The 72089-nt window shown below is 31.7% G+C and overlaps 2 protein-coding genes across 2 annotated transcripts; one reads left to right on the top strand and one right to left on the bottom strand.

The window, feature by feature from the left end:
* Positions 1-1947: 1947 nt before the first annotated feature.
* LOC137932823 (nose resistant to fluoxetine protein 6-like) lies at positions 1948-12364 on the bottom strand. The gene is made up of 12 exons (XM_068776498.1): positions 12169-12364; positions 11710-12019; positions 10763-10842; positions 10252-10445; positions 8913-9027; positions 7920-8134; positions 6736-6929; positions 5270-5402; positions 4258-4444; positions 3226-3368; positions 2320-2428; positions 1948-2054 (listed from the first exon to the last, which is right to left on the bottom strand). The coding sequence occupies exons 1-12, from the start codon at positions 12362-12364 to the stop codon at positions 1948-1950; spliced, it is 1983 nt and encodes a 660-aa protein (XP_068632599.1).
* A 17553-nt stretch (positions 12365-29917) lies between these two features.
* Positions 29918-48797, top strand: LOC137932765 (O-acyltransferase like protein-like). The gene is made up of 13 exons (XM_068776436.1): positions 29918-30173; positions 33501-33792; positions 35543-35731; positions 36712-36791; positions 37771-37964; positions 38212-38326; positions 40724-40938; positions 42012-42205; positions 42974-43109; positions 43802-43988; positions 44788-44930; positions 46788-46896; positions 47868-48797. The coding sequence occupies exons 1-13, from the start codon at positions 29978-29980 to the stop codon at positions 47999-48001; spliced, it is 2184 nt and encodes a 727-aa protein (XP_068632537.1). The 5' UTR covers positions 29918-29977; the 3' UTR covers positions 48002-48797.
* Positions 48798-72089: the final 23292 nt, after the last annotated feature.

Here is a 72089-nt window from a genome sequence, read left to right as displayed (position 1 = left end):
AATCTTAACGTAGGAAATAAATTTGTTACTTTATAATAATTTAATTCGTAAATCAAATAAACTTGGGTTTAGTTCATTCTGTCAAGGATTAACAAGATGGTGTTAGAGTTTTGCATAACAATTTGACATCGCGTATAAAGCGGTCTGAATGCGAGTGTATTTAGCGATAAGAAACGACCCCAACAAATGACAGTGTATGTACAGAAACCCTGTTATTATTAACAGTGTTAAATACATCTGGAAAAATTGTTATTTTCAACTTTTAACAAGTTACATGTTTGTTACAGTATTGTTAACCGTATATAATAAAAAAATATTTTAGTTATTCTTAATTTAAATAAGGAAAATATAAAAAAGGGTAATTTTTAAGGAAAATTCGAATTCAAACATTAGTTTACTATTTACATAAAGTAATTTAAAAAAAAACACCATAATGTTGCAGATTTTCTGTTATATTTGAAACTTTCATTTCCTTTTTTAGTTTAAATTCGTTACTACAAGCGAATGAAAAAGGAGACCAAAATTTATTTATCAAAGTGCCTTGAAGCCTCTGATAAAATCGATCTAAAAATATATCCCTGTTTAAGTTTTTACTAATTACTATTGCTTTGAAAATCCATAATGACACATGTTGTAATCGATGAAATGTTATTAAATTATATCTCTATCACTTTTCTAAGGATGAAGTGAATAGTTTTTTTTTAAGACATAGTGTTTATTAAAATCAAAACTTCTCGAGGTTATCAAGAATGGCAAACGACAGCTAATCCATAGTTCATTTCCACGCTACACTACACAGTTATGAACTAACCTAATTTTACGCTAAAAAACATTTAAAAGCAACTCAACTAACTTTCGAACAACTTGGCAGTGATCCAAATTAAAACAGAAAGTTTCTAGATTTTATTATTTGAATAATTTAAGTATTCGCCCTAAGAAAAATAATAAGCTCTACATGCAAAAACTTTATATCCAACTTATCGAGTTATTGCGGGGAAATTAAGAAAACATTTGTTTTGTGAAAACTTTTGTTCCATTCTTATTGCGAGTTCTATTTACACAATAAAGTAGGGGAGCCACCGAACCTGTATAATGCTTAAGTTCATTGTAGCGGAAGTTTAGTTAACACATTCTTAGTTTACGATTCGATGAATTGCTTTTATATCCGTTGTCTCAGACAATTTATGTGGATCGAATTCATTATCACATTTCATTAAGAAAACTAAATATTTCTTTCTATAGATATTATAAATACGTATCTAATGTCTTTGGCATATCAATATTTAGCAATAATGACGCACTGTATAGTATTAAAATTTGTAACAAGTTTTTCTAAAGGATTTTAATAATTTATTAAATATATACATTTGTTACGTCACTACAATTCACACTAAAACTTAGTCACTGAGCTTTAAGTACAAAAATGGTTAATATTAATCATAACAGAATAGCGCGCCAAATGGCGGGCCTTAATTTTCTAGAGTGGAGATAACTGACGGGCAAGAGCAGCTCCGTCTCCATTTTTCTCACTTTGTGGAAGAACATCCTACGCTGTGATCGCTGGTCCGTGGTTTTTACTCCACCTTAAGGTCCCAGTTCCACTCTGTTCTTTGTGCTATATAGCCTGCCACTATCACTTTTCTTACCAATCAGTTGGGCAATGTGCTACTTTAATTCTGCTTCTCTCATCGTTATCCTTATCGAGGATCGTGCTTGTGTATTTAAAAGTTTGCTAGCTACGAATAATTAATTAAAGGATTTTTTCATTCATAATTATACTACTGATCGGCATCCTTAAACATTATTTAGCGAATATTTAAGCCTTTTAACATTATCCTTCAAAGAGTATCCTTAAATGGTTAGAGGGTTTTTGATTGACGGATTCCTTATAAATATCCATCTTTTAAAATTAAACAAAAAAGATTTTATTAATGAAAACATTTTTAATTACAATCTTTTCGTAATTTCTGCATCATTATCTAAGTAATTTTCGTCATTTTTGCTAACTTCTATTTTCGTAGCTGGAACATCTTTTTGTGTTTTCTGTGCAAAATCTGTAAAAATCAATCGAAAGTACATTTTAAAATAATAATTTGCATTGTCAAAAATGTGATATATAAGTAGTTTATTCTTATTGATTCTCTATCGGTGAAATAAATTCTTACTTACGATCTATTTAATTACCTTAATCTAATTGTAGGGAGCAATATTTAATACTAAAGCAAAAATATAAACGTAAATACATTCAAGTTTATAATGATAAATTAGAGATCGTAAATGTACGTGAATCTAAATAAATATCCAATAAATTTAACAAACCTTTAAACAAGAAAAGTTTGAATAAATTCGCGAACGGAGCATCAATTGTAACAGTCGCCACAAAAGCAATCATTGTTGTTATACACAGGTATGTTATAGAGTCTACAATCTGTGAACATAACAATTTTAATAAATAACTAATTAAATTATTTTATAATTAATAGCAACTAGGAGAATTTCGCACAGCAGATGACTGTTGGAGACCGATTGTAGTTCTAGACCGGAGACCACGGGCCGGCAAGCTATGCTTCCACTTATGAGATTGACAGGTGACCTTATTACAGTCCTCGGATGATTCTGAATATAGGCTTAGCAACCGATTACACTAGAAATCTATAGGAAGGTCAATGTTCAGCAGTGCGCAACTTAAAGCTGCAATTGTGATGTTGGAGATGATTTAGGAATTCAATGCTATATGCATCTATTAAAGCAATTTTTTTTGGTAAGACATATCAGGGGGACCGAAAAGTAATGTTTTTTATATATCGACTTATTTTACAGAAAACCGATTGATTTTTACCGCTTCGGCATTGAAAGATTGTATAACAAATGGCAAAAGGTTGTTGATAACGAAGGTGAATATATCGTTGATTATAAATAAAACTTATTAAAAATGTAGTCGTTTGAATTTAACTTAAGAAATCGACATTACTTTCCAATCCCTCTAATATTTCTTTTCGTCTTTTCACTCCCATTTCAATTTGCTAAGGGTCCGGAATAGTTTTCGTTTAATGCAAAAAAAAATTCATGAACAGCTGGCTTTTAGAGATAAAGATCTAAAGGTATGGCCAATACTATGAAGGGTTTCGGCGTCATTTACAAACATTTAGTTAGTAAATACGGACTTGACTGGAGTAAATTCGAGTGAAAATTAAAAAATGTTTTATAATTAGATCAAACACTTACAATTTTCGTCGGAGTGAAGTATATTTGTACGGTGGACGCCGAGTACATGGACAGTATTAACGACAAATGTATTAAATACACGGCGAAAGACAAACGAGCGGGTAGCTTCCACATACCGAGCGAGAGAAACCAGTTGATAGGACCTAAACATGTTAATACTAATATTATTTTTCAAGAAATTTTAGCTTACTAACTGTTTTTATTTCGATATTTCCGAAAAAAAATTGTAAACCATTGCAAACCATATTTTACTATAGAATTTTTGGCATTTACTACTATTACAATTATTCATGAAACTACAAAGAAATTTAAATATATTTGTCTTTATGTTAATGTGCCTCATCCGACTTCCTGCCTCACTAATAAAAGTTTTTTTTAGTTACAACAATAAACTGATATATTTACTTTATTTTTTATATTTTTAATTAGGTGCCCAATAGTTTTAACATTCGATAACTTATTCCATAGACGCAAACATATAGTAATGCTAACAATTTTTTTTTAGTTTCTGTATATATCTTTGTAGTATGAGCAGTGGTAGCCCACCGGTGGAGGACTGAGACTTGCGATCGTAGGTCACAGTTTCAATTCTCCGGATACAATCTTGTATAATTCAGTTTGTGTATTAATTACAAAGGATTTTCTCTGCTTTTTAAACAAAAAGGATGGACAGCGGCTTCCTCTGTACCATACGACTGCGATCGCCAGCCCGCCTGTCAAGAGTGGCGATTAAGGTGTATCCCTCCATAGATATCTTAGGGGAAGTTCTATGGTTTGCAATGGACATCTAAGAGCTGAAACGACAATGTGGAAACAAGAGGAAAAAATTATAAATAAATTAAAAAGAAAAAACAATAATGCAAATAGAGGAAGTCATAAAACTAAAAAGCAATGATAACTTTGTCATTCATTTAACAAATAAGTTAACTTTGTACACCGGAAACAGTTGTGTGATGTCCAAATTTGTATTTTATTTTTAAAATAATTTGATTCAAAAAAAGTATTGTAAATTATATTTAAAAAATGTATTACCACCGAATCCTTTGAAGCAAGCGAAGATCATCCATCCAAGTCCAAGAGCCCAGGCAGGCCTTATGAACGAATTTAACATGTTATCAGCCAACTGATTATCCCAGTCTTCTTCATAATTTAGGCGCACGCAGTATATTATACCTCCAAAGAGTACTAACGTACACGCCCAAACAACTAACACAACTACCTTGAAAAAATATTTTTATCATTATACATATATCTTGATTGACTAACATTAATGAGTAGATAGGTTTTGCAAATATCCTTTATTAAACGTTGTCTGAGAAAAGACAATAATATATATTTATTTATTAAAAGTGTCCGTATTTTTCTCAATTTTGCCGATTTCACTCACTATAAATGAAATTGGCATTTCATAACTTTTCTAATATTAACTTCTTTTTTTTCTCTTTATAGCCAATAGACGCCTCTACAAGGCACAGGCTTTCCCTATAGATCGTCACGATCACCGGTCTTGCGCCGGTCGAATTCAGCGACATCTATGTAATATTTTTCAAACATAGGAATTTGAACTTTATTTACCCATAAGAAAAATTATGTATAATAAAACGCTGTCGTGAGTCTCAGCTGAGAGAAGAAAGATCAGTATCAAATGGCAGCAAACCCTCTCCCATCAGTTTGCGCTCGGTTAATGCAAAAAAATACGATATAAGCTAAACACTAACAATACAAAAAATAATTAATATAAAGAAATCCTAACTTTACGCGATACTGCTGTAGAGCTGTCTATCATTTATACGGAAGTCTTTACTTCTACACGTTACTGTACTGACATTTTATAAGGGTCCTATATTAATTTAAATGAGTTATTCAATTTTTTAATTACAGTGTATCTCAATAAAATAAAAAAAATGAATGAATGGTTTCAATTAAGTACAGTAATAGTTCCAAGATTAGCCTGCATACTTATTACTGTCTTTTTTAACATATACTAAGAATATTAACTTCTAATTTGATTAATAACGCAAAATGTTGTAATTATATATAATACCTTATTAATATGTACTGTTTTTCCTTTGTATAAATGCAATATATATCCGAAAACCATTCCCACAAAGAAGGGCGAAGCTCGTGTAAGAGTATTTGTATAGTAATACGTCTGATACTTCTCTGCGCCGTCAGGGCTAAAAATAAAATAATTAGATCTTCTGATTATTTAATATACCTTATAATTAATTTAACTGAAAATTAAAGTGGCAGTTTGCAGGCCACTGAGATCTTAAGGTTTTTGAAGAACACGGACCGTCAAGCGCAGGGTAGGAGGTCCGCCCACAAGGTAGACACAAGACCTTAAGGTAGTCGGAAGGCGCAGGATACAGGGCTCTTACCAACCGGTCCATTTGAGGTAATCTATAAGAGAATCCTATATGTATCAGTGAACGTCGTATGACTTATATAATGTTAATAGTACAATGAAATATATATGAAAAACTTTGAAAAGCTTTGGTAAGTTAGTTGTATCGCGTCAAATATTTTCGATATAATAGTTAATAAATAATGTAGCTGTGCATGTGTAATGATATTATGGACGAAATAATTGGATTTAGAATTTTTTTTGCAATATTCTTTTTACTTATAATATTGTAATCATTTGTAAGATTTAAAACTTAAACGTAATTCTGTTATTGTTAAAAATGAATTATATTTTGTTATAAGTTTTGCATATAATCTACATTGTCAAACATTCTTACGTTAATTTGAATGTATGTTGCTTGATTGTGTCCTAAAATATTAATTCTTGTACAAGTGTAAAATAATAGTGACTAGTAACTATAATTATAAATATTAAAAATTTTAAAATAACATGTTCACATTTTTAATTGAATTTAATAATAACAAAAATTTCGTCAAGATGCACACTAAGCTTAAAACTTGTGCCGTGTATGCTTGTAGATATATAAAACAAAAATTAAATATATCAGACTCTAGTTCAAAGACCTATAACAAAAAAACAATCTAGAAAAAGAAAAAAACGGATCTAACATTACTTCCAGTACGAAGATAAATATATAAATAATCTTTTATCAAAATTAAACACTTAATCAAAATTTTGCAATCGGTATAGATGTTAAAAATTAGGACAAGGTTAAACATTTCGAAAACATTGTATATGTGAGTGACGGTGTATTTGTTTGACGTGTGTGTCTGTGAGTTGAACTTAGTCACCCATACTTATTCAAACACATATTCATTCATCTTTTTCCTCTCTGCCAATTGATACCTACTACAAGACATAGGCCTTTCCGAAGTTCGCTACGATGTCCGGTCTTGCATTGCACGTATCTAATGACTTCTTATTACCTAAACTATATCGTCACTGCACCTTGTGGAGAATCTACTATAGCCGCGTCTACAGGCTTGTGGTCGGCACTCGAAAACCAATCAACTCCAATAGATATCGGTGTGCTCTAGATATGTCCCCCACTCACTGCTACTGTAGTATATAGAAATACTTACTTTAGTGAAAATGCTCCAGATTGAAAATTATTTACAAAATTATATGCGGTGGAAGCTCCAAGTGATATCAGCAGTCCAGCTGTCAAAGCAATCCATGCGATATATTTTTTTCTAACCAACACCCAAATAAGGATAATTGGCGATAATAAATGTAATTGAACATCGACTGATAAATACCATGTTACAGCTAAACACTGAAAATAATCACGAATTAAAAATATTACGAAGAACAAGGAGTTTATCATCTTTTAATAATAACTTAAGTTACAAATAGTTTATTAAAATGCTGATCAATTTCTTGTTAATCGTTGTTTAACACTTATTTTGCTCAAGCGACTAAAGAAAACGTTTTCTTAGGAAATTATGAATTGTAAATAGTTAATGATTAATCGACGATTTTAGTAAAATCCGATTTTCAAAAAAAAATCTCGGCCAATTAAATATCTTTGATTAGCTAATCCGTGATTTTGACAAATAAATCGCTGAATATACATAATGTATTTTATCTAAACTCTCTCTTTTACTAAGAAATAATTTAACAAAATCCTGTGAAAAAAAAATTTCAGTGTATATTGATTTTAGTGGTAATATAGACATGATAATAAATTTAAGTTAGTTGTAGGAACTAAAACTGTCGTAGATATAATCGCAGAATGTCCTTATAGAGGAATTGAATTTGATTCTATTTTTTTTTGTAATTGGTCTCTTTTGGCATTCTTCCCATTATATACACATATGGTCACAATAAGTAATTGCACATATTGCACGTTTTAATGCTATTTTTAAAAAAGAAATGTTTTAAGTTGTTACACAATTTAAAATACATTTTTGTAAATATATTCCTGTTCGCTGTCAATAAAAATTAGTTAATTTGCGTCATTTTATATAAAGTTTACTGCTATGATAGTAAGTATAATACATACGTAAATGTCACTTTTTTGTCTCAACTAAATTGACAAGAAGGTGACATTGTTTTAACTTTTAACTAAAAGAGACAGCTGCAGCATAGATAGAGACAATTATATTAACTTAAATGTTTAATGTTCGCAACAGTTATCTGTATATTTAAAAAAAAAACGTCATATTTAAAAGAGTTTAGCAAGAGTTAAATTATTTTGCTTTGCTAGAACTTTTGAAAACTTGCTTTCACTACAATTCATATATAAAAAAATAACAAAGCTCACCATCCCTCGTGGGTTATATAAATTTTGTATGTGCAGTAACGCTGTCCACCAGTACTGCCTACAGCTAAGTGCGCCCATAGCGGGAAATGACCAATTAGGACCATCAGCCATTCTGTTATACAATGAACTCTCAAACAGAACTACAGCTGCTAGAAGGGGAAACATGCGTAGAAGTCGACTTAGATAGAAAAATGGGATATTTTTCAGCAATTGCACTGTAAAATAAAATAAATTTTTATAGTTTGTATATTACCTCTAGGAACAAATAAAAAATTACAACGTATGAATATTTTTAGCTGTAGATAAAACGGACTAAAGTTTTCAAAGTACAAAATATATAAGCAGTGGCCACGCTCTTTCGTAGTTCGGAGCATTTAGAAAATGGCAGTTAATACGTCATCGTTTAACCAATAAACGCCCACTTCAAGGCAATGGCCTCCTCCAAATATATCTATGAAGGCGTATACCATGAACGGCATGCTTCGCAGTTAGGCTGGCGATCAGTTTGGTATTATGGTATGCAGAAGACGCTGGTGCCCATTTTCTAAAAACTTATTATATGAGTAGTGGTAATCCTAATTAATGCACTAAGTTTATATTATGTAAGATTGTGTGCCGGGAATCGAATCTGCGGACTACGATCGTCACTTAGTCCTTACCGCTGAGCTACCACTGGCATGAATCAAATGAGTTCTAATGTGTACTATAGGTAATACGTGTTTCAAAGGTACACAAAAAAACATTAATTAATTATATAAAATCTGTGAATTGAATTATAATACAATATTTAATTAATAAAAATACGAACATATTAATTTTAAATAAGCATTTTGTTCCGAGTATCGCAAACTTAATCCTTCAAAGAGCCGTATACGGTTTGCGAACCACGGGTTGTCTCCTTTTGATATTTTACCATATTTAGTGAAAATATCATGTATACGAGACCAAAACATATTTTTGTAATCTATTAATAAAATTTCAAAATTAACTTACTGCTCCTTATTTTTCCGGCGGTAGTGTAAACAACTAGTAAACCGCTCAACATGAAAAATGTATCAACGGTGATTGGAGCCGCTGTTATCCAAATTGCCTTTCGTGAAATTACCCACTGAAACAAATGTGATCAATGAATTACGAAAAACAAAGAGATAATAGCATTCATGGTCTTGTATAGATATATATGTGTTAGCTTATTACACCCATATCCCCCCACCTAAGTTATTCCTAACTTTTGGTTACGTGGAGTTCAGTAGCGATGATCTATTCAACCACAATAAAGCTAAGAGAAACCTTCATGATTAGTATAGGGTTGGCCCGAGGCAGCAGCACTGAAGGACCTTGGTGAGTCTACTATGGTTGCGGCTGCGGTTGGACTGAAGAATAATCTTTCTCCATGATCGATCACCATGGAAGATTGTTCTCCGTGTAATCGTTTAGGTTAGTGAAAAAGTTGAAGACCATATTCGCCGCAAGTTACTGAAACGTTCATGTACTTATGAATATTTGACACTGGCTACAATAGCCTCAGGTAAGGCCGTTGCTCGCATTAAGTTAAGAAGCCTCTTGTCGCCTGCAGCAAGTTAATTCAGCCAAACTTCTCCTTGGAAGGAAAGAAAGAACTTTAACTACAAGACAGATATAAGTGATTGATGCCTACATATAAGCCTAACTATATGGAGGCTATTGTACCTAACAAGTAATTTAGATAGTGTAGCTGCACGTAAAAAATACCAGACAAAACTAATTTAAAGAATTCGAACTTGCTTAAACAAAGGATTCAAATTTTATAGTCCTTGACTCAATTTTGTACAGTATTAAAGACCTTCCTTCTATTATCTATGGTAAATTGAAAAGAATCGAATAACTAAACATCTAAAATTAAATCTGTCTGCCTACAATTGGTGTCTATTTAGCTTCAGTCACATTTCATTCACATTAACCCTTTAAAAAAATGATATTCGACATAGGCCTCTCCAAAAGATATCAATGAGATTTACCATAATAGCCAAGTTTCATGAGCGAGTTGGCGATCGCAGTATGGTACGCATATTGTGAACAGTGGCAATTCTATATAATAGATACAAAAAGTATGAATTGTATTAGATTGCACCACGGGAATCGTACCCAAGAACTGTTAAAAAAGTCGTTATTGTTACTTAAAGTTAATTGTGATACTTTATACAGACAACACACATACATAAATACACAATAGACAATTTCTTAATTAATATACTATTTAAAATGATTCCTTATTTTAAATTTGGTTTTAAATAATTCTGAGTTGGTTTACTAGTTAAATTACGAGAGAGATATAATAACAAAATTGAAGTACCTGAAAAGCTTCAAGAGGATTAATGGAAAAAGCTACAGCTAAGATTGTGTGTCCAACAACCACCCAGATCATTGCCAGCGTTCTTATGCCATCAAGACAGTGTAGTGTTTCAGGTCCGGACTTGAAAGTCATTAATCGCTGAGTATTTGTATAAGCAGAGAATGAAATATAAACCTGGCTTATTTCTTTAACATCTAGAAAATTAAATTTATATTTATTAATATATATATTAATTTAATTAATTTATTAACCGCTTATTTTGATTTATTTGATACCGGAGAAAAATTTTAACAATTTTAAGCTGCGTCACAAATATAAATAAATTCCCAATCATGTTTATGTCCGTTACACACATGAATAAGATAGAAGAGATTTTAAATTTTTTACACAGTTTAAATGTGACGAGGCTTTTCATTTTTCAACCATATCAATAATTTATGAGCATTTAATCTTTATAATTCGGATTTTAAATTCTTGTTAACAAATATTTAAAAAAAATGTTTAATGAAACCTTTTTTAAGAATAAATAATTGCCACAGTTCGTAACTTGTACTGATTATAACTAGTATTCCGATAATTGTAAATATAACTCTGAAAAAAAAAACATAACAAAATTAATTTTATAAATGTGATACTTTAATTCTATCGTTATAATTATAATAAAAAAATCTTATACATTGCTAAATAGTCGGCCGGGACCCACGGTTTATCTTTCGGAAGACGACAAAAATCTTCAACGATGTCAAATCCGATTGCAGTAAGGTTAACATAAATTGTACCCAATGCTTCCTTTGCCGTACAAGATGCAGGTATACAAAAAGCTAATCTCGGTCGAAATAATGGTAATGCAGTTACATCTCCTACCCTGTGTATACAAAAATATAAATAACATAACATAAACATGGTTTTTGTAATAAAAAATCGCATTTCGTTTGCATTTAAAAGTATAAATTTCCAAAGCCTGGTAAATTTTGCTTCAGAGCTATCAGCATTTTTACACATATATTCATGACTGCTCGCATTATTTCAGCTACAAGGATGTTCGGGAACATAAGCCGCCCCCTGACATTTCCAATAAGACCAGTTTAAATCGGCTGTCACCCAATGTCTTCCTTAAAAAAGGTTTCCTGTCCACGTTATCGGTAGATGTCCTAGGCTGTCGACGCATTCCATGGTCTTCACTTCAGATCCTGAATGCCCTGCGCACTATAAGGCCTGTCCACGACAACTTCAACTTTCCAATCCACTAGGCTGCCTATATTCATTCCTCTATAGATATCCACATTTTATGATTTGATCTCGTAGAAAAATTACGAGCATGAGTTTGTCAATAAGACTTGACTTAAGAGACAATGTTTTTGTGCAGTTAAATCATTACTAGTAACATACATAGGTTATATATTTGGTTTTAAATATAACATATACAAACTATATGATTATGAAATGTAATTATCATACCTTGCCTGAAGATTGCGAATACCGAAAAGCGGTTGTATGCCATTTTGGAATTTCTTAAACCTTTTAATATTTTCAAAAGTGCCACCATCGGCATTTACAATTCTATCTAAACTATCCATCGACTGTAATAGAAGCAAACCATTGTTTCTGATTTGATTCTGGTTGGTTGTTATGCCAACCATGCAGTATTTCCCTTGAATATTAATATCATCCGTGTTATCATTTATTTTTAAACATTGATGGTAATTACCAATGTCATTCATATTTCCTAGAAGGATTCCTCTCGGAATCCTAGCACTTGCATCGCGAACTGAAAATTGTAATGTATTAAAAATTAAGGCAATCATTTTTAAATACAGAGACGAAAATAAAAACGCTCCGATTTCAAAATCTACGGTACTACATTGACCTTTATTTCAACGAAACATCAGTAAAAAAATTAAAAACAAAAATACTTACATTGAAACAATAAAAAGGTATTATTTGTAGTTAAATATTCCAATTGTCTTTGACACAATTCCGGATCAAGAACGTCTTCATATAATTTCCTATCGAAGGGAAAATTAGAAACATTTTGATTGACAACATTTGACGCGATTCCATTACAAACACTTAGAATTTCACTGGCATATAATAAAATAAGTATTATAAACATTATTCCAATAAACCACTAGAATACACGTACAAGTATTTAATTAAAAAAAGAGTAATTAAAAAGTATTTTCAACGTTTGTTCACTCTTGTTATGGTCTATTAGTGGATAATATATCATTTCAATACTTGTTTGAGATTTTCAAGAGGTAAATTATCTTATCATTATTAATAGAAAACACTATATTGTTCAATGATAATTAAACAAATGATTAACAGTAAAGTTCTTCAGTCGCATCGTTTTCTTCTTATAATAAATGAAAATGTAAAAACAAAACGTTTATTGAGTATGGATTCTTTCGCTTTTATACATAAAATGATAGCATTAATTCAGGTTAAACACGTTTTTACAAAACTAAATTATGCATACAGTTTATTTCAGTCGTTATTAATATGGATCTTGTTTAAATTTACATAACAGTATATTTATGGAACATTCTATAAAATAACATCACTTTCATCATCATTATGTCAGCTGACATACACTGCAAAGCACAGATCTCCCACAAAGATCACAACGATGACCAGTTTTACTTGTGCAGTCGTTGGACTTTGGGCCGAAAGGTTCTCGGTTGGCGAACATGATGGACGCAGCATGGATAGGACCCCTCCTAGATGGACCGACGATAAGGTTGCGGGAAGTCGTTAGATGTTGACAATTAGCTAATACAATACCTCGGGTGAAGCATCTGACCTAGATTTTTTTTTTGTTTATTAGTTTGCGGATTTCGGATCCGCGAGCCCTGTGTCCGATGAAGCTGTAAAAGTAAAAACGGCTAACAGCACGCATCAACATTCGAATATAGCCTAGCTAACAATGCATTTCTTTAGATATTTTAATGTGACAATTAAAATATTAAATTTTAATTTTCAGCACAAGCCACATTAAATTTCTCCGGGTAATTTAACAGTAGATTTATATCTGTTACAACTTGTTTAGCGCTGTTTCATTTAATATTAGGTGAAAATTATATTTAACAAGGTAAATAATGTACACAAACAGAAGTGAGTACGTTTGCAAATTTCTAAGGTGGAGCTGAAATGCAATTCAGGAAGTTGGTTATGCTCGTTTCCGCTTATTCATGACTTGACGTAAACACAAGAGCGCGAAACGTGTACTGCATTTCCTAGCAATTCAATTACCTACTGTTTTAAAAATTTTCCAACGTAGAAAATACAGTTTGAAATATATTTATTTTAGATTGATATTGATTGCGGTTATTATTTCTAATCTCAGTTTTTAATGTCTTTTATTAGATAGAATTAGATGAAAGTAGCCAAATCTAAACAATGGCATTGCAATTGTCTTTGTCATTAGGGACAAAATCACTAAATTATTGAAGTTTCTCGTAATATATACACAGCATAATTATTAATAAATTGAATTAGCAAGAATTGTGTTGTTAATAATGAAACTGTCGATTTTACGATGTGTTTATACTTTTTAATAGATGAATGTATAGATCATCTGTATGAAATGATCGCATCTACTTCTCGCGATTTTAGCTATTTTGTCGGTCTACCTAGTTGGGGGCATAACCACTGCACGTCTACCGGCTCGTGATCACCACTCTAGAACCTATCAGGCCATCGACCATTGGTTGCACGAGCGAGGATCCCGCTTCAGATTGACCGCCACTGCTGCTTCAAAAGAGCAATTCTTTGAGCTACGTCAGTGACTTAGGTTCTTCTGCGGATCTCCAAATTTCCGATTAGATATCGTACCTAAACTCCAGGCATAGTCCTCTCCATTGCTCTCCGGGTGATCTTGAGCCTTCTTATGGAGCCCGACGTAAGTAATCACGTCTCATCACCGGCAACACACATTGGCCAAAGACCTTCGTCTTCAAACAATGCACATTGAAGCAATTATCCTTAGCTTACAAATATATATTTGACTTCAATCCAAACATTTCAATAAAAAAAGTGTCAGGGTTATTATAATAGCGTTTTATAATTCTAACTCTATTAGGAAAAATGCTTGTGTTATTTATGTAAAAAATATATGTTACATTTCATTTTAAATGTTAATATACAACCGTAAGTATCTGTGAAACACTGCATTGAAAAAGTTTTACGGTGAATGTCAAACAAAAACGAACTGCGACGCTTACTAGAAAACAATTCTATACGTCTAGAGCAGGCTTTTATCCTTGCGATGCGACGGTAAAGGATTTTTAAAGGAGACTAGCAAACAGTGAGAGGCTTGGAATTATTAAGATGAAACAACGAATTTGAGTTCTATGCGTAGCGGCTTTAGATTTAAAATAGTTTAACTCTACAAATAAATAAAACTCCTTTATGATACAGTTCCGCGGATGAAGCACCTTGTGCCATGTGATCCGTTGTCAAGTGCGTTACATATCTATTTTTAAAATTAGTCATTGCATTATCTTTGTTAATTTTACAACATAATCACATAGTTTAAGTATTATGAATATTTCATTAGAGTGTTATCGTTAAATTATAATATTGTATGCGTGCATAAACAAAATCAATTGGTAAATAGTACTTCTGTTTTATACTTGACTTACAAAGTGGACAGATGACTCAGTCAATGAATATTTAATATTTATATCGAGAATATGAAATTATTATTTCTCGTTAACATTAATCATATGTCAAGTGTAGTTGTTATATTTTAAGTCATCGTGATTATTCATATACTACAGACCGTGCGGATTGACCGTGCGGTTGCCGATTCCATCGCGTTGTAAGGAGAAGGGCTGGATAAGGTCCTGGAGACCTCCCTAAAACTGTACAAAAAACGTGTAGCCTCCGTGCCATATAGGTATCATTTTCATCGATCAGACTTCTACCTAGAATAAATTTTATTGACATTTCGAAATATTTATATAGTGTCCGTTACTTACACTAGCTCTGGTATGTAAAAATAAACTAGTTATTGTCAAACAAAGATACTGATAACTATACATTTATTACCTTAATTATAATGAAGCGTAAATAAAGGTCTGTTTCAAAAGTCTCACTTCAAAACTGTCCTCCTATTTAAGGAAGACCAAGACGTTCGACGTTCCCAGACACATATGTAGTCTTCTATTTTTTAATTTGTAGGAAAAATTTCGCCTTCTGATGTATATTCTGTTAAGAATGTTACGGACTGCATTACCACCAACTGCTCATTACAATAGTTTTTATTTGGTTCCGTAGATTTACACTTCGTAATAATTATCATTCAAAATTCTAGAACATAACCGATGTTTTTCTTCACCGTTTGCAAATAATATCAGTAATAAATAATTCACACAAATATATCTACTGGAATTAGGGAACGTGATAAATAATCTTAAATTTAACTGATTAAATATTAGACTACCTCTTATAATATCGTATCCTTCCAGCAAATTACATGCTTAGCTCCCTGGTAAAATTATTCAATGAATCTATTTCAATGGCTTCCTTGTTTAAAAACCAGAAAACTTTTTATGCAACAATATTATTTTTTATTTTTAATTATATGTATATAACTTCTCAGCTTTGAAAGCCGACGGCATGTAGAGATTGTTAACTTTTTACACGATTAATTTTGGGGAATATGTTGCGGAACTTCACCACCTTCTCAAAGTTTCCCTATCGATCTTAAGGAAGTCGATCTACTACCACACTTATATGTTAGATTTTCCTTGGAGGAGTACCAAGCGTTTCGATTCAATGTTTCTGATGATGGAGCGATTTGTCGGCTTCATTATTTCCCGAAAATTTTGACCCAAGTCTCTTCAGGGGCAGAGAAAATAAGTCTGTGTGTATCATCTACGAAATTAGAACATATTTTTAAAAGATATTTTATATTTTTTATGACTCACTGGCTATCACTGCTTGTACCATATCTTTCAATGAGAAGCAATTTACGCAATTAGTTTTCGGTTAATTTTCTTCAACAATTTTCAATAAAGGGCTCTTTGAAAAAAAATAAAGCCTTTTTTAAAAGTGTTTTTATTTTTTTCCTTCCGGCTCATCAATTTAAATTCATTTTTTCTATTTTTACTATAACTTAATTACCAATAAATTTAATATTCTCGTAAAATTTCAGCGCAATGGAAGAAAAATAGTAATTCATATTACGTATCCAAAGGTTATGTTATTTACATTCTGTATAAAATTAAAATAATTATTTACATATCAACATAAATTATTCAGCATCAACTTTAACCAAATATAATATTATTTTGCAAGGAAAGATATAAAACGTAATAGCGTCGGATACAATATGGAATAAATGTCAACTGGGTTAAACAATACATTACTAAGCGGTTATATTCATTAAAAATGTACGCGTATGCCACTGTCAAAACTAGTAAATGTTCGCAATTGATAAAAAATTACCTTTTTAACCTACTATTCAATTATTTGTTACAGGAAGGCTACATAGTACGCAAAACACATGGCCTTTGTCGCCTTAGCATGGATTATACATCGTACGGATGGAAGAAGTGAAATTTATATTGTTGATATGAATATTTTGTACTATAAGAGGAGATTATGCAGAATTTTGCTCAATGCAAACATGTATAACAATTTATAAAACAATAAATTGATACGTGATGCTTAAACTTAAAGTACAAAACACTGTACAACACAGTTATTTAGACACTGTTTTTATACATTACAAAGTAACAAATTCGCAAGAAACCTATTTAACAAGCACACTATTTTATTAGATTACTATTTAGAGTACTAAGTGCACTGAATTGAAAGGGCACTATTTCTGAAGGACACTACTTAATAGGGTCATTACTTTACAAATTTACTATTTAACAATAAACCTATTATATAGGCACACTATTTCACAAGATCACTATTGTAAATGTACGCTGTATTAAAAAGGCATTATTTGATACTGTAATGAATTTACAAAGTAGCTATTGCTATTTATATAACTATTTACAAAGTATCTATTATACAAGCACACTATTTTTGAAAGACTTTTTAATAGTACCTTTACTTAATAAAGTTATTATTTATAATAGACAATATTTCTAAATAATACTATTTAATACAGTTATTACTTTAAAAAGTTACTTTTCAAAATGACTCTATTTAAAGAGCACATTGTTGTAAAACACTATATATATTTATAAAATATAAAATATTCCAAAAGCATTGTTTTTTAAATAAAGCTATTTTATAAAATTATAACTTAACACAGCCACTATTTCTAGTAGACAACCTGTTATGTTTTAGGATAAATTTGTCAGGAGGTATAAAAGTCAATATTTAACACAGACGCTATTTTTGGTTCAACTGGGCCGGATCAATTCGAGCTTTTTGGAATTCCAACAGACAACCGTTCCAATCCTCTCGAATAACCTAGAAATGGAACGCCAACCAAAATGAACCGCTGTTGCAAAAGACACTATTTTTGTATGACTGGCCCGGCTGTTTTGATCCTCTGGAACAGTCGCAAATTAGAACGCTGAACATGCACAGGACATGCATTTTTAGTGTTCCAACCGCTCATAGCTTGCACGGCGATATCCCTGTTCGATAAATGTAATTTAACAACTTGAGCTGAATTCTTGGAAGAGCCTTCGAGGTTAATTACTAAACATGCTTAGGCCCATCGACTGTTGTCATCTTCAATCCGGCCGAAACTGTAAATAATAAGCATAACAACGGCCTGGTTTGTAACTCATAAGATTTTTATTCGTAATTTCATCGTAGTGCTATTTTAAACAAGGCTATAAGATGTTTGTTGTTTGAGTAACTGCTGTGATCTACAATATATTATAGTCTATTGATACAGTTATCATAATTATCTTTTACTTATTACTCCCATATCCTTTTACATCCGCGTAAAATAAATATAACTATTAAACATATCTGTTTGTGTGCGTAATTAATTATTAAATAAGTATGTATTTATATGTAATTTCTAGTTTTTAAATAGCAACGCTTAAATTTATTTTTATTTAGTTTATGAGATTGACAACACTACTCTTTTGTGTCAATCAGTTTTACTACAAACAGATGTCTATAATTTTATATATATATATATATATATATATATATATATATATATATATGTGTGAAATAAACTATATATATTTTATATATCTAGTTTATTTCACACATATTTTTTTTTTAATTTTACTAAAGTCATAAACGATGAGTATTTTTAAATTTTCTTTTTTAAACTAATACGAGAAGTAAACAAAACAATATATTAATTTTCAAAACAAAGCACGTTGTATTAGATTTAATATGATTATGCAACATTACACATTGTGGAAAACGACAATAGTAGCACTAAATCAATGCACGAATAACCCAGTTTCCAACAAACTCAATAAGAGATATTAGTGTTTCCCAGAATTGTTGTGAGAGATTTATCTGACATTTTAGATAGCGATTTGCAGATATTCGTCTCTCCACCAAACAGTCGCTAGATTTTATTTATCATCCAATAATACCAACATATCGAGACGAACTTCAGCCATCTCTGATCTGAAGAAAATAAAAATATGGTTATCATTTCTAACGATACATTGTATTTGTTGGTTTGACTTTGATTTACTGTATCAGAAAGGACATCCATCTGGAAATGTAGTTTTAATAAAGCCATATACGGTATAAATATCTCAACTATTCTTTTAACCGTGCCATAGAAGCAACAGGTTGACTTGCTTAAAGGTTCTGGAGTTGAGACAGAAGACTGGTCCACGCTGCTCTCCACACTTAACTCCTCATTCAATACACTATCAGTAACTGACTAGACATACTTACTTAGCTGCGAGTTATGCCGGCCGACTAGGTCGCGCTGGGTTTGTGTCCTCGAGGGCTAGCGGGTTGAGCCCCGCAGCTACTATCTCACGGCCACTACCTTGTGTGACTACCTCGTCCTCCCATCGAATGCTGATACGGGTTCGAAACTCGAAACCTTTAATTTTATATAGTTAACGGACCCCTCCGTTTCGTGAACTCGTTTCCGATGAAGCTGTAAAAACCGCAAGGCTAACAGCAAAAACTTCACATGAGACAATAGACAAAAGAATAGACAGCGGACCTCCAAGTACAGTTTAAGACATCTACAGAGTGAACATAGTTAAGGTTGTAAAATATATGCGGGCCGCTTTCAACGAGTCCTATTAGATATGTATGTGATATGATAAAGGCATTAAAAATAATATTTTTATCTCATGTAACATTTAAGGCGTTATGCGATTCCAATGCAGCGACTTAATATTTTAAAAGTGTTAAATTATGTTTTCACGTGAAAGCTTTCAATTAAATTCCTTAACAGTTTTATTTATATTGTTACATGTCATGAAAAGGGTCGAATTAAAATGTCGAGTACAAACTCGAAGGATGTGTTTATTCACGGAAGCGACATAAATAGGTTTACGTATGCTGATTGTTCCCGTACATTTTCATAACTACGTGAATATTCTCAGTATTCACGCTACTATCGCTTCGTTGCATTTCTCGAGACCGATTCTTAAATATCACTGGCAGGTAATTTCTTGACGGTTCCGCTTCAGGTGAGAAGCTGGGGTAAAAAAAAACAATAAAGCCATCTAAAGGACGAACTGTTGTAGTCCATACTTTGTTTCATCTTGTAGATTTTTTTGGAAATTACCAACTAATTATAATGTGTGCATGAAAATAAAAAAACGATATGTAAAAAATGAGTAGAAGAGTGGTAAAAAGCCTGTTCCAAACAAAATATGGATACGAGAGGTCAACAATAGCAAGGACCATTTAAAAAAAAAAACATTTAAAGTGAAAATTCTCATCTAATCTAATAACAAGATGTAAAATGTTCTTTCAAATTTTCTGTTATTATTCAATACGTCTCATATTGAGCAGTGGTAAAAAACCTATAGGTAATATTTTAATATTACAAACCGACAATCCAATTTTATTAATTTATATATATGTGAAACTTTTAAAATGGTCCTATTATATTTATGTCGTCTTATTGTTATGTAAGTTTTCCGAAGTTAATACAAAATACCGAGAAATGAGAACATTCACCTTTATTTATTTATACTTTTTTTTTATTCACTCTTAATCCTTATTCATCATTATTTTAGCTTTAAAAAAATCTTCATACTGTTAAATAGAATATAGGGTCATTTAATCGGTTTCAGCCCTTAGACGCACACTGGAAAGCATAGAGCTCCACCGAAGATATCTGTGTGGTAACCATAATAACTAAGCTTGGCAGATGATCAACAGATATCGCAGTATGGTGCTATGGTACGCAGAGGCCGCTGCACAAAGTGCGTTAGTTATATAGATGGCCATCAGCGTCGTACTCGAGATTTACGAGTTCTGTACCGCCTAGCTACTCTATTACAACGTTGTTGAATAAGCTTTTTAAAATTTCCGATCTACAATTCAGACATTATACGGGAGTTGTGTTTATAACCGTATAATGCATTAGTTGTGTACAAGAGAGTTACTGATTTTAAGGCGCCTAAATAAATGTTTAACAAATGCTATTTATTTACTATTTTCACTTGTAAACCGGTGAAGCTGTAAATAAAGGGAAAAGTGCATTATTTATTACAAAAAGTCGCTCGTCGCTTGTTTATAGAATACAATTTGAAACCTAGTTTTCATTCCCTACTATCAATTATTATCCAACACATTGTTTATCCGGTAAAAAGGTCCGGTAGTATACCAGGAGCCGTGTTCGCCGGGGAGCCCCCAACTTCTCTAGTTTAAAAGAGGTCGTAGTCGCACTACGCGCCATGCAGTGATGGTCTGGTACAAAATAAAACCCATTGTCATTATGAACTAAGAAATGTCATCTCTCTAGGTTCTTGGCTGTACCTAAATAAAAAAAAGTTGTGAACATCTTCGTATATAATATCTCACTACACTTTTATATTTCTTGTTTAATTATTTTATCATTTAGATATTTGTCTGGGTTTTAAAAGATTACACCACGTGCAATAGTTACGTAGTTAATATAACGATTAATTGTTATCAGTAAATCAAATAACAAAAATAGCGTTGTAAATAAAAACAGGATAGTCCAACTATTTTTCCTTATCAAATAACAAATGGTGAAATGATTATTCTAGCACAGTTCTATAACACAAAATTAATATATTTGATCTTTACACTGCCCAAGTTCGATCCTGCATGGAGTACTACAGTCACCTCTTGGATGATGCAGCCAAATATCATCTGGAAGCTTTGGACTCAGTTGACCGAAGAGCCCGTAGGTTAATTAAGAACGAAAAGCTTTCAAATAGCAGACCACAACTCTGAGCATCGTCTTTGAATTACCATCTTTTCAGTTTTTTATAGGATATACTTTGGAGAGCGCTCGAAGGCTCTTTTCGAACTTATCAGATGTGCCATCTCCGCAGGCAAAAGTTTCATCCATATGTTGTTGACATACCCAAAAGATGAACTAAACGATTTGACAGCTCGTTTTTGGTAAGAGTTGCCAAGATTTGTAACGACCTGCCCAGGCAGGTCTATTTCTCCTTATGAGTTGAACTCTGGAGCCTTTAAGAGTAGAGTGAACAGGTTTCTTTTGGATGGGCGTGTACCACCTCCATCTTCATCTACACTTTCCATCAGGTGATATGGAAGACTGACTTTTAACAAATTCTAACAGCAATATATGTACATACATTTATTATTATACACTTATATACGTGGATGTACCTTTCACGCTCCGTATTGCTGGCTACTACGGCTAAGACACTTTTATAAAAAATCATTTTTGGACGTTCGAATTCAAATTTGAACGCAGTTTTTATTTGGACGCCATCAGTGTTGTAGTCGCTGCTGTTGCGTTAGGGTTGCATAAATTGTAAATACTCTTTGTACATATGTGAATATACCTTCTTCGGGGACACCTGGTTATCATCAGCCAACAAAGTAACCGCCCGCTAATCACATATATTTCATCGAAGGATAATATATATATGCATAAAAATAAGTATGTATATATGTTTCCATCATACCAAAATTTGGGAGCCTTGCTACCAATTTTATTTATGTTTATTTAAAAGTTTCCTCATACTTTGTTAAGGGTTCTTAAAAAAAATATTATCTTTTCCAGTAAAGCTTGCATTTTTAATGTCGATAAATATAACACAACTGCTAGTTGTTGAATGTTTGAGGCATCAATTTTCCTTTTTTCCACATGGACAATTGTACGTCGTCTGTTTCCGTGTCGGAAAAGCTTTAAGGTTAGTTAGTTACTAATTAAAATTTAATTACTAATTAAAGTTACTAATTAAAATTATATATTTTTTACTTGTACCAGTTTTTTTATTTGAATCTAAAAATATATTTTGTCAGTTATATTTATTTAATTATCGTCAATCGATTCATTTGAATTTAAGAGTAACAATTACATAATTTTAAACTATTTCAAATCATTATTATATGGTAATAGTAAGTTCACAGGTTTTTTCTGTAAGAAACTCTGTAATACTAGAATATGTTTTTTGATAATTCTTTAAGGCGTGTTTAAAAAAGTTTTACTTTTAGTTTCTTAATTTTAAACGCTATATGATTATATATAATCGACGCCAGACAAACCGTTGATTAAGAATTCTCTTAGTTTACAATAATTATAACTACATATAGTAATATTAACATAATTTGGGATGGAAATATAGGTTCCAAACAGACTAAAACTGGTAAAATTTCGCTGCGTAAAATATAATGTTTTTAGAAAACGTATTCATATTTTATTAACAAGAATGTTTTAATTGATATTACAAGCGACATGGCAAAATATAGTTAAATAAATTGTGTATTAATAAATAATTACTGAAAACCCGATTGATACGTTTTATTTTTCTCGAAAGGATCGAATTTTAACAACAAACACGTAAAGTCCCAAATAAACTGAACCGTTTAAACATTTAAGGAAAACTTTACCGGCACACACAAAGCGTCACTTAGTAAGAAGGAATTACTGTCGACAACTTTATCGCAAGGGATTCTGTGTATGTTTTATTAAATAATCAATGCATACAAAGTTAAAACAAAATTAACAGATGAATAATTTAAATTATCAACAAAACAGGTCTATGTAACTACCTGTGCGTTGGAGCTCCGAAATCTCATACTGAATACGTCCACTTACACACACGGAAACTATGCCATTTGGAACAATGCACTCTTTAATAAAATACTAAACAATGTTCACGTTTATTCTTCCCTTTTTTAATATCGTGAATGGTTATAATAAGCTAAGTTTACATTTTAGTCCAATTTCAGTTTGCTTTATGTTTTAGTACAGTTTCTGACCTTATTTTTCTTCGCTGTATGTTGTGTGTGATAAATGTATTATCATTATTATAATTTTTATCATCATTTTCAGCATCATTTTAATCAACATCATCATTCTTCTACTTTTCAGTAGATATACGCCCATTGCAAGTTATCTCCTAAATAACGCTTCGATGACCGGCTTACCGCTGCAAGGGACTTCTAGCGGTCTTTATCATGTGATCCGTCCACCTAGTGGGGCGCTCACGTCACGTCTACTGCCTCGTATCATTATTATTATTAAAAATTAATAATCCCTTTATAGTGTCAATCCAAATAATCATTACATTATTACATAGCTTTCACTGCACTAGTCTGTTGGTTCGTATTAAAGTAAACAAAATAAGAATCAGAAATATAATATTTTTTATTCGTCGACCACAATCACAACGTAATAATTCTTGTTAAATAAGTATAAGTTTGATAACTTATATTTAATGTTTCTGTGATCAATCTTGCTTTTATTTATTCAATGCATAGTTTGCTTTTTTATTAGTAAATAGCTTTATATTTTTGGCTAAGACCAATCAAGGAATGAGTTGATCATTCCTGATCAATGTTCTTACTCGTAGACTTTCAAAAGGACTGGTCGGGAACTCCAGCGTCTTCCGACGACCTTAATAAGAGAGTCTCTGTGTTTGGTACTAATCGGTGTAACATAACTCCTGAAGATGCCCCGTGGAGGGGTGAAACACGTGTTGAATGATTGCGGTGATGATGTTGAATGAACTGCGGTGGCAGTTGTGTGATTCGCATTATTTGCCGCATACGCATCATCAGCACATTAGCGGGCTGGCGGTCGGTGCACTTTGTTGCACGACTACCACTGCATGTGCGGAAGTGGCTATATATTGGTCCTTTTTTGACCTTCTATCCAGGTCTATCCTTCTTTTAGGCAGACCATGTCCGTCTGTAATCTCCACTCCAGAACTTTAAAGCCCTAGTAACCATACATCGTTATATTACAAAGTAGTCTAATTATGTAACGTAGTGATCGAATCTAGTGCAATCCTTTTCGGTAAATAACTAAAGATACATTTAATCCAATTTCTTTATAGCATTTGATTGATGTGAATGTATTTACATTATGTATATTTAATAATCCTTAAAATCAATGTTAGTCAAAACAGGGTTCGTTAAGAAGTTTGTTGACGTATGCACCAGTATATTACGAAAGGTTGTTAAACAAAAAAAAACATTTCAATATGACCAGAAACTCGTTGTATACGCTCGCTCGGAAAATAGGGCTCAGTTTTATAACAAAAATAAAAACTGCTCATAGACTGACCTGGTTCCATAATAAGCTGAAAATATCGCTATGGGTCACAGATTTAAATGTCCACTCATCTGCTAATATTGTTTCTATATCAAGAACAAAACTGAAGCTTTTATAACGCTTAAAAATAAGCGTCGAATGATGTGAACTACTTAAAATCATGTTGCCAAACATATTTATTGTTTATTCGGATGGAAGCACCCATAAATATATACATAATTAAAATTAGCTTGTTACATTTTTATCAAAGCTCCATGGGGAGGGTTTGACTATACGCTCCCGTATAATGTCTATAGTTTATAATACAATAAAATTTTTAATTTTAAAAAACAACCAATTTAAAAAAAAAGTTTTGTTACAGTATAAGGGTTTTTTAAACTATAATAAAGGATGGAAATGAATTGTTTAATCTAAAGTAGATTAAGGAAAATTAAGATAGTGTTTACAAAAAAAATATCTATTTTTATTGTGAGGTCTTTATAGATAAGGGCGCGTTTAAAACCGTGGAGAATTATCAAAGTTGAAGCTTGTTATTACAGTAGAGTTCTCCTAGCATTTTTTTCAGGACGTACCCAATGACTGCGTGGTTAATAATATTGTAGCTTTCTCGTTCCTATGCGTATATTGGTAACACTGACGTGATCCATGTCGACGACCCCATTGACATCAAGCCTATGTTGCCAGACGCAGTATTGTGACCACCTGCATCACAGCTCTCAACGAGTTCCCCGCCACTAACGGCGGCAACAGCGCCTACTTCATCACCGAAAGTCGCTCCCCTTGTTATAGGGGCAAGGCTCATTCTTTTATTTAAAGAAATTAACGCAAGTACGTCAACCTTCCTACTGTAACAATACAAATTATTTAAAAATAAAACCTACTGAAAATAAAATGCTCTAGAACGCGATACGTAACAATTATTTTTATATATTAATAAGTTATTTAACACGTTCACTGCGGGCCCAATTTTGAAAAACTTTCAGCTGGTGCGGCTGAGGTCGAATCAGCCTCAAGCTGAACTTCCTAGTAGTGCGGTTGAGGCCTTTTCTGCCTCATGTTCATCAATATTTACATACATACAATATTGAGTCAATGCTTCGCAGACATAAAGAAAGCTATATTTGTCTTTGTCATCCCTCATACGGTTGAGTGTAAACAGCCGCCGCACTAGAGAGAAAACACGAGTTTTACGCGCCGCACCAGTGCAAAGTCTACCATGAGGCTGAATCGACCTCAAGCCGCAGTGAACGTGTTAAAGGATATTTTACGCTTGTCTATATAATAAGAAGCGTTTTCCATTACAATTGAGCGGATTTCACTCTATAAAATTGTTTGATCATTTTACGTGGAATAAACGCTTACAGAAAACCTTTCACCCGCGAATATTTTATAACAACAAATGTTTTACAATATAATTAATATTTCACATGCTAACGGAATCATTACAATAATTAGATTTTATTGTTTATTATCTTTGTATAAATAATATATGTAGATATTTAAATATATATTCTTGGCGAGTGTGTGGACTTTATAAACAGATTAAATAAATTCATATGATGGTGGTTATTTAATTATAATTTTACAAAACTAGGTAAAAGTATTCTAATATATAATAGACTGACAGAAACGAACATGTAGAACCCCTAACGACACAAACTGTCAATATAAAACGTATAAAAGCAAATGAAAATATAAAGAGGTTTTAAGAGGTCTAGCCAGTCGTTAAAATGTATATTGTGGCAAATTTTTATATAATCATAGTAAGTAGTAGCCTTATATTTATATAAGGTAATTTTTAACTTAGTGATTATTTTCCTTTTTAATTAGATTTTTATTTTTTCTTTTTTTTTGACTTGAAGAGAATGTCATCGACATTAAGTTCGCCGTTATACAAAATTTGTAAAAAACAAGTAATAATAAAGAAATAATAGTAGTAATAGTAAAATTAATGAATATGTAATTAAAGAATAAGATACACGCATTATGTATATGAGTTTCATATTTCATACAAAAAAATAAATTTAGATATGACAATAAAAAAAATTTATAAATCGGTAAATTTAAATCCCATGTGAGTTGTTATTTGTAATAATATATTGTAATAAAAAAAAACCTGTAAACCTTTGTAATATAACTACATTTGATTTAAATACATGACTAAGTGATAATAATTTAGTTACACTATTCATTACTTATATAATTATATACTACTGTCATAAAAATGTAAGGTGAAATTTTCATATAAAACTCCCGGGTAATAAAAACGTATTAACTTTTTTTTAACTTGGTAGGGCTGTCAATAACATTTACAAAACCTCTAATTGTCAAAGCATTTAATTATCTCCGAGTCACACGTATATTTGTGAAATTTTTCAATTTTGTCAAACGCATGAGGTCTCGATCGGTGCCAAAATTGCTCAATTTTTAAAAAAAAGCGTCAAAAACTCGACTCATATCGTATCCGACACCACCGTATTCGCCTAATTTGGCTCCGTACGACTTCTGGCTGTTCGGCAAACTCAAGAAACTATTGCGAGGACGCGATTTTGACACGATTAAGATAAAAATCGAATCGAAGGCCTTGAAGGCTATACTGGAGGAAGACTATTCTGCCTGTTTCTAGGACTGAAAAATGCATTTCATCGGACACGGATTACTTTCCAACGGATGCAATTGATTTTGAAGAATTAAACACAATTTTGAACAATAAAAATTTACCCTTTATGAAAAAAAAATTACCTCACTTTTTGATCACAGTATTATTTACACTATTATTACTAATATTAATATGATAGTAATAAATAAAAACGTATATTTTGAGTAAGAATTCGTACTTTAGAAAAAAAAATCTAACTTTCTTCTACTTGTATTGACCTGTAGAGTCTACAATTATGCGCTTTCTTTAATTATAAAACCAACTTTGCAATTGTGGCGTGACATAAAATGAAAAAAAAAAACAAAAAAACTTCACATGTCATCAATAAGATTTTCACAATATTAGTGGAATAATTATCTTTTGACATACAACAACATAAATTCTTTTCTGTAACAACGGCCTTATAAAATCCACGATTACGTACAATGATTGTTATTTTATCTCATCATATCTAAACAGGTGGCTAAACTCTTTTATTACGAAGAAATCTACGTCCATCCAATAAATATTATTATCAGATAGCTCAGATAAATTACTGTTTTTATAATTGTGTGCAATAAATTTCTTATTATCATTATTATAAATAATTCAAAGAATTAATTTGCCATATTCTTGTTACTGTGCACGTCGTGATATCATAAAATTGTAGCAACATTTATTATTCGATTATTATGAACTAAGATATTTCGAATTTTTAAAGTTAACTAATGCAATGTTAGTATTGTAATGCTGGTACACGATACCTCTCTTTGCGTCGTGGTTAAGTACAAAAAAAAACACGACGCAAAGTCAATTAAGATTTTCTGTAACAAACCGTGTAAAAATCGAAGGTAGGTTCCAGAGTTACGAAAATACTACTTTGTTACTTTGTTTTAAAATACTACAATGTTTGCTGAACAGCTTTTTTTTTTTCAACGTAAAATTAATTTTCTTGTAGCAATTGATATTCGTAGCTACCGCCTGGGACACTTTAAAACTATCTACGTAAATATATAAAAAAAATTGTAAAATAATATACTCGCACTACGAGTAAATTCGAACACGGTGCACGCACTAAATTCGAACGAGCATACAGTAAATATACACTAAGCTCTATGAAATACAAACGGGCGAGAAGGTATCGCTCCAGATAAAAATAGAAACATAATATTTGTATGTGGCGGAGGTACTCGGGGTGGCGGAAATCGGAACACATTTGACGCGCGAAAAGGTCTCTTTCGAGATGCTTAAGTAGTTAACTATCTATTCTCATATTTATCAATATTCTTATGCATGTAGACCAGATTATGATATATATATATATATATATAGCTCTGAAATTATATATTAAATGAACGGCTCTCTTTATTGCCCAAAAAAATAAAGGTAATACGTAGGTCATAGTTATAAATAAACTCACGTATGAAGTTAACGAAGTAGAATATTCTTGATTAATAAATATATTTATTACATCATTCATATCGGCCAAATAATTCCTTCTATCTAAGTTTTACTATTCACAGACAGATAACAGACGTCTGCAAACTAAAGCTATAAATTACTTTTAAAATCTATTTGATATACGCTAGAATTAATACAGACCTCTTTCAAACTTACTTTACGACTTTTGAGACTTTCAAAATTTGCCAATATTAATTAATGTAGGGACGCGTTTATATGGTTACTTATTAAAAACAGATGGGAGAAACAATTTTCATATTGTATTCTTGTTTATAAGGAGTATTTTTAAATAAATGAGAAACACGTAATGAAAATTAACAACACTTGCCTTCAAGGTTTGTTCTCCACAACTAAGCGACACTGCGCTCATTTTGCGTCGAGCATTATCAACACTACAATTCGTTGAATAAACAAGCGTAGTGGAAGGCGTCTATGCCGGGCTAATGATAAATGTAGATTAATATTTTATAGTTCTGTAAACACATCTTTACATTGTTATTGCTAACTGAGTAGTGCAACTAACGCATTTTCTTTTCTGATATTAAACCCTTATTTTTTATAACATAAGTCGGACAGATTTTGAGTACTATATTATAATTTTCACAATTTTATTTTACGTTGATAACAGCAGTGTAATCACAAGTCGTTATTGTATTCGTAAAAACATATTCTCTTAATACGATTTTGTTAAATTTTAATAAGTATTATTAATGAAATGTATGTTTTCCGTTGTAAATAAAGTTTAAAAAATAATAATTTAAAAATCAAACAAAAACAATGATATATTAAATAAATCCATTGCTTTGATTGATATACATATTTTAGTGAGATAAGATTACGTATCTTATAATTTATTGAAATATCATTTAGCAATTCACATACCATATTTAATTATTGTTCGCTAATGAACAGTGGCATACATTATGCAGTAATATATTATCATTAAAACTAATTACTCATTACATTACATAATGAAATTAAAGACATTTTTATTGATTATTATATCGTGTGCTATAATTGTTATAAGCGAATCAAGAAAATTTGAAAGCGATGTTTTTCCCAGAAATCCCTTTGATAAGAACTTATACGAAGATGTTTTGGATCCAGAACTTTGTGAAGATCAGATAAAGTATATAAGGAATAACAACACTATATTATGGCTTCAATGTAAGTTTCTTTTAAACACAATAACAACATAGAATATTTTTAAAATTGCTTTAGTAATTTTTGTCGGCATAATAAATGATATTTTTTTAAATAAATAACGAATATTTTTAAATATTAATTTATAATATTATACACATACAATCGTAACCACTGAGCACTTGTGTATGCTAGAAAAATAATGAGAGAGGAACCCTATTAGATAAAAACTACAATGATATCGCGTTACCCGTACTTCTTCGTTCCTTTACATTCTTCAACTTAAAACTATGAGAGTTCCTACAATAGCTGGTCTAAAAAGAGGCTAAAACAAACAAGATTATTTTATTATCACACATAATTTCCTTAATAGAGTAGTAGAAACATTGCCCAAGCTTTAATATCACTTAAAATGAGCAATGGTAGTCCTGTGGTTGAGACTGAGACTCGCGATGGAAGATCGCAGGTTTGATTATTGGGATTCAAGAACATAAAATTCACCCTTTGTGCACTTATTGTATATGATTGCCACTGCTGACAAACAAGTTTCTAGATTATGGGCAGCAGCGTCCTCTGCGTACCATAATACAGCACTGTGGTCGCGAACCCACTACCTTACTGTATATCTCTGCATAGATATCTTTAAATGAAAACTACATCTTTAAGAAGGTTTCTAAGGGACCGAAACGACGTTCTTCAATTAATAAAACCATCATGCGGTAATAGAATTTTTATAACTAATGTTTTAATAAACTTTCTAATTATAATAAAATTATCACGTATCGTGTGAGACAAAGATAGACATCACACAAGAGATTATTGTAAAACAGTACAAAGTAGCCCACAAAATAGTAAGTAATATCATTAATAGTAAAAGAATGATTATTTGTGTTTTCTTAAATAAAATACCTAAAATACTTGATTTTAAATTTGTTCATTGTAACAAATAATGGATAAAACAATATTTTAACTTTATAACTTTTTTCGTTTAATTGATAGTTTATATCTTACTGGAATTCCAGAAATTACGAGAGATGCGGTCATTTCCACCGTCTAACGATAGTACTATAAAAATTGCGACCACCTGAATGCATAATCTATTCTCTTCGGTGTGGCATTAGCTAAATATAATTAGAACGAAATAATTCAAATTACTTTTAAACTTGGAATGACGTTGGTTACTGGTGCTGGAGAGAAACTATTCATTAGGGGCTGAAGTCTTCATCTCCAAACAAGATTGGTCATGGCAATAGCTCAGCTAACTTCATGTATATGCACCCATATACGAGCGAAGTCTTCTCTTCTATCGAGTCGCCTCTTATAAAAGAGCCCCACTATTAACACTAAGTGTATTTTTGATTATATTTCGTACTTTTTACATGCTTACTTCTAAAGTAACTAACTTTGATGGACTGTTGGCAAATAAAACATACCAATGTAACTCGAGGGCTTGTAATTAGTAAAACTAATTAGCTAATTATACAGTTGTGTGATAACGCACCAGTTAACATTGTGAATTAGAACACAATTGGAACATGTTTTCAAATTAATTATAATAATATGTAAATTGTTAATTATAACCAGAGATATTTGGCTACATATTAAAGTTATAAAACTTTAATGAGTAAATAAAACATATATTAAGAAAATATATAACTGTATTAAATTAGTAGTGACGTATGTAGTCTTGTAGCTGTATTGTAGCTTGTAGAACATAATAATTCGTTTCAACCTAATGCCGTTTTTTCGTCATCATTTCAATCATAGGATCCTTCGCTGCCTTTCCACTGCTATATATTAGCCGTTTCTTCTATCAGGATAATACACGGATCCTTTACGTTATAATCCAACATTTAAAGTAGTAGCTTTAAATGTTCATCCAAATTATAATTAATATCAAATTGGAACATAAATTTTCACTTTTATACTGACTTATCACGATATCTCTGCAACCATAAGTGTTAGACGTTTTTCGTTTAGAGTTTATTGAAATTTTGCCAGTAAAAGAAATGAAAGGCCGTTTATTAAAAAATGAATACTGTCAAATAGCTCTTTTAGTTATTAAACTCGACCGGAATTTTAAGTCTTTTAGGCATTTTAAGACTTAGACGGGATTTTATGAAATTACACTTACAAAAAGCAGGGCGAATCACATGAAGTAATGGGGAGACAGTTAGTAATAATTAAACTGAAGAAGACGCTAGTCGATACCCTGACGTAACCAACACACAGTTGATTGAAGATAAAACAACGAAATGGCACAAGTAAATGTATAAATAATGATATTCTAACAGAGGGTTATATTATTATTTTAATAATAAAACTAAATTTTCATCAACTGACAGTTCGTCCACAAACACCCTACGAAAGTAAAGTTTTTACTTTATTTCGTTAATATTGTTTTAAATTATTAATACACATTAACACAAGATAAGAATTATCGTTAAATGTTACTTAAAGGTTAATTACTATAGTAAAAACTAATCTAATGTAACTTATAGTCATTGTTTCGTCGTTTCAACCCATAGACGCCCACTGCAACGCACAGGCCTACTCCAAAGATGTCTATCATGGAATATACCATAATTGCAACGCTTGGCAGACGAGTTGGCGATCGTAGCGTGCTATTATGGTACACAGAGAACGCTGCTGCCCATCCTCTGGCAACTTGTTAGTTAGCAGTAGCAATTCTAAATAAATAATGCACCAAATGTGAATTATAAAAGATTGTATCTCGGGCATAGAAGGGATTTACAATCGCAAGTCTCTGTCCTTACCACTGGGCTTCCACTTCTTATTTGTGTAAGAAATTAAAATATCATATTTCAAAAGTTTATGAAACCAAAACTTGTAAAAAATCCTATTAAACAGTCTAGAATTTTTTAGTAATAATGTATAAGTATAAAGTACGGAAACGATTGTTCCACTTTCTGTTCTATTATCGATACTATGAAAGTAAATCTCGTCCGTGTTTGACATTGACTCAGATGTCTATTCAGACAGTGTGCGTTTAGAATCGCTTTTAGCTTAAAGAATGTTTTTGTAAAGGTAATCAATTGGATTTTAGACTATATAAAATTGTGCTCTTCTGGTAATCATCTCATGATACATACATACATACATGACCTTTCGTGTACCCCACACGAAAGGTCACTGTAGGTGATCTTAAGTGGAGAATAATTTGAATAATTCGATTAAGACTATTCAACCTATTGGCTGTTGTCGAAATTCATTACAGTGTGTGCGCGAAGTGTGAAATGACATTGCACATGTAAACGTCACTTTATATACCTAAAAAATCTATAGCAATAGAGAGGGAGGTGATAATTTTACACAATAATTTCTTTACAGTTCTAGACGCCGGAATACGCATACCTCGAGGAATATTAAACGGCAATACTATGGACTTGGGTAATTACTACCAATGCTTGAATATTAACAAGGACATGAACAGAATGAATATTCAAGGAAAATTTTGCGTAATGCGAGTAAATTTTGATCAGGCAATGAAAATGAACTTGGGAAAGAATCAACAGTGGAATGATTATGATAATCAGCATTTACATTTCATTGATATGAACCAAATAAAGATCGATAAGTCGCACACCAGTTTTATGTTTAGACAAAATTCTAATATCACGAGGTAACTTAATTTGTTCTTTAGCAATTTATATTAATTTATTATAAAAAATAATTGGTTTAATATAACATGGACGACCAAATTTTTATTTATTTCCCTCTAAAAATATAGCAGACGCTTTAGAATGATGAATAGCCTTTTATTAGGTAAAGGAATAAATCATCACCTCATATCAGGTAGAATCTTTACCTAAGAAAAATGATATTTATTTGTTTTATATATAATTAATATAAAATATATATAATTGCTATACGCTAATATCTATATCTTATCTTTCATTATCAAAACACCTGACAACAATAAAACAAATTCGTTTTGATTGTTATTAAAACGTGTTGAAACAGTTATCGGTTTTAATGTTTTATCATGTTAGCTCGCAGGGTTGCCAACTACAAAAGTCAAACAATTTTTTTTATGAATTTATATTACTGTAGTTTCTACTTAAAAGTTATTTGATTTAGATATTACACCTATTTAATCTTGAATTGTGACCAAAAATATCTGTGAAGTTGATTTCTAATAACGCATGTAAATGAAACTGGCATGTAAAGGAAATGTACTAAATATGCTGTATTTGCTTGACGAAGTATATTAATAAAACCAGAAAGTGCACAACTCTTCTAATGTTAGTAATAACGATCTAGGGATGCGTTTACACGGAGCCAAAATACTAACAGTCTACATTTGGCGTTTGCATTTTCTAGATTAATGAACAAATTATTCTAATTCTTACGTTGATTACTACTTTTTAACCATCTAACTTTTTTTTAGCTGATTTCTCTTTAATCTACTGTTAACATACGAGTATGTTATGGAGGTTGATGAAAAATTAATACGACGTTTTATTGCATAAAGATAACAGCTGAAAATTTTGTAACAAATTAAGAAAACATAGAAGCTGAGCTTTAATTATTTTTTTAAAAACTAGCCATGTGGAAATGCATCTTTAGAATTGTTGACCCTCTAATGTGCGCCAGTCACGGTCACCTGTCTCTTTCACTTACAAAAACTTAAAACAAGAAAACGCAGTTGTAAACTCTACTACACAAGGTGTTTGGCTATGGTCTTTCTAAATATATTAGAATTATTTATTTTTTCTGTTATAAAACGACTTCCTTTACTTTTTTCTACAGTACATACTTTTCTATTTGACGGCGAATGGCCTCTGGTAGTACAAAGCCTGCAAGAACAGATAGTAAACAATAATTAACTTTAATATGTATTTAACCGAATTTCAAAAATGCTTCTTCTTGTTATATTATCATTAGGTTATTGTTCCTGAAACCTTTTATTATAGGATAATGTGTATTGATTGAGAAACGTATCTGCTTGACGGACTCTGACTTTAAAAAATAAATTGTGATTGCAAAGTATTTTATTTTTTTTCAATGGCCCCCGCTATTGGGAGCCTCTCGTACCTCTATTTTGTTTGGGACAGGGAATTTATTTACAAATAATTTTTTCAGGGTTTTATCTTTATTCTACACTCACTTTCATTCTTCTCAATTTCTTTTATTCTTTCCTTTTATCCTTCACAATATCTTGCATTTTTTTTTTCGTTCTTTCATTCCTTCTTGCTTTCATCGCCTTCCTTTCCTCATCTTTTTACTCTTAGGTGGCTAGGTACAATTTTATTTCTAATCTTTATTTTATTCTTACATTTTCTATCCTTATCTTTTAATATCATAGGTTTGTTTAGATTAGACTTTTTAATACATTTGAGTCTTGTCTTACAGTATTTTCTTTTTTGTAGACTTGGACCTGATACTGCATTATCAGATATAGATCTGAGACTTGGTGTTTGCATACCAGCTTCATGCACCACACGCGAAGGTGTGAATGGTTTATTGACAGACGTCAGTACTTTAGGCGTTAACTACGAAGAACAGTTATGTCGTCTACCCGACGATAAGCCTTGGGTGCCCATTGATTATGTCGCAATGTAAGTTACACAAGTTATGTTTGTATATTTTTTTATCAAGATTATCATAGCAGCCGTAGGACATTCACTGCTGAATCTTCCTCGTAGATTTCTAATAAGAGCGGTTGAAAGCGACCTTTGTCCAGTTCTTTCCGACGACTTTATTTTGGTTCTCCTAACAAATCTATCAATCTTGCCATTTTTTCCTACGACTTTATTTTGGTTCTGCTAACAAATCCATCGATCTTGCTAAAAAATTTTTCAGTGGCACTAAAATAAGTAAATCAATAGCTTTATATTTAAACGACGACAAATAAAGTTTCGTTTTTATATTCACCATAGCCATTACAGACTTCTACTGGTGGATCTACACCTCCTCAATAGATTTTCAATCGGATTGATCAGTCTTGTTTGTATTGGACATGACGCCAACTTAGATCAGCTTGGCCAGACTGGATTTACCACGAGAACTAGGACCCCTAACTTAAAAAAAAACTAACTAAAGCCAAAAAAAACTAAACTAACTAAAAAAAATAAGTCCCACACGAGATAGGGTCCCCAATAGCGGGGACCATAATAAAAAAAATAGATTTTAAATCGAACGATTGAAAGCGACCTGCCTCCTGCGTTTTGCTTCGATCTTAACAATGTCTTATGTTCACGATACACCGCGTTGGCGGTCCGCGGTTTTCATTTCACAACTTTGATGCCCTAGCGGAAATATTATTTATTATCTATGAATTCTTATTGGCAAAATAATCGCTTTGATTTGTTAAAAATTATAATTGATTGAAGACTATATCAAATGACGTAATATTTAAAATCGTCCATAGATATAAGTAAAGATAAAACTAGGCAAATACACTGCGATTACGAAATAATTTTTATCTTTATTTATAATATATTTATAAATTGATATGAACAGATAACTGTATTATGTTCATATAACTATGAAATATTTATAAAAACCATTAAAATTTATTTTTTCGTCTTTGTTTCAGCGCGATATTTTCAACAATTGCCATTTTAACTTTTCTAAGTACATGCTTCGAATTTTATTACCTACGAATACTTAAAAAGGGTACGTAAATTTAGATACTTTGTAATATAGTATTTGCTTATAAATGAAAGAGCTATAAAGGAGTGGATTTATAGCTCATTTCGTCTCGATTATTGTATGGTAACCATTGATTTCAGAAATAATATATTATGTAATGACAACATAGTAATAAAATATGGTTTCAAAATTCGAGTTACTATATACTATTCACTTTTTTTTACTATCTGTCTCTGCACTTTGCTACCAGGAGCCATTCGCTTGTCACAATATAATAATAGACATAAATTAAGGTAACATTTTTCACAGTGCTTAATGGAATCAGGCGTTATTTTGTGGAAGTTCTTCCTAAGTAAGAAAAGGACCAATATTTAGCCACTTCCGCACATGAAGTCGTAGTCGTGCAACAAAGTACACCGTACTACCGTGGCTAAATATTGGTTCTTTTCTTACTTATATTTCACAGTAATAATGTAATATATACAGGTTGATTGAAAATCGGTGTAAAAGCTTTTTGTTGTCAAATGACCATTACAGTTACTCATTTAAACCATTTGCATCTATAATTTACCACTAATTAAACAGTAATTAAAATCAATTTATTCGTTCTATTGATTCGATTTCCGAGATAAATACTTAATTAAGTCACACTTTGTACTTCAATTATGTATGATTGCCACTGCCCACAAACAAAAGGATGGGCAGCAGCGATCTCTACGTGCCGTAATACCACACATCGCCAACCCGGCTTCCAAGCCTGACGATTATGGTATATCCCTCCATAGATATCTTAAGGGAAGGCTTTTGCCTTACAATGGACATCTATAAACTGAAACGACGACGACGAAATTATTGAATCGATTCTCTGTCTCACTCACTCTTACCCATCTCGAGATTCTTTCTATACAAAAGTGTTTTACATAACAAGGCAACACATGAACTGCATCCTAATATCTCATCTATAAATTTAATTTAAAAATAATATTTCCTTTTGTTCCGCTAGACAAAAGAAACACCAACTCCTTGTATTTCTGTTTCTCCGCGTATGCGAATACCAAGCGAGTTTTAAACTTTACATCTGGACCAGAAACTTTGGAGTGCATTGACGGTGTGAGAGCATTGGCAATGATATGGGTTATATTGGGACACAGTTTTACCGCAATACCATTCTACCAAAACCCCATGGACGCTTTTCTGGTTAGTTTAATTTTAAATACCATCATTTTTAATCTATTATTTTACCTAATGAGGCATTATAATTAATTTCTTCTAAAAACAGTCCGACAAAAGCGTTGAACGTTCCAAGTAGTCCAGAAGGTGCTGGACTGACAACTGGTCAAGAAATAACGAAAAAAAAACTCCTTATTTTTTCTTAAAAAAACATGAAACTATATAATGTTTAATGAATTGATTAACTTGAAATTGTAATATTTTTTTTTGATAGTTTTCAACTTCACCGAGATCAATATGGATGATCGCGGCACATTTAACAGTGGACACGTTCTTTATGCTGAGTGGACTTTTAGTTGTGTATACCGTTGCGGGAAAATTAACTGGAGGTATGTCGATTTCATTATTCGTTAGCATTTCCTAACGTCATTTGATCGCAGATAATGGGTTTGCTTCTCAATAGCACTGATTAACATGACATTACTGCTTACCCAAAACTCACCCAAAACGTTAAAATGTAACTAGATTATAATCTAAACCAAAGTTCCCCAAACTTTTTTGTGTCGTAGACCCCTTGCCATGTTTCTCCGTGTTGGGTAGACCCCCTACTTACCTGATATTGATTTTTTGTAAATATCTAACTGTAGTGAAGTTTAGTGTTAAAAACTTAAATTAAAAACACATCTTAATTTATACATTTATTAATTGAATTTAAATTAAAACTACTCAAAATAAAATTTTGTATCTGTTGTGTAAAATATACGTAACAAAATGTATTGCGACCACAAAGCGAATACCAACATCCTACAACTTACACAATTTTATGAACATATATAATAATTTTTTTTACTTCATAGGTACTTTTATAAATAATGTAAGTGTTTTAATATTATAAGACAGTATCATTTAAATAAATAGGTACTATCAGTGTATGTATTGAGATCCACTATCGTGGACCCGCATTTTCATTTCATGGACCCCCAAATTTTTTTTCGCTAACGTAGACCCCTTACAGGTTGTCATAGACCCCTAGGGGTCAATATAGACCACTATGGGAATCTCTGATCTGAACGATCTCTACATCATCATCATTATCATCATCTTGATATCAGCCGATAAATGCGAGGCCTTCCCTAGCCACGATAACTAGTCATGCACTGCCTACATCCAGCGACTTCCGGGACCTAAACTATGTCTTCGACCCACCTAGTGCGGAGCTTATTCACGACCCGATAAGATCTCTTATCTTTCCTATAAAAACGAAAGGTCTAATCTCTACGCTCTACCTATAAAATGTGTTCCACCCAAAAAAATTATTTCCGTTAAGAATAACAAGGCTCCCTCGGTATCATCGCTTTCGACGACGTTAACAATTAAATAAAACCTCGTGTTGTAAAATTTATTGTTTAGTTAATAATTTTTTTTATGAGCCCGCTATTGGGGACCTCTCTTTCCACTCCCTTTTTAATTGGGAACAGGGTTTTGTAATTCTTAATAATTTTTTCACTTGAATTTTTATTTTCGTTCTCATCTTCCATAGTACACATTATCTTTTTTTCCTCCTTCTATCATTCTACAATTCGATCTTCCTTTCTCAATCATTCCATTCCTTTCGTACATCCACAAACTCTTCAGTTATCCATTTCTATTACAGTATCACTGTTTTAATTGGTTTAATTATTTTCTGGTGTACATCAATTTTATCACGGATTTATTTTACAATTTTTTTAATATCAATTTATCTTTTTTAATAACTTTACAATGTTTTATCCACCTATGTTTTGTTCCTGTCTATTGCGTATTGTGCAACTTTCGTAAAGAATTGGAGGACGCACTCTCTTTCATCCTTTTCCATTATAATGGAGGCAAGTGTTGCCTCCTCTATCTTTTTGCCTAGCCGGCATTCGGTCTCATATCGGAGCCCTCCAAATGCGGGACATTCTGCTACCAGGTGGATCGCGGTCTGGTCCACGCCCGGTTCATAGAAGCACGAGGGGTCCTCCCTGAGCTTAAACTGAATTTAATCAATATTAATGATCATTATAGTACTTTGCAGCAGTGGGTTAAGGCAATGTAGCATATTGTTTATGCAGTAAGCTCATTTTTCACGCTTGCCAAGTTAAATATAACCATAAAAAATGTTCGCAGTGTTCAATTTATCAAAACAACGAGTAATAATTATAAATCGAGATATAGTTTATCTATCCAAACTTAAGTTACAAAGTGAGAGAAAAAAAATTCTTGAACCGTAAATAATTCTTTAAAATTTAAATCATTTCGTGAATCACAAAATAAAATTAAAAGGCAACTACAATATTATGATATCCCATCGATACATGGTAATTAACATGTCTTTTTTTTATTTTTCCGTTTTTAACTAAATTTTGTTAAATATTTAATATGGAAGTTTAACATTAATTGGATACAATTGTTAATAAAACTACAAGGTGACGTCAGAAACAGTGAAGATTTTTTTTTCAATAATTTAATTGATTAGAAATGTTCGATGATCATTTATGCCTACAATTATACAATAAAATTACTAAACTATGGGGGAAGACTTGCTCTATCAGCTGAAACGGTGATGATGTAAACCAAAAAAATACATTAAAATAGTATAAGTTGTACAGGACATTGTAACTCATTATAACACGGTGTTAAAAAACAAATACGATGGAGAAATAAGGTTGAAAAATGATAGCACAACCTGCTATTCGCTGCTCAATATCTAAATGATCAGATTCTAAAAAATAATTAAGACAAGAAAATAAATATTTAACTTACAGAACAGCTGCTCCGAAGTCTACATATATTTTATCTGAATCGACTCCTGCGCATGTTTCCCATACTTGCCGCAGCGTTACTGTTCGAAGTGTCGTTGTTCAACCATATTTCTGACGGTCCACTTTGGGAAGGTGCGGCTGGGTTCACAGCCAGATGCAGGAAATACTGGTGGTCAACTTTAATGCATATACAGAACTTCGTTAACCCTGGAGATCTCGTAAGTATCTTTGACATAGCCAGCAGTGCAGTGCATAACTAGGTGCACATATTTAAATTTTAACTCTTTATTTAACCAGCTAAGCGCAATCATTACTTTTTATTCCAACACTGAGTGGTAAATTTGCAAATAGATTGAAGAAAACAATTAAAAACTTTATGCAGTTTTTTACCTCAATTTCCATTTTGTTTTTTTATTGTCCTCACGCTTTACTAATAAATTAATAAAGCAAATATCTATTGAAAAAGGCTTGCTTAAGCGACCATCAAATGTAATAATATTATCAACTCTTATTCATAAAACTATTCCGTAATTTTGTAGTATATATTTAATTAAACATTTAAATGTACATACCAATTCACTCAGGGTTTAGTGAAATGATAGAGACGTTAAAAAGTTGCAACGCCATCTAGGGACAAGTGACAACAATAGGCATAGCAAAAAAACTACTCCAAGATAAAATACATACAAACCTCGGCGATCTGTAAAATGGTCTTCAAATTTAACTATTGCAAACGTAAAGATACAGTTTTTTAAATGGTTTGTTAATTAGTTAATCTATTTGGGTTATAGTTGTTAAAATTTATTGACCAAAATATAGTGAAAAAAAAATAACTCTGCACGTATATTTTTTGAAGTCAAAGATATTCGTAATTTTATTTCTTGTGAAAGACTAAATCTACATATGACAAGTACTATACGAAGGTCTATTACATTTGTAATTAATTACGTAGGGTACGAGATCTTAATAGATATTGAGAAATGGTACCTCGATAATGGTACTGACATGTTATAAACCGAAATCCAATAGTAGATCCATGTTTGATAAAGATTTTTTCTTTTTTACATTTTATGGGAGAAAAGTTTTAAAATAAAACAAAAATAATCATTTTTCTATATCCACATAAAATCGTTTACAATGTCCTTTCAGATAAATAAGAGTCTAATTTGACAGAAACTATAATGGTTTCCGTCAATAATAGGGTTCCAAATATGCTGTGATCTAATAAGAGCTGTAAGCACAAACACAATTTATTTTCCAGATTGTTTCTGATATTATCTTTCTTTTTCAGTGTATGGGCGTAACATGGTATCTGTCTATTGACGTTCAATTACATATATTATCACCAATATTACTCTTTTGGGTTCTAAGTAAAAGCAAACGTGCGGCTTGGGCGGCACTTGCAATTGGTACGCTGGTCGCACTTACAGCATCCACTCTATATATTTTTTACCACAAATTTCCATCAGGTGTATCCTCGCCTAAGTAAGTAATTATACCAATTTATTTCCATTTACAGTAGAGTATTTAGAACAGTAGTAGTCCAGTGGTAGAAGTCTGCGACTTGCGATCGTTCATCATGGATTCGATTCCCGGGATACAATCTTAAATAATTTACACTTTGTGTTGTTTTTATTTACAAATTAATAATGTAGGATTGCCACTGCTCACAAATAAGATTCCTGAGGATAGACAGTAGCATGCTCTGCGTACTATAAAACCATACTGTAATTGCTAACCCAATTATGGTATATTCCCCCGCATATATTTTTCGGGGAGGTCTAAGCCTTACTAACTCTAGCATTGGAATGAAACGAGGACTACGACGACGTTGACAACGACACTTTGACGACGACAATATGTATTTACTACTAACATTACTGTTTATTTCTTTATATTACATATCTATATTACATATATTATCAATACGAATTTGTTTAAATAATAAGAATTTTTACTCATTAGTACAAACTAAAAAATTTCTATATTATATGAGAGTAATATTTGAATCTTAATTTATTAATTAAATAATGGTAGTATTGACATAAACGCAGTCCCTATAAAACAATGTTATAAATACGTTCATGTCATCACAAATTCTTACAATAGAGCACATTTTCTAAATTTGATTTACTCTTTACTTTGATGTCTGTATTATTTAATTTAATTCAAAATTATTTAGGAATCATGTAGTCATTTATAATTGCTCAGAGGAATGCATATAAGATGAACTTAAAACTTGTCTTATTCCAGTCGACCAGACGATATGGACTTATACTTCAGGAACTACTATATAAATATATTGACTCGAGCTCCTCCGTTCTTTGTCGGCATGATATTTGGATATCTATTGCATCTGTGGAAAGGAAAGAAACTAAATTGTCCAAAGGTAAGTCGTAAGGTCGCAACAATTTTATTTAATGAAAATTGATATCTGTACTGATGCAAGAAATAAATACATTTAACATAAATTTAAAAGTGACCCCTTATTTATTGTTTAAATGTGTAATAAATATTTTTTTGGATTGAAAAATATATAGAAAAAGAGTATAGTATTTTCTTAGACAGCATTGTATACCTAGATAGCAGAATCTATTTAGGTATATTTATTCAAATGGAAGTATCCGTCCAGACGGTAGGATTTACCTAGACGCCAGGATCTACCTAAACGGCACTATCAACCTAGACGGCATTATTTATTCAGGTGGAAGTATCACCCAGATGCTGGGATATATACCTAGTTGGCATCATCTACCTAGATGGCACAATCTATATCATGGGCACTGTCTACCTAGATGACCATTTGTGTGAATTAAAATTAAACAATATATTTGCTTTACATTAAAAACGGATTATAGTACCACTGTATATTTTAGTATTTTTAATTAGATTACTGGATATTAAGGATCGAAACCATTTCGAAGGAACCATTGGTTATTATTTTTGGTCTTAAATGTCTACATTGTCAGGAGTCAGATAGTGTTTGCGTGTATGTGTGTTTATCTATTGTTGATCGATACACAAGCACACATATATACGGAATGTAAAAGTGTGTTTATTTATTAACAAAATTTTGTCGAGGTGGTTGCTGTGATACAATGGTGTTTCTCCATGGTTTTGCTCAGCGTGCCCATCTACTGTATGCACGTCAATATTCAGTTGGATTGGAACAATCAGTCTGCCGATAACTTCATTAATGCTTTTTCAAGATCATTGTGGGCTACAGGCTTAGGCTGGGTTATCTTCGCCTGTGTAAAAGGCTACGGAGGTAAATATTTAAATCTACTATAAACTTAAATTTTGTATTGCTAGTTTGTATGCTAGTTTTATCTATTTTTATAATAAATTATTATCCTTGATATAACTGCACAAAATCAGCTATATTCAATATTTTTGAACCCAGTTTAAGTTTTAAGGCAGTTCCATAGAATCGTTTAAAATGTAATAATTTATTATGTTAAGTGGCAAACCATGAACGGTTAAGATGTCTGCTACCAGGCACAGTCAGGATCGCGAGAGCCGGAACAGGATATTGAAAGTTGTAGGATACCATAATAGAAAAGCAGGCATTCTTCTTATGAGTTATATAGGCATAATTAAGTGAATAATAAATAGATAAACAGAAATATAAAAAATGTTATACTTTTTCAACAATTTCTTTTTATTAAACGAAATGTAATTTTATATAAATCAAATACTTGAATGTATTTATTGTGAACAAAGTTACGCTAAAAAACAACATAGTTAAATAATCATTCACATAACGTTACCTATTCGTTTTTGAGCACAAGTACAATTTAACTCATATAAACGAACAAGGCGAATTTATGATTTTTATTATTGAAAACTTACAAGTATTTACATGAACTTTATATAATTAACTATATATAAAAAATATCATTAAAGACCCTGAAGCAATAATTTTCAGAAAATAGATTTAGTACTTTTGTACGAAAACAGAAATTTTGTTTTAAAATAAAATAATAACCACCAGTATTCCAATTTTAAACTCCAATAAGAATGTTTTGTGTCTATAATTCAATAACTAATATGTATTTTGGTTACAGGTCCAATTAACTGGTTCTTATCTTTACAAATATGGAAATTGCCTGGTCGTCTATCATACGCTATGTATATCATACACTATCCAGTCATGATCGGATATTATTATTCGGTTTTGGGACCCATTTACTTTTCTGTAGCTAACACGGTACGCACTTTAATTTTTTTATAAACTTCATCATCATCATTCAACATCATTTCGTCACCAATAGGAAGTCTACAGCTGGACATAGACTTCATCTTTAGATTTACACTAGGACCGGTTGGAATTGACCTGCGTCTGGGTTCGTGGTTTCCACTCCATAATCTTAAGAACTCAGTGACTATTCTCCTGTGGCCTCCTCGCTACAGCTTCAACTTGCTAATCCTCTATGCTACGTATGGCACTTTCATTCATCTTAGGGAAGAAATTCCGAACATAGCCATACGGCTCCTTGAGCGTCTGTTTATTAATATTCATTTAACTTTAAATAGTAATTTTAAAGGACATTCAAAGTTCTTCTCTTAAGCACCTTAGTTCGTTATGCAGAATTTTCATAAAACATGAAAGCTTCGAGCGAGAAAAAAATTCTCACGTTTACGAAATATGAAAAGTAGTTTTAACTTCCTTAGTTTCATTTGCTTTCGTGTAGTATTTATTCCCTCGACGATAATTCCGTTTGCAGTCACTTCGCTTGCTAACGGAATGACTAAAGTACAAAATACCTAAATTTAAACTTACTCGCTACTATCGTATAAGTTTAAATTGAGTTTGTATAAACAAAGTTTTTTGTTTTTACATTTGAAAAGAGATTTTGTATTAAGATCAACATTGTTTGAAGATGTGCATAAGATAATAGTTGACAAAAGTTATAGTTCTTGCAAATACAAAAAGTTATGAACTATGTAAAGAGAGGGTGGTACTGTTGAAATTATTGACCACGCGGATATTTCAGTCATTATGCTGCAATGGTCTAACGAGCATCGCACGTTCGCGGTCGAGGCATCTTTTAAGAGTAATAACTCTCATTCACTCGTCGATAATTTTGTTCACTCTTCGGTATTCGATGGGTTAGCGATGGGCCAAGTGTAAAAAACGAATACGAAATGGCGTGAAACTGCTTCGGCTATGAACACACCTCGGCCTGGGCACATTCGATGTTCAAAGACTCCAGAAAACGTTGATCTGGTTGAAAGCATTTTACGAGAAAATCTACGACTTCCTATACTAGTTTTAACAAAGGATCTAAAGTTCTATTCTTTAAAAATTCAAATTGTTTGAGAACGGAAATAAAGCGACTTTGTTTCAAGAAGAGCACAATTATCGCACTGTAAATCCCACTGTCACTTAAACAGCCACGTCAATAAGCACAACTGAAGTTCCTGGTCTTAAAAAATCCATAACCCTTAACTGAAATATCAAAAACCATTACATTATCACAGGGTAACTGTTTATGGTGTGCCTTATTCAGGAATGTAACAATTAGACCGCGGTTTTTTTTTGCAAATGATATATGCGATAATGATAGACGGCGAATGTCAGTAGTGAAAATTATCGACGCATAATAACGGAATACTTTTTGCCGAACCTACGAACTCATACATCGCTCTAATCACATACGTGGTCGCAACAAGATGATGCGACTGCAGATACAACCAGAGCTTTGATGAATTTGTGTCGGGAACTCCCTCAACTTCTGAAAAGATAAATCTGCCATCAAACATTCTGTATAAATATTAAATTCGCGAATATTATTTTTTATTAAAATAAAATTTTTATGTTGAAACAAAAAATTCTTAGTTTCAGACTTTGTATGTGGACAGTTGAACGGTATTCGCATTGTTTACGTATATTAATTTTTATTTATTTTCTTTATATTCTTTTAAGCAGAATTATTTTATAATAAATTAGGTTTAGATTTATAAAATATTCGAAATATCATAATTTAAAAGTTAAAAAATTTTATATTCAACTCGTATATATTCAATTTTTGTATTAATTTGTGTCTAACGATTTTCTTTACAGATGTTCAACTTTTTCGCCTTCGTCCTCCTTACGTTTACCGCGTCTTTCATTATTGTTGTAACCATAGATGCACCTTTCTCAACGCTCGTTAAGATGCTTTTACAAAAAGGTAATTTCTGTTAACTAATATACCTGTTGTTCTAAACAACTTATTCTTCGTCGGGTTCGACAAGGATGGACTAGACGTCCGTCTTACAACACCTTATCGGAACTGATGACTAGCTCTTTCTATAATCCCGTTCACTGCTTTCCTCAAGGCAATAGTAATCAAGTCCAGTTATTGAATTGACTGGAATCCACCAGCTGGTACGTGAACAACCACGTGCACTGTCTAATGTTCCAGCAACCTGTAGTTGGTCAAATTTCTGATCTAAATTCTGGTGTGTACAATTTGGTCAAAATAACTTAAGACTCGCTAATAAAAATAATGTTTATTATGTTTCAACTGCTACGATTTATATCGAAACAATGATCATCAAATACTTTATCTAAGATTATGCGTGCGATCATTTATAATTATTCTGATTAAAGTAAAGCGTAGATTTATCATTTCGCAGAAATCTACTTTGAATATTCCATTAATAAAAATCTCTGGTTCAGATTTCAATTCGCTAAGCAACCGTAATAATTGTATCGTTAAACCGTAAAACACCATTTTAAAATTAGATTCATACTTTTTAATATTTAAAACATTTAAAAATTATTATATTCAACTGTTAACATATTTCAATTATGTTTTTGGTAACAAAGTTTTTAATATAGAAATAACATAATAACGTCAACTGTATTTAAGTAGTTACAGTACCCGACAATAAATAATGCACATCGACCTTTGGAAAGAGACAATCGGCTAATTACGGCTTTGTAGAGTGTGGTAGTGTAGGACAAAGTTCCCTACGAAGCCGAAATTAGCCGATTGTCTTTTTCTAAAGGTCGACGTGCAATATTTATCGCCTGGTAAAGGTTAATGGGATTTTTTGCAGGTATTAAATTTCATAGATGTCCTATCTATGAAATCTTTTTTACGTTCACACTTTCCAAAAATATGACAAATAAATGAAAATTGTTTAATGTTTACAGGTTCCAGGCAGCCTTCCAAAGCAACCGTCAATATTTCTAAAATAGATAACTTTACGCCAGTTGCTGAAGTCAAAACGAATGGAACCAATCCGGCATTCGCTGCTGACGAAGATAAGTCATTGTCTACTAGATGAGATTTAATGATATAAATTACACCACTGTAGCCAGGAGTAAATTTATTCCGACGTATTTATTTAAAGTGAGCAAAAGAAAATACTTAGTTGTATATAAATAGATCTCTTTTTGCAAATAGCATATAACGATATCAAAAACGAACAAAATAGCTTTATCATTATTTAAAATCAAGTGACAAGCAGATTTCACACACAATTTATAGTGTGATACGATTATTTATATTACAACCAATTTTGTTGCAATCGTTTAAGCTGCGATAATGATAATCCGATAAGGGCTATTATTATCTACGTCCTAATTTACATTCATTAATCATTTTTGACCTCTCTGTTAAGTGATTGTCATTTTAAACAAGATTATGTATATAAAAATAAGCATAAAATGTGCAATGATTTAGATTGCGACAGCGATAAAAATGTTTGCTCAAACGTAGTGAAACACAGTGTTGCTATACGCAAATTGCCAAAGAGAGTTATTGAAAGGTAAACGAATATTTTTATCTAACCGATGGTAGAGATAGAAGTCCACATAAACAGAAAAAAACACAAAATCAAATACACTCAACCGAAACGGAATTACTCAGCATGGTTTTACCGTACAAAGGCCAAATACGGTACTAGAGGCTGCAACGAGGAAGAGGAGACGTACTTGCAATGTACGAGTTCCAATTCACTAACTCGTCTTTCTTTACTTCCATAATACCATATTTACATTTTAACTTCAGTTATTCACTATGTTTGTCGTTTGATGTATTCAAGTAGGAGACTTTACCAATAATTCTTAGTATAAGTTGCTGTAGAAAAAATAAATAAAATGAAAGTAAAAGAAAATATTTTATTACTTTAACCTTATACGCCATTTTCCGCTAATATCGATCTAGTGAAGGCCTCGTGAGCACTGAACTTTGTCAAGGATTTATTGTTTTTGGAAGTGAGAATTGCTTCCTGCCATCTTCATGTTGTCATTGGATCATCACCCTTGTGGCAACCCTCGTAGTTTTTCTGATTTCATGGTCTCCATTCTAGCAGTAGGTTGAACTAGGAATCTTGTATTCTAAGGATTAGATCGGCTTATCTCTATTTGTGTCCTACTCGATGCTGATATCTGTCACTTGCTTTGATTTTTGTCCTTTTGACTTGTTTGTCCTTTGGTCTTTTAGTTTTTAGATATCACCAGTTTAGCTTTTGAGAAATTTTGATTTTCGTCATGATTTATTTAGTGGCATCTCAAGTTTCTGCTCAAATTTTGAATGCTTGTATGGTTTTCTTGCTACTAGTTTTTTTTTTCATAAATTATCTCTGAATATGGGTGACCTTGAGCAACGTTAAGCTTGAAATTGCTAAAACGAATTAAGTAAAATTACATAAAAAGTATGATAAACATCAAATATCACTTTCGTGTCATACTATTTCTCTAGTGATTTTTACAGACAAAAAAGCATTAAATATATTTACGATCTCACAGAAACAAAAGTTAAGGTACAATAATGTAGTGATACAAAAATAATACGCTTTCCTCGTGGCCCCATCCATATCGCGCGGAAAATTTTCAGAGGTTTTATTAATAACAAAGCTTTGGTCAAAGTTTGCTCTTGCCGTTTTGAATCGGCGGTTTTCGCTCCGCAACGCTTAATGTTAAAACTTTTTGAATAACAGGCCTTCATAAAACATGAAAAAATGAAACAAGACGTTCTTTTTGGAATATTACACTTTTAAATAATTATGTAACCAAGTATTAATCAATTTTTTTACCAAATAGACATGCTTTTCTTAAGTAAAAGCTTTTTTTAAATAGTCTATCCGTAAAAAACAATTTAACTTTATTACATTACACAAAAAATAGAATCTCATAAATCTCAGTTTGTCAGTAAACGGTACTAAAGAATCTGAAAAGTAAATAGATGAAACAACTTACCATCTCACATATATTTCTTTCAATGATACTCTTTCTGATATAAACATCTTGTATGTATCTGCAAACAAAAGATAAGACTAAAGGGAACATCTCAAAAGGCGACTCTTCAAAGAATGAAAGTAGATCTAAAACGAGCCGATTTGGCTGACTTGTAAGCGAATTTTCTCTCTAAAGGATTTTATATCTATATACTCTTTTATATGTGACATATTAAACGTTAACAAGTATATTTGTAATGAAACCTTTTGATACAACTTTTCTTTTAAAAAGTAAGGTTATTTGGAGACAACTATTACATATATAAAACAGATGGAAAACTAATTATATCTGATAATAATTTACAAAATAGGTCTACTGGTAAATGTTACGAAATGAATGAAAAACTAAATAGTAGAACTCTGAAAGCGGACTCTAGAAACTCTTTTTAAATACAAAATACTACACGAGTGCTCATTATAAATGCATAAATTTATAAAGATGAAGTATCAATGTATCCCAGTTTTATAATAATGTTATATACAATATTTACATTTATACTCTGGTAATTTTGTATAAACAAATTTGTTATCACACATGTAAGAATAAAAAAATATAAATAAATAATAGCTTTTTACCAGAAGGTGTCTTCATCAGTTCAACCTCAAATTTCAAATTCAAAATTTAAAATATCTTTACTCGAGTAGGCATTTACACGCACTATTGAATCGTCGATTATCATAATATTATATTGTATATAGTAAGCTAGCATCGTCTTGGAATACTATCTGCTGAGAAGACCCAGCCAGAAACTTAGTAATTACTCTTTTTAAATTAAATTTTACAATTTTTGACGTGTACATTTTTATTTCAAACATGTAAATGATCAAAACCAAGTTCCACGTAACAATCAACTAAAAACTCTTGAATGTTATAATAAAGTTTAAAATTATGAAAAGAAATGTCTAAGATATCTTTACTTATTCTCTGGTGATGTACGAGTAGGTGTTGTTAGCCCGAAGGCTTTTACAGCTTCATATGAGCTGAGTTCACGAAACGGAAGGGTCCGTGAACCTAAAAAGATATCTTGCCAAACTTTATTGTGTGCGTACCCTCAGATTCTATGAAGGATTTGTTAACTTTTTGAAGACGAAATTTGTATAGCTAATAAGGATCCCTGTATCTTGTCATTCTTTACTTGAACGAATGATTACGACTGTTTGTTGTAGGCGTTTCCCCCGATTTGGGGTCGTGTTTTTTCTAGATATTCGATGTTTTTTTATAACGTTTTATTTAGTAAATTTTAAGTGTAGGTATTGATACGGCAACTTTAAATGTATTTTTAAATTAGGTGTTCCGCTGGAGTGCCTCATTAAATAACTAAATAAATAATTTAAATGTAATTAAATAAATAGCATTAATATAGTGACTCTGTGTTTGGCATTAATCGGTGTAACATGGCTCCTGGGGATGCCCCGTGGAGGGGTGAAGCGCGTGTTGAGTGATTTGGCGATGGCGGTTGTGTGATTCGCATTGTTTGCCGCATACGCATTTATCAGCGGGCTGGCGGGCGGTGCATTTTATTGCACGACTACCACTGCATTTGCGGAAGTGGCTAAATATTAGTCCTTTTCTTACTTAGCATTAATATGTAAAATATTTATTTTACGAAATACAGAGATGTATCTGTACGATTATGAAAATGAAAAATGTATTGTTCTTATTCTTTCCGCCGATAGATGCCCACTACAAGGTATAGGCCTTTCCCAAATTTCGCTACGATGACTCATCTTGCGCTGCACGCTTTCAGTAACTACCCGCAACCTTATTATATCATGGGTCTACCCTCTATCAGCCGGCCCCGATGGCTGACGATTGTCCTGTTCACTCCTACTTCAGTCAAGTAATCCTTGTTAAGTAGACGATCTTGTTTCTTTTGTGGATATCCACATTTCTGGTTCAAAACGAGGACACGGATTACTCACTTTAAGAAAATACTAATAAAATTTATTGTTGTTTATTATTCTGTCTATGTATGAATAATTAGAAAGTGTGATAAATTATAAAATATTACGAAAATTAAATGAGTAACAAAGGGAATTTTATGAAAGAGAATTAAAATAAAAATATGTGTATCTATATTTACGAATTTGTAATTTTGACACTTCAAAAAATCTATCAAATAAACCGGCATATCCATAAGATGTTTAGCAGCACCTTATTTACACTGGAGTCACTTTGATTTAGCCACTTTATTTTCACGAACCTTTTAAAATTTATATTATCATAGCGTTATTTCATCAAAATTAACAATAAAATAATCTTTATTTTTAGTTTTTAGTTAGTATTATATAATCTTTGTTAGAAATGTCAACCCTTTTGTAGGCATCATAAATTTTCACCATTAATCTTTTCAACAATCATTGTGGGGGCGAAACTCTAATCTACAAAATAGTTTAGCCGCTTCTGACTTTGAGTCCTACAAAGTAGATCACGCCATCAACATCGAACAATCCAAATTTCAATTGCCTGATCAGCGACTGCCTCCTATATTGATTTTACATTCCATCAAGTAAGCTTAAAAATTCTGTCATTACTTTTTACATGTGTAATAATGTTTTAAATAGTATTAATTGGTTAATATAAATCTGGTCTGTGGTATATATATATATATATATATATATATATATATATATATATATATATACATATATATATATACATATATATATATACATATATATATATATATATATATATATATACATATGCGACTACTCGCAACCTTAAGTATATCGACGGTTCGCCTATTGGAGGGTCTACACAGTATAACTTACCCAATAATAAAACATGTACACAACAAATAAGATTTATGATTAAAAAAAAAATCTACAGCAGAATCTTTTGATGAGTTAGCCCGGCACATTGTCCTAAATTTCAAGGCATTTAACGGTCTGTAGCGCTTAGGCAGCGACTCGAAACAAAATTATGTAGCAACTAATATATAATTGAGTGTTCCAAATTGTTTTGTAATATGTATAATTAGCTATATTTACCCACAAGAGAAAATTGTGTAAGAAAAATAGTAAAAATCATAAAACGCTGTCGTGCCTCGCAGCTGGGAGAAGAAAGATCCGTATCAAATAGCGGCAACCCTCTCCCAACTGTCTGTGTTTAGTTAAAGCAAAAAATAAATATTGTAATAAAAACACTAGCGATACAAATATAATTAATAAAAAAACAGAGATGGAACAGAAAGATGAAGCAAAGCCTGTATGCCTAGTTATAAAAGCATGGTAGTATTAACGCAACAGGTATAAGAATATAGAACTTTAGACATGGAAAGAAGTTCTCTATCCTTATTGAAATAAGAGTGTTTTGTGAGGTAATCCGTATGAGTGTTCAATACTTAACGCCATTACGGAATGCTTAGTTGTTTGTTACATAGCTATTTATACACCTGCGTGAATAATATAACAGAAAGTTTATTGCATTGCATTGGATTGTTTATGTGGAAGTAGTTGCTGCTAGCTCAGGGAGCTTTTGCAGCTTCATCGGAATTGAGTTTAACAGTGGCGCGGCACATAAGGTATGTCGAATATCAACAAGAAGAATATTTTCGACTCGCGGGTTAGCAAGTGGCCGATAAAATGTAATATTCGAAGTGGCAGTTAAACATGTAACTCATTTCACTGACAATCAGCATGAAGAGTGACTTGCTAAGGAACTGTAAGGCATTTTTTGTTTTTATTAAATTTTATTATTTAATATCTTTTATTTACACGGATATTTTTAAGAGATTTGTTTGTGACAAAAATAAAAGCTGTTTTATAGAAAACGTAAAATGGACTGTTCAATAAAAATGTAAAATAACTTCTGAAGCGAATTGAAAATGTTTTACGGATGAATGGTTTCTCCCGAGAAGTTTATTATAAAAATACCATTGCTCAATTCACTTTGAAGGCTTTCACCTCAGAAACCAATTTTAAAATTAATTTGTCGGTAAAATTTTGTTACAAAATACAAAAAGGTTTTTCTACGTTCGTTTATATTAAATAAGGAATAAATAGTAATAAAATTAAAAGCGAATAAAAAGAAAAAAGAAGGATAGCATATCCTTCTTTTTCTTCCTCCGTGCGAAATTAAAATTGAATTTCATTCATTATTAAAGATACAATGAATTACATCTGTTATTGACGACAAGCTGTCTACCACTTATTAGAATGTTAAATACATCAGACCTGAAAAGAACGTACGGAATAATCTCAACAATATAATATTTTAGAAGAATGTATTACATATTTAACTAATATTAAATCAAACATTTAATTCCCAAGGTTTGTAAATTTATTTACAGTATTGTAATTCTTGGCACATAAACATTATTTTACAATTTTTTTAAAATGTTAAGCTATTGTAACTATAATTACATTGTCATGTACCTTTAAAAGAAAGGGAAAGGCGGCCGCTCCAGACAGAACACAAAAGAGAAGTGAAAATTTTAGTGTTAGGACAAAATATCGAAAGAGTGAATAAAAATTGGTGGAACAGCGTTTTAACTGTAAAATTTTATGTTAGAGAAAATAAATCATTGTTTTAATTTTTTTAAATGACACTTCATTCTATGTGTCTGTCAGCTAGTTAAATATCTAAAAATCTTTTAAAATAACTTTTGTATGATGTCAGAATACCAAACAGGAAGGCATACAGTAAAGTGGAGAACGATCTTCAAGGCAGATCTAACTAACTTCATATACGTACGCACCCACACCTTTACACGTACTATATACTATAATATTGTAAATACTATGTTATATTTAATAGTTATACTGTATAGATGTTAGTTTGTTTAAAATTAATTTTTTTACATATATTTATTTTAATATGAAATCAAAACCAATGCATTTTTCAAGATATACCTTAGTGGTTACTGTAAATAATCATATGTGGATAGTAAAATTAATAAATGTGAGGTTGTAGAAGAACGAAATCAACTGATAAAGGATAAAGATGATTCCAGTAACAATTTATTTTAAACAATAACCTATAACTGTAAACTCTTTGTACTACTGCTAGTGATACAAGACTACAACAATAAATACACTCTAATATATACATCGTCTAGTCAAATATTAAATACACTACTTAACTCAATAGCTCTCATTAAAGTCCAACCAAGTTTCTCATACCCAGTCCGACTGTTCAGCTAAAACGCTCCCTCGACAATTTATCGTATCAAATTCAAAACATTAATGAAAATTATTTTATTACTCAAAAACCTCTTGACATGGAAAATCTCCAAGGAAATCTACAACTTTCTGTTCATTTCGCTGTTTAGAATATTTGCTGGTAAACAAAAGCGTAACGATTCAAAACCGGGGGTTAAAACTAATTTCGCGCATAAAACAAAGCTTCAGAGTCCGCTACAATGAGTCTAAGTTAAAGTACAATAGCGATGCTTTAAGTAACTTTAGTTTAACCAAAACATTGTTCATAATAACCGTTCAGATTATCCAATGAAAAATATTTACTTATATATTCCTATTTATTTTCCCATGAATAACGGTCGTCGCCAACACGTCAGTACATACTATATATGGTACATATTCAAAGACATTGCATTTTTACAATTATTTTATTTATTTAATATTCTTTATTGTACACGGTAGGATACATTTAATAAGTTTCACAATAATATACCAAAAAAGTACAATGGACGGTCTTATCACACAAGGCAATCTCTTACAGACAACCATAGTATGGAAAAGATAAAAGTACAAATAAAGGGTAGTTTACGTGTACAAAAAATACATATTTAAAAACAAAGGAACATAAACATACATAGACTTATATACTTAAACATACATAGATATGTATATAACACATATATTCATAATAAGGTATAATACATATTATAAATATAATACAATAATAATAAATTACTGATTCACAAACTGAAATCGACAATTGAATTTGTATTCGAACGAATAAGTATAATTTGAAGTCAAAACGTGAACGTAAACCAAAATTTTTAGGTGGTAAAAAAGGTAAAATTTATCTCATGGACCTCGAAACTCTTTGCGATGAATCAGAAATGTTTGTGGAAACTTAATACTGACTTAACGCCATTTACAAAAACGACACAATGCGAATCGCGTCTTTTGTGTCAAGAGCTTTCACGTATAAATCAATTTTACATTTCATCTTGAAATACAGATCATGTTGTCTGGAATGTTATCCCCCTCCGTATTAGGATGATCAAGAATCATTACGCACAGGCGGAATCCTTATGATATTTAGATTTTTTAATTTATTATATTTATATAAATAGTATATGTAAATAACATATAAATCTATGTCTAAAATTTATTCTTAGATAACCTTATGATTAGTGTGTATATATATATATATATATATTATATCTTACTTAATTGAGAACTTTTAAGCTCCAATAGCCATCGGGCGATGTGTTCCGCCCACTGTCACCGCTATACATAGATTGTAAAAGAAATGTTAGATCAATTAATCATGTGCATATAATAAAGATAAATCGTGATATTATATTATTGACAAAAATAAAAACTGTAATCTCTTATCCCTTAAAGCGCAACATTAAAAGACATTTCAACTAACGATCCGTGAAACAAAGTTGAGTACTTGTTTATCTTTCGAGCCGTAAAACTTCAAAGTAGCAGATTCGGGCGAAAACTTAACATTGAGCTGCAACGGTTTTAAAGCGCATCGATCAAATTAACCGGCGATAATGCAGCATGGGAAGTTGTTATAATGCAATGTGGCTTGATGCGAGCAGCGCGTGCGCCGTTATTGTTGCGATCTTTGGAGCTGGTATAAGCCTTGCAGTGAAATTCTCACGGCTCAAATGGATGAAAAAATAAATATAACATGCATTTACAAACTGCAACTATAACACGCCCACTGCAAGGAATAAGCCTTCCCCAAAATATCTATGAGGAATATACTATAATCGCCACGTTTGGCAGCCGAGTTGGCGATTGCAGTGTGGTATTTTCAGTACGCATAGGACGCTGCTAATCATCTTTTTGTTACTAATTTGTGACCAGTGGCAATCCTATATAATTAATGCACAAAGTGTGAATTATATAAAGATTATATCTTGGTAATCGATCCCTCTACCTACGATCACAAATATAACATTATGACCAACAATCGGCTATTTGCAAAATACAAAGTTACAGAATTGATACCACAAATTCTCAATTCTATCCGGAAGCAAATTTATTTTGATACGGGTGTACATAGCAACTACAATTGCATTGCGTCTTAAAAATAAAAATTTTAATTTGCTCTCTATAAGAAATACACTGGTAATAAAATATCTGGTATATAATACAAATATTTAAGTTCACAAATTTTTAATATTTTTATATCAATGCATGAACTAACACACACTACGGTAGAAAACCTACGGGATTGTTGGCAACAAGTGTAAAAGATTTAGTAAAAGCTTGCAAAAGTTTATAAAAGCTTAAAAGTTGAATTAATAGCTCATTTGGCAGCAAAATGCTATAAAGCTTTTATTAATTATCTGTATAAAGTGATCACTTTTAAATGCGACGTACATTTAAATTCTGCAGGACAAGTTCGCACGGCCACATAGTTTTTAATATGTGATATATATATATGATAATTCGAATTAAAAAAAGTTTTTCTTATTTTTTATTACTAAGTTATTTATTATATCTGAAACCATTGATGTTTGGATAATTAACTTAACAATAAATTAAATAAATACATTTGTTCTTATAGAGCTTTTTCGTCTATAAACAAACACACTGAATAATGTTAAAGAGAAATAAAGAATGTTTTCTTGTAACAATATTTATGATGAGACTGTATACATTATCTCAAGCGTCGTCAGTGCTTTGACGCCTCAAATTCGATGAAACTTAAATGTTAACGAGAAAACAGCGTTATTCCATGATAAAAAATATACCAGAAACTATATCTCACATCACGCGTTGTATGCTCGCGATACGCATATCAAAAGAGCTGTGAATACGATAGATACCGTAGTTTATCTTAACGCGCGTATAGAAATTCAGTACGCGCGTTTGTTGAGATGGATACGCTGATGGGAACATCGGTTGGTATATCGATTCGGTCGCAAATAATACGCGCTTTCGTTAAGATTTCGGGGCACGTTTTTGTGAAACAAATGCCACGAACTACTTATATCGAATTTGAAATATTACACGATTATAACTGTTTTTTACTCCATCATTATCATTTCAGTTATAGAAAGCCCGCTATTGGACATCCAACAAAACGTGCTTCAGTCGCTTTTTAGTCCTTGGTCATCGATAGCAAAGCGTAGGCCACGCCACGCAATGCCAGACGAAGACGCACCGACCCCGAAAGGCATTAAAAGACGCCCCCCAAAAAGACCAAGGGGGGCCCCCATTAAGAAGGTCACACACAAGGTGACAAGATACGCCCAAGCAAGAGGGCGCACCGAATAGCAACTACCAGGAGGTAGTTGCAAGAAGAACATCATCAAGAACACCGACGCCGACGCGGACTCCAACACCACCATCGAAGGAGAAAAGCAGCAGCAGCAACACAGCAAGTCTCTCGCAGCGCGCCGAAGCGCCGGGAGGCGGCGACTAGTATGGAGTAGTAGGAAGGAAATTTTTATTAGCCCTGAGATCGACCAAGTTGTAAGAGCCCCACAAGGCTAACAACGAGAACATCAATCAGAATACAGTTTGGTCCTTGGTTTCTTTGAACCTTGAATCCAATCTATGTATTCTGCGCGCTTATTTTCTTCTTCTTTTCAGCGAATAGACGCCCACTAAAATGCATTAGCCGCTCTCATAGATCGACAAGATGACCGCAAACCCCAGCTAGGCAAGAGAAAAAAGTCTTCCTTTGTTCAATATAATCTCATTCTTTATGAGGAAGACAAAGATATATACGGTTCCTATCCACTGAAACACCTGGGTGGTTGTCCTTGGGTAGTAAATGTTGTAAATGCACGAGTTCTTCAATAAGGTCCTTACATATCTTCCCCAAATTTATTTGTTCAAATTGTTTTATAAAACTAATTAATTTTCATTATTTAACAACGCACGCTTTTTGTTTATCATATTGTGAACGACTTTTATGCCCGACTATCGAAACCATTTACACTAGGAACTCTTATCATCTCAATTTAAATCATCATCATTATTCTGCGCAGCTTAGGCCTCTTCCGTAGATTTCCAAAAGGACCAGCTCTAAGCAGCATTCATGCAAATATTAATGTGATTATAAATAATTTAAAATTAATATTTTATTTCTATTAACTCAACAGTTGCCCATCGTTATTCTATTGCACTTAAAATATAAATAACATTATTTATTTTCTCAATACTTATGAATAACATTTCAATTAATTATGCTAACAAAGTGTACGCGAGAAGTTACTTACCGCTATTTTTAAAAAGTGGAATAAACAAGTGAGTTAAATCCGGAACTGTATAACGAACACAATGACTTGTGCTTGATTGTTAAAGGTTGAAATGCGCGTAGTGATCATTAAATCAAACCAATCGGGAAACTCAATACCTGCACATTCGCTCTTCACTTTGATTCCAATAAAACAGCTCGATAAAAAAATGTTTCATTAAATGTATGAAACATGTGCAAATGTAGTAGATTTAATTCCTTCTTATTTTCCTTTTATTACCTCTAACTGCAACTGCTTTTAAAACTAACTTTTAAAACTGCTTTTGTGTGTGTGTGTGCGCGTACGTGTGTGTGCGTGTGTGTGCGTGTGCGTGCGTGCGCGTGTGTGTGTGTTTGTTTGTACGTGCATGCGTGTGTGCGTGCGAGCGTGCGTCCGTGTGCGTGTGTGTGCGTGCGTGCGTGCATGCGTGTGTGTGTGTGTGTGTGTGTGGGTGTGTGTGTGTGTGTGTAAATTAATGTAATTAATGTCTTAACTTGTATTGTATGTTGAGAATCGAACTACTCTAACTCTACTCTCTCTTTAATTATATGCTCTATCTTCATAATGCATCACATATAGTCATCTAATAATTTTTATACTCCGTATATATTTTTATTTTATTAAATGTACTTATTCATATTTTTGTCCACTAGATCATTTAGTGTCTGTCTGTATACGTCACGAGAAGAATTCGCGATTTGCCAAATTTGATAGAAACTAAAATCAATTTAAAACTGTGAAACTGTGAACGCGTCCTTATCTCTAAAGAGGTACCAAAAAAACTCTGACAGATTTTTTGTGGTCACTTTTCCAAAATTCTGAATAGATTTGTAGAACAGTTTATTTATCCTCATGCTTTATTATAACTTAAAAAGCCTTCACGTTATAGAAGATTTTTTACAAGTTAAAACTTAAGTTATAAATCTTTTAACCTATTTTAAATGATAATTTAAACATTAAAAAGGAATGTATACCACACGTAATTACACACAAACGAGTTCTGGGAATCTGTTATATATTTGTAATAAACTGAATCAGATTTTTTAATAAAATTCCGCAGACATATTATCAATATTTATTTATTAAACATCGAATATTTAAATGTCGAAAATCCTTGGTGTCCGAAAAAATATAAACATAAATCCTTAAGACTTATGAATATAAAGGAATTTCGTTCTGCTTCTTCTCCACAACTATAACATACTGCTAAATTAAAAAATTAAAAAGTTTTTAAAAAAGTTGACGATCAATGAGAGTTTCAATGTTGAATAAATAAATTATTTTATAATAATAAGATATTTAAGATAGAAAGATATTTAACGTCAAAAAGTCTCTAAGACATTCCGTCACAAAAGTTATATAAATCTTTACTTTAGACTATACAATACAACCTCATCAACTGCATTATGTTTACATATGGCAATGCCTCTGAAGAACCTGCATAACTAATCACCATATAAATGCAACGCTAATAACAGTATCCGTGACGGTATAGTCTAGTAAGCAATTCGAAACAGACGGTACATAATTAATTGTATATTAAATTGTAAGAGGTAATATAATTGTCACCGACGTGGATTCATGGACAGACATTCTAATTAACAACATGTCACTGTCATAAAGCGAACTTAATTAAATAATTGTTACATGCAGAAAACTAAACTTAGCTAACCATGTAGTTTTTCATATTTTTTTACATAAATGTGTACTTCTGAGCAGTAATATATCAGCGGTAAAGATCTGATAGATACTAGATACTCACGGGCATAGGTCGCTGGTTCGATTCCTAGGATATAATCCTGTATAATTTACACTTGCCACTGCTCACAAACAAATTTCTAAAGAGAATGAGCAGCAGCGACGTTTGCGTACTATAATACCACACTGCTATCGCCAATCTACCTGTCAAACGTGGTTGTCATGGTATATTTCCCCTCATAGATATCTTTGGGGGAGGTCCTTGCCTTGCATAGTAGTCTATGTGCTGAATCATCAACAACTGTCTACTTCTATACTATAGTTTATAGACTTGAAATTCAGCTCAAACTAAACTGTTTAATTTCTTTAGTAGTTTAAAATTACTAGGAATGAATTTTATAAATTTACACTCTAAAAAGCAGTACAAAGCTAAGCGGAAGAGGTTTGAGAGTTGTTTATACTTAGTAAGAAAAGGGCCAATATTTAGCCACTTCCGCACATGCAGTGGTAGTCGTGCATGTGCGGAAGTGGCTAAATATTGGTGCTTTTCTTATTTAGGATGGACTTCCGCAAGGTAACGCCTGATTCCAATAAATTGTTTATACTTGTAAAACAATAAAGGTATTTTACTAATGTTATATATTTTTCAAGTTACAGCATAAATTATTCAGAATAAAATGCTACAATGAAACATTAAGCTATTTTTTTAATATAGGTATAATAAATAACTTTTTAAAACATTTCAAATAATTAAAAATCATTCCGTTCCCCTACACAATGGCTTCAAAAAGAAATTTACGTTACAAATGACCGGACATTACGAAAGTTTTGAGAGAGACAAAAGACCTCTCACAATGATGACCAGAAATTATGATTTATCCAAGCGAATAATAATTATTAATTGTTTACTATTAATTCGTGTTATGTTAGAGAATACTTTATATTTTAAAATTTAATTTTATTCCCTTTATAAATTTCTCTACTTGTCAGACAGAAATAACAAACGGAATATAATCTTCCCTTCCAATATTCCTGTACTTAAAGATGATGTTCTACAACCAATGAGTGTTACCAGTGATGATTTATATCTCACAGTCAAATATTAAAATTAAATAAAATATATTATACTTTTCTTTTGTAAAACGAATACTTTTTTAAAATATCTGCATTGGTACGAATGTGTAAAAACACTTCAGTGGTATTTCTGAAAAGTGTGCGATGTCATATCTACCAACATTACTGATATAACTTTGGTAATAACAACACTTCCATTGCATCAAGGGTTCATAGAATCTTCTAATATGCGACTAAGAGAGCAATAACGTCTTGTGAGATCAACGAGATAACTCTTATCCTTTGTGATGCCGGTACGAAGTTATTTAATTACTCTTTAATAATCAGAGCAGTGGTAGCAACGATATAAGACTGAGAATTTCGATCGTAGGTCACGGATTCGATTCCCGGGACAAAGTCTTATGTAATTCACACTATGTGCATTAATTATATAGCACTTTCACGGCTCAAAAACAAGTTTTCAGAGGATCGTCTTCGGCGTCTCCTCGTCGTACCATAACACCACACACCAATCACCATCCCACATGTCAATCATGGCGTATATCCGCCATATATATCTATAGAGGAAGCCTATTCCTTGCTGCGGGTGTCTATATGCTGAAACGGAGAATCAGGGTTAAGACAGAGTAGAGCTGAACATAGTACACAGTAGCGGAAAACCGATCCCAAGCCTTCCTGCTGAAAATAATAAGTAATAATACCAGATGTTTACAAAATACGTGTATTTACAATAATAATTTTTCAACAAATACGTGATTTTATAACGCTGTCGTGTACATTGCCATAGTAAATTCAAATCCATTTTTACAATGGCATTATATATTTCACTTGGAGTATAATTCCACTGATTCGCACAAGTATTTGTAGCGTGCAAGGATTGTGTTCACAGAACCGAGGAAATACATTTACCTGTAAATTTGGAGCTTCATTGCAATTGTATTATCTTAGTTGACGAGCGAAGTGTTTAGTAAAACTTGCATTGAACAGGTTCATCGCTTATGTCTTTTGTGATTTTATAATAAAAAAGCCATTTTTCATTCTTATTTATACATTTTCAACGTTGCAAGCTTTAATATAATAAGTTTTTATTTAAAAAGACTTTCACTGTTGGATACAGAAATTTATGGAGTAGGCACATGTCTAGTTTAGTACACATCTTGTAGCTGAAATAATGAAGTTGATATAAAAAACATAAAATTCTTATTATAACAACGATAACAAAGGACATCTATAAAATATGAGAGAAGGCAATATCGAGAGATGTGTTAGTTTTGTACTCACGATTTACGACTAACAGAATCCAGTTAATCCCTAACTCTCATAAATAAATAACGCGAAGCTAAAAACAAACGGTAAATCTCTTTTAATCCTAGTCTGCCTGAATGAATATTAAATTTTCACTCACCTGCAAGCACAGATGCGAATGTAGTCCGTGCTTAGCTAAAGGCCATGCATACGCTCATGAATTCGTTGATTAAGCTGTCCACACTTTAGTAATTTCAATCCATCTGCATCATAAACTATAAGAAACAAATGCGACAACTAAAGGAGCGTCTACATTTAAATTTCCCAGTCTGAATATATAGACAATTCGTTAAAATATAGACTAAAATATATTAATGCAGCTTCCTGTAGGGACAACATTGCTGACATTTTTTTTAATGGAATCAGGTGTAACCTTGCGGAAATCCATCCTAAGTAAGAAAAAGACCAATATTTAGCCACTTCCGAACATGCAGTGGTAGTCGTGCAACAAAGTGCACCGCCAGCCCGCTAACAAATACGTATGCGGCAAACAATGCGAATCACATAACCCCCACCGCCAAACCAACACGTGTTCCACCCCTACACGGGGCACCTTCAGGAGCTGGCAGGCGGTGCACTTTGTTGCACGACTACCACTGCATGTGCGGAAGTGGCTAAATATTGGTCCCTTTTCTTACTGCTAACATTTTTGTTTCAGTTTAGCCTTTAAACACCTAAAGCAACGCATAAACATTTTTCAAAGATATCTATGGAGGGTAAACCATAATCGCCACGCTTAGTAGGCGGGTTGCCGAATGAACTGTGATATTGTAGTACGTAGAGGACACTGCTCTGCTGTGTTGAGTAGTGGCAATGCTATGTATCCCGGGAATGGAACCCGCGACCTGTAAGTCTCAGTTCTACCACCTAGTTACCACTGCTATAATTTCACGAACTACAATTGTTAATTTTTCGACACAACTATATGTTTTACGACCATTGAATTTTTTTTTTTGTAGCTATTAGCAATAAATTTAGTCTTTACGAAATGAATCAATTGAAGCCTTTAAACTCAACACCATTGATCTTGAGCTGAAAATGGGTAAAAAAAATGTCTATTCCTCATGAGCGACGATCTAATAAAGCCCGACTACAAGATAATGTTCAAATAAATAATAAAAGTAAAAGTAAATAAAATTGCAATTATTATCAAAGAAAACAAAATAATAGAAGTATTTACAAACAGGTATCTTTATAAGGAAAAAAGGTGTGAAAGAAGATTAGAAAGGAATGAATAAAAGAAAATGTGAAGGATGCAAGAAAAAAGAAAAAGAAAATGTGAAGAAAGAATGATTAGAAATATGTACAAAATTGGAAAAGTTATTTGAACCCGAAACTGTAATTTCCCTGCCCCACACAAAGCAAGGGGACTGAGATGGCTTCAAAAACGGGAGCCATATAAAAGAAAAATCTTATCATCGAAATAAAACCGCCATTTTGTAAAAACGGTATAAAAATATTTATTATAAATTGTCAATGCATACTATTAGTACAATGAATTCTGTTGTGGACATTATTATTCATAATTACCAATTAATTACTATTATATTTTCAATACAGTATAGTGTTATATAATTTTCATGAAAACACTTTTGTTTTAATTTATAGGACAAAGTTTTGTATGAAAAATAAAATTAGTTGAATATTTTTCAGTTTTTTTTTTTAATATCTTCGAGTGCCTGTATTGCTTTAATGTGATAATGTTGCAAAGAATTTTCTTAATACAATTATATTCTACCTTTGAGTAAAATATTCTACAACTCGTGTAACGTAACTGGAACTGGAAAATGTAGTTCAAAATATTTCTCAAGCTTGTGCTGTACATGTTCTACTGAATTTATACCACAACTCAGAGCTGCCATCGCATTACGTAATTTGTTTTCTTCGAAAGCAAAATAAGAAATATTTTGTTGATAAAAATTGCAACAGTTTTAAATAATTCTTCATAAAAAAAGTCCTAATCGACATCTATTTTTGTTTTTTATGCCGACTTTACAAGAAGTATCTATACATGAAAAACAATCGTAAAATTAAAATAAAAATGGTTATATTTATTAACTATTCTATTATTTTATTAATTCGGTATTTGGAACATTATTACTCGTAGAATAATTTATTACGCGACTGGATATAAATTAATATTCAATATGGAAACTATTTTGCAAGTTATTTGTTATATACAGATTTAATTTATATCACAACATTAAATAAAATCATTTAATTCGTATGGTAGATTTATTATATAGATAACTGATGACAAGTCAGATTATTTGTATACACATACAAGGATTACAACTTTCTTAAGGCTCTTTAAAATTAGTAACTCTTTTGTAGGCATCTGTGTATAATTAAAACCTGTATTTTTTCTCTGAATTATCAAAAAAAGGATTATTAAAAAAATTAAAGATGACTTAAAAAATCCTACGACAGTGTACAGAAATATAAAGCGGGATAATAAAGTTCGACATTGTATTGTTCTTATTAGATTATTAATAATAATCATAAAAATTATCAAATAAAAACCAACAGAGTTTGTAAAAAATTTCTCAGATCAGAGTGCATTTAAAATCGTCGTTTTAAGTAGACGGAAGCCTTAATAAGGGATTTCAATTTGGTTCTACAAAAGTCGCGATCCAATAGCAATATACGAGTAATCACTTTATAAAGGATGACGGAAAATAGGGCTTTAAAACATTTTGGTGTCGAATGGGTTATATATTTATTCCTTTAAAACTTTTACACATTTAACTAAACATCCTGTTCAATATTTAAAAAAGAATTGATAACAGAAATTTCTCGTATAATCAAACGTTTGCTTAAAATCAATATAACGTATTATAAACATCAATCGGGCGCTTCGTTATAAACAATATGTCCACAATTGCGTTCGATTGCTATCAATGAAGCCACAAGGGAAATAATACACCGTAATAACAAAACAACAACACATTTCACGGTTCGATATATTAATAAATTGGTTATGGAATACCCAATATAGATGTATAAAGCAACTGTGACAAATCTTTTTAATATTCCGCTCTTTCCATTTTTATGGCTTGTTGAGTTAAATAAATGTCGTTCTTTGTTATCGGACAATGTTTGACGTTCTAATACTGTGACAAAACTGTGAGTATTCCGTTATAAAGTTAGCAATCGGTGTTTCATTGATTAAAGTCTTTGAAATTAATTACATTATATACGTACATTAGTATAGCCTACCTTTATGCGAATGTCTTCGGTGAAATGGAATAACGAACCATTTTTTTTAGAAGACCACTTTGCTTTGTAAAATGATTTCGACAAAGCTGTACAAAGCCTAACCACTAAATGCCCAAGCATTAACACATGAAATGGTTAAACCATTTAGGATCGAGTCTTGTCGTACTCTTATAAACATCAACCTACTTCTAGAACGAGCCTCTAAAACAGCGTTGATCATGATATTTTAAAACTTTATTATACGAGTAGCTATAGGAGCTTGTACAATGAATGCTAAAGCACTGAAAAAAGCCTTTTTAAACTTATTACGTAGGTCTTCAATCTCATCGGCTGATCTCGGATTCCATCTCCCTACAACGCGAAAAACGCGAAATTTACGTCTCTGAACACATTTCATTTCTATCTTTTTTTCCTAACATAATACATATCTAACGACTAAGAATCATGACCCTTCTCGAAAAGTTTATTGCGCACTAAATTCTGCAACTGAATAACGTTTACTTACAGTCTTTAAAGGCTTAATGACCACAATAATCCGATGACAGTAAACAGTCAAGCGGAAACCAAAACGTAATACTAAACGTGTTTCAAGTGATAGCCTAAGCTGAGCTTAGGTCACAATTGGAGGGATCCACGCATCACTTCATGGAATTTCCTCTCATTCCACCTAAGATTATTACAGCCCCGCCTGGTATAGCGTCGTTCCTTTTATTCATATTATTTTACATTAACAATCATTAAGAGTGATCACTTTTTTACGACATGAGAAGAATACAAAAGATCTCAATTTAGTAGAAACTAGATACAATTCGAGCTTCCATAAAATGAAATTATATAAGTATTAGAAGGTTTAAATCGCATCTTGATTTGAAAAGAAACGAAAAGAGTTACTCTCACATATATTCTTAACATGTCTGTTAGAGCAATTCAACTTTGTTTTTTCAAATGGTATTAAATTCATTGCATTCATAACTTTTGTCCTTTAATGACATCCATTTTTGAGGACGTTACGTTCCCCCTATCATATTGTTGAGAAAGGAACTTTTATTTTTTTTATTATATTATTTTGATTTATTTCATCATTTACAGTTTTCTTCTTTCGTCCTTGACAGTATCTTTCCTTCTTTTTCTTTCTATCATCCTTCTATTCCCAAAGTATTACAGTTTTTATCCTAGTGTTATTTTTTGTGTTATTTAACTAGTTTATATTTTACCTTAAATTCAGTTCTCTTATTATATTACTATAGTCTTAAATCTGTTTACTTATTTTTGTTCTTTTAAATAATCTCCTTCATATTTGCTCTGTAATATTTTAGAAATGGTAGGTGACACTCATCGTCGCCCTAGAGGAAGCGTCTTTAGCACACTGCCAACTCAAATCCGGAGAAGCTATATATGTTAGCAAGCAAGCTATATTATTCAACAACCAAAACTGAAGGCTAATGACGTATTATCTTATTCACATGCAAAGCAGTGTATAAAATTTATATACTGTGTCCCGCCTAGCAATGTACAATAAACTTTTAGGCAGTTTAAGCAGTACTGAAGTTTCTATGTAATGTTACGTATTATCTAGTTAGAAAGCACTGTTGTTCTAGGTATTTTCTAGTGAAAAACTTCTTAAGTATCTTTTAAAAATATGTACATTTAAGAATAAATAAATAAATTAATTTTTGAAACAAAAATTTTACCTAACAATAAAGAAATTAGTTTAATAGAATATATTTAAGTTAAAAATATTCTTGGTTATTATGTAACTTTATTAATAAATAATGTTTTAAAAAATAATTGTCACAGGAAGCCTGAAGAACAGAAATACAAACAAATTGAAAATTTAAAAAGGAGCTTAAACCTCTTTAAGCAGATGACACTAGCGGCTCTAGAGATAAACTCTTAAATTTATAAACCGTCTTTTACTTAAAACGGTACTCCTTAAAAAAGGTTTAAATTATATCTGTTCAAATATAAGTCAAAACAATTTCTTACTGAAATTTTATTCATTTTTGAATAACACGGAAAATACATTTCAATAACTAAAAATTAGTTATGTTTTGTTCATGTTTTAGTTACAGCACGAGGAAAATTCATTTATTAGAAATCTACGGGGAAGCTTTTGTTCAGCAGTGGACGCCTTATGGTTGAAATGGTGATAATAATGATGATGGTTATATATAGGTCAAGACACAACTGCAGTAGTATTATTAAGAAAGTTCAATGTTAGAGTTGCTGATGTTTATTCATTTATATTTTGGTGATGAATAGCAAACTTCAAATACAAAACAACAGCTAAATATTGTAAAAATTAAAATTAAGAAAAACACACAAAAAATATAAATAAATTAAAGGAAAATAAGTCAATACTGTGATATCAAAATTTAAGTGTGAATCAAACTGTTATCTAAGAGCGAAAATGGGGAAAGGAAGGCGATGAAAAGCAAATATATAAGAGATGGAAAGATGATATTGTGATGATATGTATGAAAAAATTTGTGATGAATGGAAGGAGAATGAGAAATAAAAATTTTAACTGAAAAAAAATATTCAACTGAATATTTACCGTCCCTGTCCCACACGTGGGGAACGGAAGGTCAAAAACAAAAGCCATGTAAAATAATACAAGACAATTTCGGAGAATCTTTTATTTGACTCACAGCTGAAAATTCTAAGCTACAACGCTTTCCATACCGTAGAGGCAATTTTTAATTATACTCATCCAATAATAGAGGGTAAAAAAATATAAATTTATCCTCAATTACTACTCTTTAAAACTCACTTGTTTTATTAAACCGTAATAAAATGTGTTGACCTGTATTAAATCAAGATAATAAATAGTACAGCATAAATATAAGATAATAGGATAGTACGTCCTAAAATTTAATAATTACATGTATTTGTGATATTAGAGGAACGAGGTAAAGGAATAAAAGCGATGCTTGAAAGAAAAATCAGTATGAAAAGGAATATAATAAAAATTGTAAAATGTAAGAAGACAAAAAAAAGAATTATTAATAATGTAAATACCCTATCCCAAAAATATAATAGGCGAGAAGGGGTTTGGTCCCCAAAAAAGAGAGGAAGAATGTACTCTCTGTAATCTGTATCATACATTTGCGCAATTTAACAGTGCGGTTTCGTCGACATACATAATATATACCTGTCAATAAACTAATCTACACTTCGTCTACCGTTTATACCCTATAAATAATATTAATCTCAAATCAGTCGCTGTCAGGGTTCAATTCTCTATATAAAGTCACACAAGGTACGTAATCAATTGCCCGATATAGAAGAGAAATGAAGGCGATCATCCCTACTATCCTTAACTATTTGACTTGGAACACCGATGACGGCTATCCCAATAAAACTAAGCTAATCTTACAACTTAGCGTTCAATGATGTTCATAGCATTCTTAAGTTAAGAATACTAACCATTTTTTTAAATTCCTTCTATCAAAATTATAAATGAAGTCAGTATTTTCACATTTAATTTCTTTCGTAACACAAAAGACAAAATTTTGGTCTAGATATGTGATTGATTTGATGTGTCTGATTAAACAGGATACTATTCAGTATAGCCAAACATAATAGAAATACAACTATCACTTGTAGGCCAGTGTTATACGAAAACGCGTTATAGGAGATTACTAATATATATTTACAAATAACTCTGCACTGCTCTTTGTCCTTTGGAATTTACGGCTTCTTCGAATTTGCGTTGATATAGCGCTAAAAGCGATTGTCTTCATCCTCCTTAGTATTTATTATTAATGTCATGCTCGTTTATACATCTGCTATTGATCGACAGAGACCTTCCAACTCGCATGTAATTTTATTGACAACTTTTATATATACGTTCGTATTCAAGCTATCATATTGTTATGATTCTTATGAAATATACGACTTTAAAATAATAAACGCTATGGTGGTTTTTTTGGATGATTCAACAGAGCAAGTAATAAAAATACGATAGTCATGTCAGCAATACCGATGCTCCGACATATACAATTGCTATATGTATGAAATATGTATTCATTCACCGTTGAATGTAGATATCTAACAACTAACAATAAATCTCACTCAAGAGTAATTTAAAAACAGTTAAAGAGTCCAGAGGGGAACTAATTAGTGACAGAAGCTGCTCCCGGCTGCGCGGCGAAGCGAAACGCGAGAGCTTAATTTTTAAGTAAAAGGATTGCATTAATTTTTATATTTCGTCCTTAATTATACAACGTGAATAATTGTTACTATACAATAAAACTTCCGCTTAGAAGAATATATCACGTCCACTCTTTTTAGTGCTGGCGATTAAGGCCACAATAGTTTTGTGTGAAATCATTCTTAGGCGTTCGAATTGAAATTGGAACGCCCGTTTGAATTCAGACGCCATCATTGATGTGATTGCTGCCATTGTGTAAGGGCCTTGTAAGTTGTAAATACTCTCTGCACATTTGTGAATATACCTTCTTTGATCACTTGGTTATCATCTTCCTTTCCTACATGCTCGGTAATCGCATACAATGGTTTACCTTAAGGAAGTTAATGTCCACCTACGTGGTGAACAGACGACATTGTTAAAGCCTTCAGAAGATACTGAATACAGGCCGCTTCCAATCGGTCTTATTGGAAATCTAATGCGATGTCCAAAAGTAGACGTTTTATCGTTGAAATTATAATGAAGACATAATTAAAACAAACCATATTAGTTACATACAATTAACAGTAATGTATTTTGTTATATACCACACATTATTTAGATAACTGTACCCTGTTTGTTTTATGATATTAATAATGTCTATTATTTGTTTATCATTTCAGTCTTAGAACGTTACACTGGATATAAGCCGTCTCCTCTCGTGTCTGTTATGAACAGTTAAAAACTGTTTACATCCAGCAACTCACAAGGTCGTTCGTCAACCGTATGAGCGGACCTCACTTCTTGCGCTTGCCAATCCGTGGTATTTATCATATTCTTCTATTTAAATAAATGTTCACCTGTAATAAGTAGGTGTAGTATTTATAACATTTTTATATTTTTGATATAACATACTTTGTATTATTTTTCTGTTTGGTTTACATTCCTACTTGTTATCTCTGCTTCCACTATAGGTAGACTAATATAGAATGCATATAAGCTATTAAATCTGCAGTTGCACCAAATTATAAATAAATTAATAGTAACATTTATTGAGATAAATTTATAAAAAATGATTTAGAGGATATGAAAAATTTATTTAAAACTATACTCCGAATGAAAAGAAAGTTTCTTTTAGAGCAAAATTCTTTTAATAAGAAATTAAAAAAAAAATTTACCTTATCAACAATTATATCAACGGTTAAACAATATCATTATAGTACTAGAAAATTGCTTCAAAATTGCGGAATTCAAAAAACATTGAAAGTGATACAGTCTTTGACGGCTCGTAAAAGTGGAT

The sequence above is a fragment of the Battus philenor genome, unplaced genomic scaffold, assembly GCF_028537555.1.
Source record: "Battus philenor isolate CCGP_79_NKW_IND1 unplaced genomic scaffold, ilBatPhil1.0.hap1 SCAF_12, whole genome shotgun sequence".
NCBI classification, from domain to species: domain Eukaryota; kingdom Metazoa; phylum Arthropoda; class Insecta; order Lepidoptera; family Papilionidae; genus Battus; species Battus philenor.
The sequence above is the reverse complement of the archived record's forward strand: the minus strand, read 5'-3'. Positions and strand labels throughout refer to the sequence as shown.

What these genes read in the sequence shown, in the direction of transcription:
- LOC137932823 (XM_068776498.1), bottom strand. Translation starts at nt 12,364, where the DNA reads ATGTTTATAATACTTATTTTATTATATGCCAGTGAAATTCTAAGTGTT. An exon ending in ATTCGCAATCTTCAGGCAAG is followed by an intron (nt 10,843 to 11,709) that starts GTATGATAATTA and finishes TTTTTTTTTCAG; the next exon opens with AGTTATATTTACAATTATCG. An exon ending in ACTTCACTCCGACGAAAATT is followed by an intron (nt 2,429 to 3,225) that starts GTAAGTGTTTGA and finishes TTATGTTCACAG; the next exon opens with ATTGTAGACTCTATAACATA.
- LOC137932765 (XM_068776436.1), top strand. Translation starts at nt 29,978, where the DNA reads ATGAAATTAAAGACATTTTTATTGATTATTATATCGTGTGCTATAATT. An exon ending in CCCATTGATTATGTCGCAAT is followed by an intron (nt 35,732 to 36,711) that starts GTAAGTTACACA and finishes TCTTTGTTTCAG; the next exon opens with CGCGATATTTTCAACAATTG. An exon ending in CTGTGTAAAAGGCTACGGAG is followed by an intron (nt 43,989 to 44,787) that starts GTAAATATTTAA and finishes TTTTGGTTACAG; the next exon opens with GTCCAATTAACTGGTTCTTA.